The 72,089-nt window shown below is 38.2% G+C and overlaps 1 protein-coding gene across 2 annotated transcripts; it reads right to left on the reverse strand.

Annotated features, from left to right (window-relative positions):
* Positions 1–28,837: 28,837 nt before the first annotated feature.
* On the reverse strand, positions 28,838–31,753 carry LOC147621415 (ACT domain-containing protein ACR9-like). 2 transcript variants are annotated; one of them, XM_086824560.1, is made up of 6 exons: positions 31,187–31,750; positions 30,838–31,056; positions 30,498–30,603; positions 29,837–30,176; positions 29,464–29,748; positions 28,838–29,361 (listed from the first exon to the last, which is right to left on the reverse strand). In XM_086824560.1, exons 1-6 carry the CDS (start codon positions 31,338–31,340, stop codon positions 29,218–29,220), a joined length of 1,248 nt encoding a protein of 415 aa, XP_086680686.1. In that variant the 5' UTR covers positions 31,341–31,750; the 3' UTR covers positions 28,838–29,217. The 2 variants fall into 2 exon arrangements, with proteins under 2 accessions (XP_086680686.1, XP_086680687.1); XM_086824561.1 differs by lacking the exon at positions 28,838–29,361 and having other exon boundaries at positions 29,467–29,599; positions 29,715–29,748; positions 31,187–31,753.
* Between the last annotated feature and the right edge of the window lie 40,336 nt (positions 31,754–72,089).

Raw genomic sequence — 72,089 nt, forward strand, 5'->3', positions numbered from 1 at the left:
CCTTAAGGAGTTTAAGGATTGTTTCACCGAGAACTACAATGAGATGAAGGGTGTACCACCTAGGTGGTGCAACATACGATCCCAATCATGGAAGGATCAAGACCAACCAGGTATAAACCATACCAGATGAATCCTAAATATGCAACAATTGCAAAGGAGGAAATCGATAAACTCATTGCTACGGATTTCATCTATGAGATAGAACATACGGATTGGTTGTCAACATAATAGTGTCAAAAAAGAATGGGAAACTTAGGGTATGTGTAGATCTTAAAAAGGTCAACACAGCTACTAGGAAAGACCATTATTCATTGCCCTATACGGAACACATTTTGGAGAGAGTGGCTAGTGAAGAAGCTTACAACTTCTTGGATGGATTTTCAGGCTATAATCAGGTGTCTATAGCACTAGAAGACTAGCATAAGACAGCCTTCAATACAATGTGAGAGACATTTGCTTACAAAGTCATGCCTTTCGGTCTCACCAATGCCTCAGCAACATTCCAATGATTAATGTGCACAGCCTTCAAAGACTACTTTTTGCAGAAGTGGTTGAAGGTATTCATTGATGATCTGTGTGCACACTCTCGATGGGCAGACCATCTGGCTTGCTTAAGGAAGGTGTTTTAGCGATGTAGATTATATCGTATAGCCCTAAACCCTTTAAAGTGTCAATTTTGGCCCAAACAACATGGTGTGATATTGGGACACATTGTCTCTAAGAACGGTATATCCACAAATGACAACAAGTTCAAGTTGATCTTGGAACTGCCACCATTCACTAATTACAAAGGTGTGCAAAGATTTATGGGCCACATTGGCTATTACCATTGCTTCATAATCTTCTATGCTGAAATCGCCATAGGTCATTATACAAGCTACTCATTATCTTTGAATGGACTGAGGAATGCCAGGAAGCATATGATCAATTGAAGCGGGTATTGGCTAGTGCGCCAATTCTAAGACCACCCAATTGAGACCTTATATTTCATGTGCATATCGCTGCATCAAACTTTGCGATTGGATACGTATTAGTGCAGCCTGGTGAGTTCAAATTGGACTACCCAGTCCACACTACACAGAGCAAGAAGGGTTGGCCATGGTTTATGCAGTCACAAGAAGTATCGACATTACCTATTAGCCAACAAATTCATGTTCTTCGTGGACCATCAGGCCTTATTATATTTGGTGAACAAGCCTTGCACCACGAGAAGAATCACACGCTAGTTGCTATTACTATTGGAATTTGACTTTACAGTTACGGGGTGAGAAAGGGGACATAGCATGTGTTGGCCGATCATATGTCAAGAATTCCAAATGGGGAACCGACAACTAGTGTTGATGTGATGACCTCCTTGATGCTTGTTTGTTGTTCAAACTAGACATGGTGCCCGAATGGAGCGAGGAGATATCTGATTATCTAGCTTATGGATTTTTACAAGAAAGACCCTTAAACAACGATAAAATGTGGCAACTTATCAAGTTTGCTGCACCTTATCAATTAATTACAGGAGAACTATATAAGCTAGGTTAAGGACAATGTCCTAAGAAGATGCGTGAGAGAAGATGAGTTCCTTTCACGATACTGGATGAAGCACATTCAGGGATAGTTGGAGGAAATTTTGCTAGAGAGACTACGGCTCGCAAGGTACTTCAAGCAAGATATGGTGGCCTACATTATTCGGGGATGCCATAGAGTTTGTCTCAAAAGGTGCAAGGAATGTCAACGATTTGCTATCCCGCAACAAAGGGACAGGATGCCACTCACCCTGTTATTGTCAGACAACCTTTCGAGAAATGGGGGATTGATTTTGTTAGACCTATTACGGTGCATCCGTCTCACCACAAGCCCGATATGTAATCGTGGGCATGGACTATTTCACAAAATGTGCAAAAGCCAGAACCTCTAAGCAAGCTAATGCACAAACAATAGCAAAATTCTTATATGAGCAAATTATCTCGAGATTCGACTGCCCATTAGAGTTAGTCAGTTATCGTGGTTCACATTTCATTAATGAGGTGATGGATCACTTAAAGGATTTTCCAAGTAGTCCACCAGAAGTCATCATCTTATTATCTACAAGCTAATTGTCAAGTAGAGAGTACAAACAAGATTTTGTATACTATCTTGACAAAAACATTAGAAGCAAGTCAAACGGACTAGGAGCATAAGCTAATAGCAACCTTATGGGCATACCAAACATAATATAAGGTAGTGACAGGACACACTCCCTTCCATCTAGCTTATGGTGTTGAGGTAGTAATGCCTATGGAATACCTAATTCCAAGCTTAAGAATTGCAATGCAAGAATGTCTGATAGAAAATGCATTAGCTAAAAGGCTAATAGATTTAGAGAAGCTTGATGAGACCAAACTAATTGCATCGCATGGACTTATGGTCAAAAAACTACGAGGAATAACTTAAAACAAAAAGAACTAGAAACGGGGAGCCTTGTCCTCATGTATAGTGTAGGGAGCACCAAAAAAAAGAAACTCAAGTACAGAGGCCTAGGAACCTTCTGAGTGTCTGAGATCACACTCAAGGGTCAGTTAGAATTGAGACAATTGAGGGCATACAGATGGAGGGTTACGTTAATGGGAGAAAACTTAAGACCGCTGACCCAAGAGATGCTCTTGCAAGAACATCTTTTAAAACAATGGAAGGAGATTTCAAAAGAAAAAATCCAACAAGATCAAGAAGAGGCTAAGGCAAGGGAGGAAAAAAGCCAAACAAATACTCCAAAAGAGAATGTTACATGTGAACATGGCTTCACTAACTCTCCTGGTCGAAGAGGAACTAAACATTGAGCTACCACGACTCAGGGTGGGACTCCCTATGGCTAAATGTCATGCAACAAGCATTGCATTGATAGATACGGGATCAAGTCATAAACTAATCTCATATGAGTTATGGGTAGCCTTAGATAAACTGCACCTTGAAACCACCAATGCACAAGTACGTACTGTGCACTTGACAACTACGAAAGCTAAGGGATTTTTAAGTGTGTTAATGTTTCCATATGAAATAATTCCTTGGTTAGAAAGGTGCTTGTCATGCCTGCGGGTTCCATGGAGGAGGAAATGATCCTAGCACGGTCCTAGATTTGCACCAACAACTGTAATATCTAATGGAAGAAGAGGACAACACTGCTGAATGAGGGCAACAATGTCATTTCCGTACCCGTATGGAGCCCGATAAACATAGGGAAGCAGACTATGATTGAGAATATAGAAACACCAAGCACGGTGATATTAGCTCATAAAGCAAAAAAGGTATCAATTCTGTAATCCCTACGTAAAAAGCAGCCCAAGTCATAGGGTACACAGCATTGGGTGCCTAAGGGTCAACTTGGAAACCAGCTCTACAAGGACAAGAAGGGCAATAAGAAATCAACAAGAAGGGTTCAAAAGGGAGACAAGGGATAGAAATGGTCTTCATCACAGGTAAGTTGACAGTACTCCAAACAAAACAACACTCCACAAAGCATTCTTAAACAATGGGTTCGAAAGGATTTGCTAATGGCACAAGGTTATTACCAAGGCAATACAATAGTATGGGTGCCCAAACTCCACCCAATGGGTAAGTTGGCAGTACTCTAAACAAAACAACACTCCACAAAGCACTCTTAAGCAATGGGTTCAAAAGGATTTGCTAATGGCACAAGGTTATTACTAATGCAATACAATAGTATGGGTGCCAAAACTCCACCCAATGGCCACCATTGTAAACACCTCCAAATAAAAAAGCAAAGGGTAGTAAAGGCATTCAAAACCAACTCCCAACTAAAACCAATGCTAAGAGTGCACAAACACTGGTGTGGAGGAAGAAGCCAACCCAACAAGATGGATTAAATATAACCAAGCCAATACCTGTAACCACCTCGATCAAGGAGTTGGACAAAGACATAGAAAGGAGGAAAAAGAAGGTGCAACAAATGGACACTGATATAAGCCCCAATACACTGTTTAGTTGGGTGGAGGGAAGAATCAAGCACTCTCACACGGAGTTAAAATGCCTGCAACAACACCTACCCAAAAGTGTCAAAGTACCACCTTGGTTTCCATGGCAATAAAAAGATGAAGGTATCCATTAGTCATAAAATGGATACAAGGTAAATTGGGTATCATTCACTTCTTTGAATGCATGGTTGCGTGTCTGATGATGAAGAGAAATATAGGGTATCAATCTTGCACACACATGGTCCAAAACAGTTCACGCCATGAATTGATCCAAAATAGTTCATGCCATGAGAGCTGATCCAAAATGCTTCACGCCATGAACAAGTACAAAACAGTTCACACCGTGAACTAGGCCAAAATGCTTCACGCCATGAAATGGTTACTTTTTTTGAACTAATCGTTAGGAAGACACATGGAATTCTTCATTAAGGCAGCCACCCAGTCCGACGTCTATGCCATAAATTCAAAATTCTTTCCTTTTTTGTCATTTTGCAATCATTGGTCACCCAACAATCGAGCCTTCCTTACATCGCCTTCCTCCTCACTTCTTCGAGTTCAATCGACACCTATGTGTTGAGGTGGTATCTTGGGCCTTTCCTTGTGTTTTCTTTTCTTAATGTGTTGAAATCATTGATTATCATCATTATATGCTGTTGTCGAGCAATGTCTTTGCTTGTCAAAAATGTATTTGATTGTCAAAATGTATAATAATTGATTGCCCTCGTGATCATCCTTGCACAAAACTCGGCTGTGTGGTCTGATCCAATAATGCATTCATCAAATTTATAAAAAATAAAACCTAAATACATTAGGAAATTTTTGGACTATGAAATGGGCCCTATAAAGAAATCCTCATTTTTAGTAATCTTTTGATTAAAAATGCTAATTTTGACCCCATAGTGGGAGATAAAGCAAATGATTCCCCTATTTTTTATAGACTTTTTAGGTCCTACCATCTACATTTTATCCACTCTCTCACTAGCTTTTAGTACTTTAATAGTCTATAGTTTTGAAATATTTTAACCCATTACTTTTGGATGCAAGTGGCATCACCATTCCCAAGGTTTCACTTTTTGGCCATAAGGGGGGCCCAAAATTTGACTTTTCAAAATTTTCCTTTTTTTGAGTTTTTTCATCAAAAAAACTTTCCTTATACATATATAAACCCAAAAAGTGAAATTTTTAATTCATTTCTTAGTCATAACTACCTCATAACAATCTTGTCATATCTTTCCAACTTCTATGATATCTAATGATTGCAAGGTGCATTCTAATATTTTATACCAAAAATAGAATACAAGTTGCATCACCACGTCCATAAGGGGGGCCCAAAATTTGATTTTTTTATTTTTCCATCAAAAAAACTTTCCTTACACATATATAAATCCAAAAAGTGAATTTTTTATATCATTTCTTAGTCATAACTACCTCATAACAATCTTGTCATATTTACATAACTTCCTCAGAATCTTCACTCTTGTCATATCTTTCTAACTGCTATGCTATCTAATGATTACAAGATGCATTCTAATATTTTATATCGCAAAGTAGAAGGGCATTTTTTGAGGCTACTAAAATAATGACTTTTTGATACTTTTCACATTTTAGTGTATTTTCATTTAAAACTTTCCTCCCAAAAATATATATATATTGAAAAGTTTATTTTTTAATATCATTTTCAAATTCTTATCTCATTTAATGTAAATTTTTAATGTCATTTAATGCCACCCCACTCCTTTCATTCTTCACTCTTGTCATATCTTCCTAACTCCTATGCTATCTAATGATTACAAGATGCATTCTAATATTTTATATCCCAAAATAGAAGGGCATTTTTTGAGGCCACTAAAATAATGACTTTTTGATACTTTTCACATTTTAGTGTATTTTCATTTAAAACTTTCCTCCCAAATATATATATATTAAAAAGTTTATTTTTTAATATCATTTTCAAATCCTTATCTCATTTAATGTAATTTTTAAATGTCATTTAATGCCACCCCACTCCTTTTATTCTTATCATCTCTCTTAATCATAACTAAAATCTTTATTTTTGGAATATCAAAAATGGCTTTTTTAGAGAGATATATTTCTTTAGGATCATTCCAAATGTTAGAATATTATTATCTAATATAAATCTCTTTTCTAATCTTCTATTAATCTTATTTTTCTGTCATCTTGAATTAGACATGCCTTTAGACGATATTACGAATGGTAGAAACCGTAAAGTAGACATTCACATTCGTATGGATGAAGATTATGCACTAGCAAAACATCCATATGTTAGGAAACCATTACCTGACTCAACCATATCCACACTAAGAAATGAGGGGAAGAAGAATGTTGATCTTTGGGTGGATGGGAATCGAAGCCCTATGATCCTTTGACCTTGTACAGTCCACTATTTTGTGATTTGACTAGTTTTGTTCGATATGTACGTGATGGAGAAAATGGGCTCTTAGGTTATTGTAAAAGACTTTCTGTTTTAGTGGTGGTCTTCATAACCAACCAATACTTACACTCAATTAATTCAAGTCTTCAATCAAGTATTGAAGATTTGAAAAAACATTCACATGACCTAGACATGAAAAATAAGGAACAAGAAACACTCATAAATAATCAAAGAGATAAATTACAAGTCTAGGTTACAAAGAAAAATAAGGAGGTTGAAGCACACACCAATTGGTACACGTAGGCATAAACGAAAGCTTTCTAATATTCAAAATCTTTCGGTGCAAGGCAGCGCAAGGAAACGAAGGGTCATGGCAACAAGGTATGTTTCCATGGAATTTTTTGTGGGTATTTTTTATGTAGATTGCTGATGTTTGACCTTTGACCCAGTGGATATAATTAAGGAATGACAAATTGAGAACTTGCATAACTGAAATTTCTGTGGGGAATGTTCAAATAGAATTTTCAGCCTCATGGACCATTATTATGTTAAGGATAGGAATGATATGTTCTGAATGAATTGTCTCTAATAATGAGTTCTGTATGTTCTTCCTGTAGAAGGGATCTTTATCCCAGGATTCTGCGTGGGTTGATCAGACTATAAGGAACCCTAGAATCAGTTTGATCTTAAGGTAAAAGAGTTTATCCTCCAGCTTCGAGATGAGGACATCTCGCGTTTTTTAAGTGGGGTAGGATGTAAGATTCCTCCCTCCAGCTTTTGAGGTGTAAAGGTGTAAGAAACTCCCCTTCTGTTCTTGAAATTAATTCCCTCTCTGAAATAGAAGAAAGATCTTATTTTACCCTGTTTTGGCCTAGAGAGAGAAAATGTCTAGAGAGAGATAATCCAAAATTGAGATATCTTTGGAATAAAAATCCTCCTAGTGTCTGAAATGGATTCCCTTGAAATAGAAGTTCAAAATAAACTTTCCAATGTGCATTAGGAATTAATTGAAAATGGTATAAGGGACCTTAGCCTAAGGGTCTACATTTTTAAAAAAAATGGATTATGATCCAATTAAGGTTCCAATGGGCCAATTGGATTAATCCAAGTGTTGGGATGAGATAAATCCAAAAGAATAAAAGAAAATGCCCAAAAATGAGTAAATGCTCACATAAGATGAAGAGTTGACTGAGTACAATGTTTATTAGTTAAAAATTAGGAGATATTACTAAAAAAATGAGATATTTTAGAATAATGATGCATTTTTGACACCTTGGTAAGGCAATGGGGACTCTTGAGGTAGGTGCCTCTTTCACATGTGTGGAAGGGTTTTTAATTCAAAAAAATTATGATATTTTTATCTCTCCTCTCTCTTGGATCAAACCAAATCAAAAAGCAAGCCAAGCTAGTCCAAATCTTGTCCAAATTGAGTCAAACTAAACTTGGAGAACTCTAAAACCCAGTTGGACTTTGGTTAGTGGCCTCCCTCACCTGTACATAGACCCTCATGCCTTTGTATTTTCATATTGGAGCTATACCATGCCAGTATTATATTAAAATAATCATATTTTCTATTATCCCTTAAAATTTTTCCTCTCTTGGGAGCTTGGAGCTCTCTCTCTTTACAACAACTCTTGGAATTGCTCTTCTCCTCTTGGTGGACCAATTAATTGGTCGAGAGCTTCACTGCTAATAGAGAATCAAGCCAAACTTGGAGGTAAAATCAAATTTTATGATTTTTCCCAATTTATCTCAATGACTTTCTTCTTCTCAACCCCTCTCAAGCTTGAGAATCTTTCTAAATAATTTTTTTATTCAAATCAAGCTTTCCCTTAAAGTCTTAATGCTTAATTAAGAGAAAGTTAATCTTTATACTTATTTGTAATGCTTTCTTTAAGTAAATCTCTCTAAAAGAATAACCATCTTTATGGCTAAATCCCTTGAAAAAGGATGCTTCTCAATGATAGTCTCTCAATTCAAAGCTAAACTCTAGGCTTGATAAGCTAGAGATTAAGAAAATGGTATTTTTATGATTTTGTGTTAACAAAATAATGGTTATTTTTTTTAGATTATTTATAAGTAGTTAAAAACTACTTTGATTGATTCTAAATGAGAAATAGATTATCCTATCAATTTGGGAAAAGAGAAATAATGGAATTAGCTTAATCTAGTGAGATAATCATAATTAAGTTTATGATTATGGTTAAAATTATGATTTAAATTCATAGTTTGATTTTAAGCATAAAAGAGGAACTACTATCATATTTTCATTACAAGCTTTTATTCTTTAGAAAAAATTTGAGAATTATTAGTAATAGCAGTGAAGCTATGGTAAAATTTTCAGAAAATAATACATATCTTATTTTTATGCATAATGCTAAAAGAGGACTTCCTACCATATTCTAGGATTGGGCATCCTATGCAAAAAGAATGATTTTCATCATATTCATGAGAAATATTCTTTTTGTAATTATGCATATTAATTGATCATGAGAAAAGAGTAAATTTTTGGTAAATTTATTTTTACGCAAAAAGAGGAATTCCCATTATGATTGAGATCCAAGAAATCAAATAGTAAAAGAGGAGTTTTTGGCATAGTTCAAATTATGAGTATTTATCAAAAGTGAAATTTTGAGTATTATTATTTTTATTGGGAAATATGGGTAGAATTGATTTTTCTAAATCCCATGAATCTTTTATTCAAAAACAAGAAAATTGAATATATCTTACTTGATAAATTTGAGAAAGAATATGAAAATATCCATCGAGAAAAAGTACCTTTAACTAGGCCAAGCAATTGGCAGAAACTTAGAAAAGTCCCATCGGTATCGAAAGTAAAAAACGGTACTAAATGTGAATGCGATGTGAATAAGATGTGAATAGATGTGAATGCAATGTGAATAGATGTGAATGCGATGTGAAAAAGATGTGAATAGATGTGAATGTGATGTGATAAGATGTGAATGCGATGTGATAAGATGTGAGTGGATGTGATGAGATGTGATGTAAATGGATGTGGATGTAAATGTGATGAGATGTGATGCGATGTAAATGAATGTGAATGCGATGTGATAAGATGTGAATGCGATGTGATAAGATGTGAGTCGATGTGATGAGATGTGATGTGATGTAAATGGATGTGGATGTGGATGTGATGAGATATGGATGAGATGTGATGCGATGTAAATGGATGTGGATGTGAATGTGATAAGATGTGAATGTGATATGAGAAGATGTGAGTGGATGTGATGAGATGTGGATGAGAATGAGATGTGAAGTGATAGATGTGCATGTGAATGAATGGATGGATGTGATAGATGTGCATGTGAATGAATGGATGGATGTGGATAGATGTGAATGTGAATGAATGGATGGATGTGGATGAATGAGATGAGATGTGAATGGATGTGATGAGATATGGATAGATATGGATGTGATGTAATGTGGATGGAATGTATCTAATGTGATGTGGATGCAATGAATGTGATGATATGTGAATGGATGAGATGAGATGTGAATGGATGTGAATGTGATGTGATGATATCTGAATGGATGCAATGAGATGTGAATGGATGTGAATGGATGTGAATGAATGAGATGTGAATGGATGTGAATGTGATGTGATGATATCTGAATGGGTGCAATAAGATGTGAATGGATGTAGATGTGATGTGATGATATCTAAGTGGATGCAATGAGATGTGAATGTGATTTGATGATATCTGAATGGATGCGATGAGATGTGAATGGATGTGAATGTGATGTGATGATATCTGAGTGGATGCGATGAGATGTGAGTGGATGCGATGAGATGTGAATGGATGTGAATGTGATGTGATGATATCTGAGTGGATGCGATGAGATGTGAGTGGATGCGATGAGATGTGAATGGATGTGAATGTGGTGTGATGATATCTGAATGGATGTGATGTAATGTGAATGGATGGATGAGATGTAAGGTGGAGGAATGTGGATCTAGTAGATGTGAATGGATGATATGTGATGTGGATCTAGGTAGATGTGAATGGATGAGATGTGATGTGAATGGATGTGATGTGATGTGATGTGGATCGGGGTAGATGTGAATGGATGAGATGTGGCGTGAGGTGATGTGGATATGGGTAGATGTGAATGGATGAGATGTGATGAGGATGGACGTGATGTGATGTGATGAGGATCTGAATAGATGTAATTGGATGTGATGAGGATCTGAATAGATGTAATTGGATGTGATGAGATGTGATGTGGATGAATGTGATGTGATGTGGATAAATGTGATGTGATGTGGAGGATAGATGTGATGAGATGTAATATGATATGATTGGATGAGAATGGATGAAGGATGTAATATGATATGATTGGATGAGAATGGATGAAGGATGATGGAAATAGATATGACTAGATGTGGAATAAGCAAAGTGAATTGATTTAGAAGAATGTGGAATAACGAGAAATGATGTGGAACAATGTGGAAAGATGAGCGTTCGTTAGAAACTGTATTTATGACCTGTTTCTAAATGATTGTTTTATGTTAAGAATGCTGGGGAAGCATTTTGACCATCTTGTGAATGAGGTCGTGGTGGAGACCTAAGTGATAAAGTTGCAACAGCTTCTGCTGACGGAGAGTCAACAGAGGACGTCTCGCGCAGCAAGGTCGGTCTTCACTAGCCTCGGTTCAATTTAAATGGTGAGCTTCCGGTACAGTGGATAAGGGACCAAGGAAGCGGCCTATGAGTGAAGCGCTAGGTGACCTGCGAAGGAGCGTAGAGGGTGGTGACCATATGGTGCTCGGGCTCTGGGTCACCGAAGATACCCACGCGTGCATCGAGGAAAAAAATGGAACAAGGTGTTAGAGTTATTTTTTGAATTCGGGCATAAATCTGGTTGATTGTCCTTGCTTTCCTCAATTGTTGAGTCCATGGCTCTTTTATATGGACCTGTTGGTTGATCTTGCTGATCTTCAATGGAGAGTCCATCTGGATTTTCTTATGTGATTATATTGCCGGGTACTATGAGCTAGGAACTATTGAAAAGGCCCCTGAGTGAACAGGTGGTGAGCATTCTGGTTGCTAATGATGCCATAGGTACATCGATGAGGGAATGATTGGAAATTAGAATTCAAGCTGGATATTCTGGAGCATTATGATCAGTGATACTATGGTTGCATTAAAAGATTGTTTTAAAGACAACTGAATCTCTGAAACAGGCAATTTCATATTGGATATGAATGATATGTTCGGAATGAATTGTTCTCTAATAATGAATTATGTATGTTCTTCTTGTAGAAGGGATCTTTATCCCAGGATTCTGCGTGGGTTGACCAAACTATAAGGAACCTCAGAATCAGTTGGATCTTAAGGTGAAAGAGTTAATCCTCCAGTTGCGAGATGAGGACATCTCGTATTTTTTAAGTGGGGTAGGATGTAAGATTCCTCCCTCCAGCTTTTGAGGTGTAAAGGTGTAAGAACCTCCCCTTCTGTTCTTGAAATTATTTCCCTCTCTTAAATAGAAGAAAGATCTTGTTTTACCCTGTTTCGGCCTAGAGAGAGATAATCCAGAATTGATATATCTTTGGATATAAAAGTCCTCCTAGTGTCCAAAATGGATTCCCCTGAAAGAGAAGTTCAAAATGAACTTTCCCATGTGTAGGAATTAATTGAAAATAGTATAAGGGACCTTAGCCTAAGGGTCTACATTTTCAAAAAATTTTGGACTATGGTCCAATTAAGGTTCCAATGGGCCAATTGGATTAATCCAAGTGTTGGGATGAGATAAATCCAAAAGAATAAAAGAAAATATCCAAAAATGAGTAAATGCTCACATAAGATGAAGAGTTGACTGAGTACAAGGTTTATTAGTTAAAATTTGTGAGATATTTTGGAATAATGATGCATTTTTGACACCTTCGTAAGGCAAGGGGGACTCTTGAGGTAGGCACCTCTCTCCTCTCTCCTGGATCAAACCAAAAAAAAGGGAGCCAAACTGGTCCAAATCTTGTCCAAATTGAGTCAAACTAAACCTGGAGAATTCTAGAACCCAGTTGGACTTAGTTAGTGGCCTCCCTCACCTATAAATAGACCCTCATTCCTTTGTATTTTCATATTGGAGCTATACCACGCCAGTATTATATTAAAATAATCATATTTTCTATTATCCCTTAAAATTTTCTCTCTCTTGGGAGCTTGGAGCTCTCTCTCTCTACAACAACTCTTGGAATTGCTCTTCTCCTCTTGGTGGACCAATTGATTAGTCGAGAGCTTCACTCTGCTAATAAAGAATCAAGCCAAACTTGGAGGTAAAATCAAATTTTATGGTTTTTTCCAATTTATCTCAATGACTTTCTTCTTCTCAACCCCTCTCAAGCTTGAGAAGCTTTCTTAATAATTGTTTTAATTCAAATCAAGCTTTTCCTTAAAGTCTTAATGCTTAATTAAGAGAAATTTAATGTTTATGCTTATTTGTAATGCTTTCTTTAAAGTGAATGTGATGTGAATGGATGTAATGAGATGTGAATGGATATGAATGTGATGTGATGATATCTGAATGGGTGCGATGAGATGTGAATGGATGTGAATGTGATGTGATGATATCTGAATAAATGCAATGAGATGTGAATGGATGTGAATGTCATGTGATGATATCTGAATGGATGCGATGAGATGTCAATGGATGTGAATGTGATGTGATGATATCTGAATGGATGCAATGATGATATCTGAATGTGATGTGATGATATCTGAATGGATGCAATGAGATGTGATATGAATGTGAATGTGGTGTGATGATATATGAATGGATGTTATGTAATGTGAATGGATGGATGAGATGTAAGGTGGAGGAATGTGGATCTAGGTAGATGTGAATGGATGAGTTGTGATGTGGATCTAGGTAGATGTGAATGGATGAGATCTGATGTGGATCTAGGTAGATGTGAATGGATGAGATTTGATGTGAATGGATGTGATGTGATGTGATGTGGATCGGGGTAGATGTGAATGGATGAGATGTGACGTGATGTGATGTGGATATGGGTAGATATGAATGGATGAGATGTGATGAGGATGGATGTGGCATGATGTGATGAGAATCTGAATAGATGTAATTGGATGTGATGAGACGTGATGTGATGAGGATTTGAATAGATGTAATTGGATGTGATGAGATGTGATGTGGATGAATGTGATGTGATGTGGATGGATGTAATATGATATGATTGGATGAGAATGGATGAAGGATGATGGGAATAGATATGACTAGATATGGAATAAGCAAAGTGAATTGATTTAGAAGAATGTGGAATAATGAGAAATGATGTGGAACAATGAGGAAAGATGAGAGTTCGTTAGAAACTGTATTTATGACCTGTTATAAATGATTGTTTTATGTCAAGAATGCTGGGGAAGCATTTTGACCATCTTGTGAATGAGGTGGTGGAGACCTAAGTGATAAAGTTGCAACAGCTGACGGAGAGTCAATGGAGGACGTCTCGCATAGCAAGGTCAGCCGAGGTCTTGACCAGCCTCGGTTCGATTTAAATGGTCTTATGTGATTATATTGCCAGGTACTATGAGCTAGGAACTATGGAAAAGGCCCCTAAGTGAACAGGTGGTTGGTGAGTGTTCTGGTTGCTAATGATGCCATAGGTACACGGATGAGGGAATGATTGGAAATTAAAATTCAAGCTGGATATTTTGGAGATTTATGATCAGTGATACTATGGTTTCATTAAAAGATTGTTTTAAAGACAGTTGAATCTGTGAAACAGGCAATTTTATATTGGGTGTGAAAGTGGTGTGACTATCTTGAAGTTTGCTTTAGGGGGCCTGGGAACTCTTTTCCCTGGTACCCGAGGCAAAAGATAACCAAATTTCCAAATGGATCCTATCATTACAGTGGTTGGGCGGTTGGCTAACCCATGGGATTGGATGGGGTTAGGCTGGACTGATGGATCCCTAAAATGAGAATCAATTTTGTTAAGTTACGATAGTTGAAGTAAATCCCGGATAACCCTTGTTCTATGGAAAAGAATCAATGGATGTGCCTCTTGATGAGGAAAAAAGCATTGGACTCTATGATCCAAGTGCAAGTCTCTTCCTTGATCTGACCATGAGACTACGGGTTTGGTCGGATCAGTTTGGTTAGTGATGACCTTGACTACGTTAGAATAAAATATCACGGAGGAATCGCCGATGTCTGCTGGGCGCGAGGGAAGTTTTTCTAGGTTCGTCGGTTTTGGAAGAACCAAGGGATTAGTCTCTTGTCCGGATATCCGTCTCAGCGAGGCCCCAAGTGAGAGGCTCTGCCCTGTGTAAGCCCTGTGTAAGAAGTGCTACTTCCGCTGCTAGCACCCCAGAATTCGTTGTGCGGAGGGGACAGGGATCTTTCAGCTTGGTATCAAAGCGAATTGACTAAAAAGGATCAACCGAGAAGTAAGAAATGTCAAAAATTTATGAAGTACCAGTAAAAGATTGTAATGGTGTGAAAAAATTCATATAAATTGATATTCAGAATGAAGATTCATTAATTGGAAAGCAGGTCTTCAGATGGAAGTACGGCAATTGTATGGAATCCCTGACTTGCTTGAGGCCTAGATATGATGGTATTTACCTTATAGCTCCAAGGACCATGACTACCCATATATACCGTGGGTATATCTGCAGCTCTTTAACTGACAATATATACAAGTAAATCTAAGGCCTTAAAGTTATAAGCAAAAATGCTATCCAGAGGATGAATTCGAGTGCTGGTTGATATGATTTTTGAATTTTGGTTGAGAATTGATGAGTTGATTTGGATTCTCATTTAAAGATTATGATTTTTGAATTCTGGTTGAAAGAAGATAAGTTGAACAAAGGATGAATGGGGAGAACCCCACTGATGATGTTAGTAACTAGAAGACTAATATGACCTTCAGCAGATCACTATGAGATTAGTGGATTGTGTTGACAGATTATTGCTATTTGACCTTTGACCCAATGGATCTAATTAAGGGACGACAAATTGAGAACTTGCATAACTAAAATTTCCATGGGTGGGGAATGTTCAGATAGAATTTTTGATCTGATGGACCATTATTGTGTTAAGGATATGAATGATATGTTCTGAATGAATTGTTCTCTCATATTGAGTTCTGTATGTTCTTCTTGTAGAAGGGATCTTTATCCCAGGATTCTACATGGGTTGACCAGACTATAAGGAACCCCAGAATTAGTTGGATCTTAAGGTGAAAGAGTTTATCCTCCAGCTGCTGCAAGATGAGGATATCTCGCATTTTTTAAGTGGGATAGGATGTAAGATTCCTCCCTCTAGCTTTTGAGGTGTAAAGAACCTCCCCTTATGTTCTTGAAAATATTTCCCTCTCTAAAATAGAAGAAAGATCTTGTTTTACCTTGTTTTAGCCTAGAGAGTGAAAATGTCTAGAGAGAGATAATCCAAAATTGAGATATCTTTGGATATAAAAATCCTCCTAGTGTCTAAAATGGATTCCCTTGAAAGAGGAGTTCAAAATGAACTTTCCAATGTGCATTAGGAATTAATTGAAAATGGTATAAGGGACCTTAGCCTAAGGGTCTACACTTTCAGAAATTTTTAGATTATGGTCCAATTAAGGTTCCACTGGGCCAATTGGATTCATCCAAGTGTTGGGATGAGATAAATCCAAAAGAATAAAAGAAAATACCCAAAAATGAGTAATTTCTCACATAAGATGAAGAGTTGACTAAGTACAAGGTTTATTAGTTAAACATTATGAGGTATTACTTAAAAAATGAGATATTTTGAAATAATGATTCATTTTTGACACCTTGGTAAGGAAAGGGGGACTCTTGAGGTACGCGCCTCTTTCACATGTGTGAAAGGGTTTTTAATTCAAAAAAATTGTGATGTTTTTATCTCTCCTCTCTCTTGGATCAAACCAAATCAAAAAGGGAGCCAAACTGGTCCAAATCTTGTTCAAATTGAGTCAAATTGAACCTAGAGAATCCTAGAGCCTAGTTGGACTTGGTTAGTGGCCTCCCTCACCTATAAATAGACCCTCATTCCTTTGTATTTTCATATTGGAGATATACTATGCCAGTATTATATTAAAATAATCATATTTTCTATTATCCCTTAAAATTTCCCCTCTCTTGGGAGCTTGGAGCTCTCTCTCTCTACAACAACTCTTGGAATTGCTCTTCTCCTCTTTGTGGGACCAATTGATTGGTCGGGGGCTTCACTCTGCTAATAGAGAATCAAGCCAAACTTGGAGGTAAAATCAAATTTTATGGTTTTTTCTAATTTATCTCAATGACTTTCTTCTTCTCAACCCCTCTCAAGCTTGAGAAGCTTTCTAAATAATTGTTTTAATTCAAATCAAGCTTTTCCTTAAAGTCTTAATGCTTAATTAAGAGAAAGTTAATCTTTATGCTTATTTGTAATGCTTTCTTTAAGTAAATCTCTCTCTCTAAAAGAATAGCCATCTTTATGGCTAAATCCCTTGAAAAAGGATGCTTCTCAATGATAGTCTCTCAATTCAAAGCTAAACACTAGGCTTGATAAGCTAGAGATTAAGAAAATTATATTTTCATGATTTTGTGTTAACAAAATAATGGTTATTTCTTTTAGATTATTTATAAGTAGTTAAAAACTACTTTGATTGATTCTAAATGAGAAATAGATTATCCTATCAATTTGGGAAAAGAGAAATAATGGAATTAGCTTAATCTAGTGGGATAATCATAATTAAGTTTATGATTATGGTTAAAATTATGATTTAAATTCATAGTTTGATTTTAAGCATAAAAGAGGAACTACTATCATATTTTCATTACAAGCTTTTATTCTTTAGAAAAAATTTGAGAATTATCAGTAATAGCAGCGAAGCTATGGAAAAATTTTCAGAAAATAATACATATCTTATTTTTATGCATAATGCTAAAAGAGGACTTCCTACCATATTCTAGGATTGGGCATCCTATGCAAAAAGAATGATTTTCATCATATTCATGAGAAATATTCTTTTTGTAATTATGCATAATTAATTGATTATGAGAAAAGAGTAAATTTTTGGTAAATTTATTTTTATGAAAAAAGAGGAATTCCCATGATAATTGAGATCCAAGAAATCAAATAGTAAAAGAGGAGTTTTTGGCATAATTCAAATTATGAGTATTTATTTAAAGTAAAATTTTGAGTATCATTATTTTTATTGGAAAATATGGGTAGAATTGATTTTTCTCAATCCCATGAATCTTTTATTCAAAAAGAAGAATATTGAATATATCACTTGAGAAATTTGAAAGAATATGAAAATATCCATCAAGAAAAAGTACCTTTAAGTAGGCCAAGCAATTGGCAGAAACTTTGAAAAGTCCCATCGGTATCGAAAGTAGAAAACGGTACTAAATGTGAATGCGATGTGAATAGATGTGAATGTGATGTGAATAGATGTGAATAAGATGTAAATAGATGTGAATGCGATGTGATAAGATGTGAATGCGATGTGATAAGATGTGAGTGGATGTGATGAGATGTGGATGAGATGTGATGTAATGTAAATGGATGTGGATGTGGATGTGATGAGATGTGGATGAGTGAATGAATGGATGGATGTGGATGAATAAGATGAGATGTGAATAGATGTGAATGTGAATGAATGGATGAATGTGGATGAATGAGATGAGATGTGAATGGATGTGATGAGATATGGATAGATATGGATGTGATGTAATGTGGATGGAATGTATGTGATGTGATGTGGATGCAATGAATGTGATGATATGTGAATATATGTGATGAGATGTGATGATATCTGAATGGATGCGATGAAATGTGAATGGATGTGAATGTGATGTAATGATATCTGAATGGATGCGATGAGATGTGAATGGATGTGAATGTGATGTGATGATATCTGAATGGATGCAATGAGATGTGAATGGATGTGATGATATCTGAATGGATGTGAATGGATGTGAATGTGATGTGATGATATCTGAATGGATGTGAATGTGATGTGATGATATCTGAATGGATGCGATGAGATGTCAATGGTGGATGTGAATGTGATGTGATGATATCTGAATGGATGTGATGTAATGTGAATGGATGGATGAGATGTAAGGTGGAGGAATGTGGATCTAGGTAGATGTGAATGGATGAGATATAATGTGGATAGATGTGATGTGATGTGATGAGGATCTGAAATAGATGTAATTGGATGTGATGAGATTTTATGTGGATGAATGTGATGTGATGTGGATAGATGTGATGAGATATAATATGATATGATTGGATGAGAATGGATGAAAGATGATGGGAATAGATATGACTGGATGTGGAATAAGCAAAGTGAATTGATTTAGAAGAATGTGGAATAACGAGAAATGATGTGGAAAGTGTGGAAAGATGAGAGTTCGTTAGAAATTGTATTTATGACCTGTTTTTAAATGACTGTTTTATGTTAAGAATGTTGGGGAAGCATTTTGACCATCTTGTGAATGAGGTCGTTGGAGACCTAAGTGATAAAGTTGTAACAACTGACGGAGAGTCAACAGAGGACGTCTCGCGTAGCAAGGTCGGCCGAGGTCTTGACCAGTCTCGGTTCGATGTAACTGGTGAGCTTCCGGTACGGTGGATGAGGGACCAAGGAAGCGGCCTATGAGTGAAGCGCTAGGTGACCCGCAAAGGAGTGTAGAGCGTGCTGACCATACGGTGCTCGGGCTCTGGGTCAGGCTCTGGGTCACCGAAGATACCCACGTGTGCGTCGGGGAAGAAAATGCAACAAGGTGTTAGAGTTGATTTCTGAACTCATGTATGGATCTGGTTGATTGTCCTTGTTGGTCCTCAACGGATGAGTCCATGCATCTTTTATATGGATCTGCTGGTTGATCTTGCTGATCTTCAACGGAGAGTCCATCTGGATTTTCTCAATGATGCCATAGGTACACCGATGAGGGAATGATTGGAAATTAGAATTCAAGCGGGATATTTTGGAGGATTATGATCAGTGATACTATGGTTTCATTAAAAGATTGTTTTAAAGACAGCTGAATCTGTGAAACAGACAATTTCATATTGGGTGTGTAAGTGGTGTGACTATCTTGAAGTTTGCTTGAAGCGCTGGCTAGGGGGCCTGGGAACTCTTTTCCCTAGTACCCGAGGCAAAACAAAACCAAATTTCCAAATGGATCCTATCATTACAGTGGTTGGGCGGTTGGCTAACCCATGGGATTGGATGGGGTTAGGCTAGACCGATGGATCCCTAAAATGAGACTCAATTCTGTTAAGTTACGATAGTTGAAGTAAATCCCAGATAACCCTTGTTCTATGGAAAAGAATCAACGGTTGTGCCTCTTGATGAGGAAAAAAGCGTTGGACTCTATGATCCAAGTGCAAGTCTCTTCCTTCATCTGACCATGAGACTTACGGGTTTAGTCGGATCAGTTTGGTTAGTGAGGACCTTGACTACGTTAGAATAAAATATCCTGGAGGAATCGCCTATGTCTGCTGGGCGAGGGAAGTTTTTCCAGGTTCGGTTTTGGAAGAACCGAGGGATTACTCTCTTGTCCGGATATCCATGGGCGAGGCCCCGAATGAGAGGCTCTGCGCAAGAAGTGCTACTTCTGCTGCTAGTACCTTGGAATTCGTTGCACGGAGGGGGTAGGGATCTTTCACCTGGTATCAAAGCGAATTGGCTAAAGTGGATCAACCGAGAAGCAAGAAATGTCAAAATTTTATGAAGTACCAGTAAAAGATTGTAATGGTGTGATGAAATTCTTATAAATTAATATTCAGAATGAAGATTCATAAATTGGAAAGCGGGTCTTCAGATGGAAGTACCATAATTGTATGGAATCCCTGACTTGCTTGAGGCCTAGATATGATGGTATTTACCTTAAATCTCCAAGGACCATGACTACCCGTATATACCATGGGTATATCTGCAGCTCTGTAGTACTGACAATATATACAAGTGAATCTAAGACCTTGAAGTTATAAGCAAAAATGCTATCCAGAGGATGAATTCGAGTGTTGGTTGTTGATATGATTTTTGAATTCTGGTTGAGAATTGATGAATTGATTTGGATTTTGATTTAAAGATAATGATTTCTAAATTCTGGTTCAAAGAAGACAAGTTGAACAAAGGATGAATGGGGAGAACCCTAGTGATGATGTTAGTAACTGGAAGACGATTATGACCTTCAGCAGATCACTATGAGATAGTGGATTGTGTTGACAGATTGCTCTGCTGTTTGACCTTTGACCCAGCGGATCTAATTAAGGGATGACAAATTGAGAACTTGCATAACGAAAATTTCCGTGGGAAATGTATAGATAGAATTTTCGGTCTTGTGTTAAGGATATGAATGATATATTTTGAATGAATTGTTCTCTGATAATGAGTTTTGTATGTTCTTCTTGTAGAAGGGATCTTTACCTCAGGATTTTGCATGGGTTGACCAGACTATAAGGAATCCCAGAATCAGTTGGATCTTAAGGTGAAAGAGTTTATCCTCCAGCTGCGACGAGAAGAGGACATCTCGCGTTTTTTAAGTGGGGTAGGATGTAAGACTCCTCCCTCCAGCTTTTGAGGTGTAAAGGTGTAAGAACCTCCCCTTCTGTTCTTGAAATTATTTCCCCCTTTGAAATAGAAGAAAGATCTTATCTTACCCTGTTTTGACCTAGAGAGAGAAAATATCTAGAGAGAGATAATCCAGAATTGATATATCTTTGGGTATAAAAATCCTCCTAGTGTCTAAAATGGATTCCCCTGAAACAGAAGTTCAAAATGAACTTTCCAATGTGCATTAGGAATTAATTGAAAATGGTATAAGGGACCTTTGCCTAAGGGTCTACATTTTTTAGAAATTTTTGGACTATGGTCTAATTAAGGTTCCAATGGACCAATTGGATTAATCCAAGTGTTGAGATGAGATAAATCCAAAAGAATAAAAGAAAATACCCAAAATGAGTAATTGCTCACATAAGATGAAGAGTTGACTGAGTACAAGGTTTATTAGTTAAAAATTATGAGATATTACTTAAAAAATGAGATATTTTAGAATAATGATGCATTTTTGACACCTTGGTAAGGAAAGGGAGACTCTTGAGGTAGGCGCCTCTTTTACATGTGTGGAAGGGTTTTTAATTCAAAAAAATTGTGATATTTTTATCTCTCCTCTCTCCTGGATCAAACCAAATAAAAAAGGGAGCCAATTTGGTCCAAATCTTGTCCAAATTGAGTCAAACTAAACCTTGAGAATTCTAGAATCCAGTTGGACTTGGTTAGTGGCCTCCCTTACCTAATAATAGACCCTCATTCCTTTGTATTTTCATATTGGAGCTATACCATGCCAGTATTATATTAAAATAATCATATTTTCTATTATCCCTTAAAATTTTCTCTCTCTTGGGAGCTTGGAGCTCTCTCTGTCTCTGCAACAACTCTTGAAATTGCTCTTCTCCTCTTGGTGGACCAATTGATTGGTCGAGGGCTTCACTGCTGTTTGCTGCTAATAAAGAATCAAGCTAAACTTGGAGGTAAAATCAAATTTTATGGTTTTTTCCAATTTATCTCAATGACTTTCTTCTTCTCAACCCCTCTCAAGAAGCTTGAGAAGCTTTCTAAATAATTGTTTTAATTCAAATCAACCTTTCCCTTAAAGTCTTAATGCTTAATTAAGAGAAAGTTAATCTTTATGCTTATTTGTAATGCTTTCTTTAAGTAAATATCTCTCTCTCTCTAAAAGAATAGCCATCTTTATGGCTAAATCCTTTGAAAAAGGATGCTTCTCAAAGATAGTCTCTCAATTCAAAGCTAAACTCTAGACTTGATAAGCTAGAGATTAAGAAAATAGTATTTTTATGATTTTGTGTTAACAAAATAATGGTTATTTCTTTTAGATTATTTATAAGTAGTTAAAAACTGCTTTGATTGATTCTAAATGAGAACTAGATTATTCTATCATTTTGGAAAAAGAGAAATAATGGAATTAGCTTAATCTAGTGAGATAATCATAATTAAGTTTATGATTATGATTAAAATTATGATTTAAATTCATAGTTTGATTTTAAGCATAAAAGAGGAACTACTATCATATTTTCATTACAAGCTTTTATTCTTTAGAAAAAAATTAAGAATTACAAATAATAGTAGCGAAGCTAGGAAAAAATTTTCAGAAAATAATACGTATCTTATTTTTATGCATAATGCTAAAAGAGGACTTCCTACCATATTCTAGGATTGGACATCCTATGCAAAAAGAATGATTTTCATCATATTCATGAGAAATATTCTTTTTGTAATTATGCATAATTAATTGATTATGAGAAAAGAGTAAATTTTTGGTAAATTTATTTTTATGAAAAAAGAGGAATTCCCATGATAATTGAGATCCAAGAAATCAAATAGTAAAAGAGGAGTTTTTGGCATAATTCAAATTATGAGTATTTATTTAAAGTAAAATTTTGAGTATCATTATTTTTATTGGAAAATATGGGTAGAATTGATTTTTCTCAATCCCATGAATCTTTTATTCAAAAAGAAGAATATTGAATATATCACTTGAGAAATTTGAAAGAATATGAAAATATCCATCAAGAAAAAGTACCTTTAAGTAGGCCAAGCAATTGGCAGAAACTTTGAAAAGTCCCATCGGTATCGAAAGTAGAAAACGGTACTAAATGTGAATGCGATATGAATAAGATGTGAATAGATGTGAATACGATGTGAATGCGATGTGAATAAGATGTGAATGCAATGTGATAAGATGTGAATGCGATGTGATAAGATGTGAGTGAATGTGATGAGATATGGATGAGATGTGATGTGATGTAAATGGATGTGGATGTGGATGTGATGAGCTCTGGATGGGATGTGATGCGATGTAAATGGATGTGAATGCGATGTGATAAGATGTGAATCGATGTGATAACATGTGAGTGGATGTGATGAGATGTGATGTGATGTAAATGGATGTGGATGTGGATGTGATGAGATGTGATGCGATGTAAATGGATGTGGATGTGAATGTGATGTGAGGAGATGTGAGTGGATGTGATGAGATGTGGATGAGATGTGATGCAATGTAAATGGATGTGGATGTGAATGTGATGTGAGGAGATGTGAGTAGATGTGATGAGATGTGGATGAGAACGAGATGTGAAGTGATAGATGTGCATGTGAATGAATAGATGGATGTGGATAGATGTGCATGTGAATGAATGGATGGATGTGGATAGATGTGAATGTGAATGAATGGATGGATGTGTATGAATGAGATGAGATGTGAATGGATGTGATGAGATATGGATGTGATGTAATGTGGATGAAATGTATGTGATGTGATGTGGATGCAATGAATGTGATGATGTGTGAATGGATGCGATGAGATGTGAATGGATATGAATGTGATGTGATGATGTCTGAATGGATGCGATGAGATGTGAATGGATGCGATGAGATGTGAATGGATGTGAAAGTGATGTGATGATATCTGAATGAATGCAATGAGATGTGAATGGATGTGAATGTGATATGATGATATCTGAATGGATGCGATGAGATGTCAATGGATGTGAATGTGATGTAATGAGACTATGGAAGGATTGGATGAGCTCCTAAATCTACTACATGCAAGACTGGAAGGGGCAGTGGCCACAAGTGCTTCACTGTGGGAGCACAAATAACGGGTATGGCAATGCCATCTCCTCACGACCCATATATGCTTCATGATCACAATGCCACAATCTGGAAGCAGGTTCAAGAGGCAAAAAACCAAGTGTAGACCTTGCAAGAAAACCTAACAGCAGCAGCAGAGGCCACCCATAGGGATGTGATCCTAAAGAGTTTAAAGGAAACCGAGGAGCAAGAAGCCAGGTACCAAGCGCTACAAAACAATAATTTAGTTCTCAGCCAAACTATTGTCCAAAGAATTAAAGAGAATACGGATTTAAAAGCGCAACAGGAGCAGGCTAAAGAACAACTTCAGAAGAAAGTAACCCATAACCAAGAGCTAGCAACTATCCATGCCCAGCAGGTATAGGAGCTCAATGACACTTCCCTAGCTAAGGAAGAAGAGCTACAAGGCCAGATCCAAACATTATCCTTAACTCTGAAGAAGAAGGAAGCAAAAAACAGAGTGACCCACTTGCAAAACAAGAAAGAGAACAAAACAATAAAGCCAATGTGGAGAAGATTACAGCGCTTAATGACACCATCAGCACAATCAGTCAAAGATGCAGAGAATGATGAGTGCACACCAAGAAGCAATGGCTCAAGTCACCCAACAGCTACAAGACAATCAAAAATTGGCTGCAGAAAGACTTCAAAGAATCACTAAGGCTCAGGGAAGAGAGGCTATCGCCAGACGAGCGCAAGAAGAAGCAACAAGGCACTTCGACGAGGAGCTGGATGCTACCAGGATGGTCAGAGAAACAGTTATATCAAACATCCTCAACACCAAGGACTCCTATATCCAAGAATTGAAACGTCAACTGGCCATCCAAGCATGAAGTCAATGACAGACGAGCGCAAGAAGAAGCAACAAGGCACTTCGAGGAGCTGGATGCTGCAGGATGGTCAGAGAAACAGTTATATCAAACCTCCTCAACACCAAGGACTCCTATATCCAAGAATTGAAACGTCAACTGGCCATCCAAGCATGAAGTCAATGACAAGAACCAACAGATGAGATGCGCATCCTCCTTGATCGAGCCTCGGAGATAGGTCAGTTTGCCAGTAACTCCTCGGGCCCCTCCTCAAACTCTTACTCTTTTTTTGTCTATACTAACCCTCTCATTGCTTCAATATGATATAAACCTATCCAAGGACCTAAGCCTAGGAGAACTAACACTCATTAAGCAAAATACTCAACGTGATGCTGATCCCACTATCATTATGGGAATTTTTCGAGGGGACGTAGTATTAACTAATCCTTAGGATATTTACTTTTATCCTTTATACCCAATTGTGCTAAACCTTCGTATTTGGTGTTGGGTGCTCTAGAACTATGAAATCCTGGACAACAGTGTCGACAAATGAGACCTGTTTATTTCAGATGATATTCCAGACACACCGGCCAACTACGAGGTTATAGCCCAGAGTTATCAATGGATCATAAGCCATGGGTGGCTAAAAGTATACAATACTCCCCAGCACTTAAACCTATGTGAATCTTCTTTATATCACCCTTTTGGTATTCTAAAACTCTATCATATGTAACATCTACAAGCATCTAGAGACAATGTTAACAAATATCCTTTACACTTTTGATAAAACACATATTGAATATCATAACATAAGTCCTAAGGATATAACTGAGCTTCAAGACTTTATGAAACTACACAAACCTAGCCACCCACCCCCAAGTTCTAGCCATGGTCAGGAAGAGACTTCAAGTTCATCATCTAACCCCGTATATTCTAATGTCACCAGTAAGTTACTTAATCTGTATCCTAATGCTCTGCCTACTGAGGAGGTATTGGCACCTAACCCGTCTCCCCCATGGCGGCAAACTCATGAGGTACATCGTCACACTCTCCCACAAGACACCATTGAATCTTTTACTGATATGATACTATTATGGAGTCTTTTTTTGGTGCAGAGTATGAAGGATTCATAAGAGCTGGCAATCCACTACTAAAGCCAAAACTTATATTCAAGGTGTTAACGCAAATAACACCATTTGAACCAACTCGGCGGATTTTACCAGAAGCTTACTTGAATGTCACACCAACAAAGCAACCTTATGTACTGTACCCTATCCGAGCACCTCGCATGGAATTAGAAGAACTGCTACCTTTGGCTAGAGAGGGAACTTTATGGTCTAACGTGGCACTGCACACCAAGTTAGCAAATCCATTATTAGTCGACCTATTGGAAATTAGGATGGTGACATTTATGATCAGTTATTGCTTCCGAGGTGGAGGAAGGCTCACCTTGTCCACACAAGAGGGGGATATACAAGAATTATCACAGATGATGCAAACCCCAAGCTAGAAGATTTCGGCATACAGCCAAAATGGAGAAAGGAGTTTCTCACAATCCCAGAATACAGCCATGAATATATGTGTGCACCACCAACTCAACTTGTACATGCCGCTAAAGAGAAGATGGACACCTTTGGAGTTTCAAGAGGCCAAGCAGCTAGATTCACATGTCTATTATAACTTCCCCATCTTCATGCCAGCCACATTTACAGACATAAGAGAACATGCTAAATTGGATACAAGCATGGTGCTGTATCTCGGACTTGATAATAGTGGCCAGCATTCGATTCTTAAAATTGCTCGTGGTCTTGATCGATCAACCCAAGGAACAGTATGATGAGTATAATGCTGAGCAGCCACAGTTTGACATGAATCAAGGACCCTCTGACACAAGCATGATGTTGTATTATCATCGCCTAAGGTGTCTTCATGCCTATATGTATGTCACATTCAAGGACATAGTCGACACCATGTTTTGGAGATCACACTCGGCATTCCGAAGAACCCTAAAAAAGCTTCAATCATGTCGTAACTTCTACCGTCATGATTTTGGCAGACGACCAGGTCTTTTGACCTCCGTAACAGGTTCTAAAGACAAAACCTACATCAGGTAAGGGGGATGCTAATCCCATTTTGGATTAGCAAGTATGCTCCTCCATTTGAGGACATTAATAAGTGTCATGCAAAGGCACTATAAAAGTTGTACATTATGAGATATTGGCCACCCACCAAGGCCTTAGTTAAGTAAGTTTTGGATGCCCAAGTGTGAATAAAGGCCAATTATATATAAGGCATTTTCTCATAATGAATGGACACAATCCCCCTTTACGCTATTGAGAGCTCTTTTTTGTGTCTTAAGAGAAAGATTGAGATAGAGCATTCTAGTACTTATGCCTTTTCTATACTTGTATGTTGCATGCTTGTGTTGAAGAGTGAGAGAGAGTGATTGCCTTATGTGATGGTGCGAGTGACTCTACGGTGACAGCGTAGAGGTGGAGCTTAGAGGATTGGAGCTTCTCAAGTGAGCTTGGAGGCCTCAAGGAATACAATTTCGAAGCATTAGTAAGTGCCCTAAGACAATTGTGTTCTATTGCTTTTCCCTTAGGTGAATGCATTGAGTTCCCTCTTGGAGGTGTGGTAGCCCATAACAGCTGCTCACAAAAAGTGGCTAGTCCTTCACATGGATGTTAATCCAGCATTTCTGAATGGCCATATCAAGGAGGAGGTATATGTAGCTCAACCACTAGGTTTTGAGATGCCCAGATTAGAAAACAAAGTTTCAGGCTGAAGAAGGCATTATACGGGCTGAAATAGGCCCCAAGGGCCTGGTATCACAAGATAGACCATTTTTTCAAAAAGATTTGGTTTATAAGAAGTGCTTCTAATGCTAACTTGTATGTTCTAAAAAGTCATGGCAAGATTGTTTTGGTTGTCTTGTATGTGGATGACTTAAACATTTCAGGGTGATAATGAAGAGATGATCGAGAAGATAATGGATGTGTTGAACCATGAGTTTGAGATGACAGACTTAGGTCTTATGCATTTTTGTTTGGGGATTAAGGTCTGAAAAGAGTCAGGTAAATTCTTCATTTTGCAGAACAAAAGTATGCTTGGGAGATTCTCAAAGCATTTGGGATGACAAACTGCAAGCCTATGTCTACACCAATGGAAGTGAACGTGAAGCTTTCTGCAGAGGATTCTTCATCACTTGTTGACATCAAGAGGTACAAGAAGTTGGTGGGGAGTTTGATTTTTCTCACTAACACTAGACCTGATATCAGCTTCACAGCTGGTGTGTTGAGCAGGTTTTCCAACAAGCCATGAGAGAGTCATTTGAAGGAAGGACTTAGGTACATCAGAGGTACTCTTGAGTATGGCATCACTTACAGCATGGGTGATACTCTCACAAGTTATCGTGACTTCGATTGGGCAAGAGATTGTGATTCTAGGAAATCAGTTTCTGGATATTTTTTTTCACTTGGTTCCGGTGCTTTCTCTTGGACCAACAAAAAGGAACCTACAGTGGCACTTTCTTCCACAGAGGCTGAGTATAAGGCAGATTGCTTTGTTGCATGTGAGGTAGTATGGCTGAGGAGAATCTTGGTTGACATGGGAGTTCGGATCAGGGAGGCTACAGTCTTGTGGTGCGACAATCAAAGTTGCATGGCTATCTCCAAGAACCCTTTAACATTCTCAATGCTTATGTGTCATCAACTCATTTGCTTTCATTTGAGTAAAACTCCCACTGCTAATGTGTCAATATCCTATGGTACATTCTTTAAAAACAAAGCTTGCTGATTTGATGGCTGAGATTTATTTTCCCAAGACCCAAGACCATGATATAGACCCAAGTTCAATTGTGAAGTAGTGAAAATTATATCCCAACCCAAACAGCGTCACAACACCTTAAAATTGAAATGAGGTATAAAACAAAAGCAGCTGCCCTTTAAGACTAGTAGTGCAGTTAAAAGTGTTGATCAGATAGAGATGTGCAACAGAAGGCTTGCAAACACAATCACACAGAGTAATCCTAATCCTTGTATTATATGCAACGAGAAAATGTACAACAAATTGTCTGAAGTGCAAATGTGATCAGGTTGCCCAGCTTGTCTATAATATGGAGGTAGGTTACATGCCCTCAGCACATAAGTAAGCTTGTATGCTCAATCAAAAGGGTTGACAGACAGTTTCCTCCTTCAGAGGCCAAAAAATTTGTTATCAGTCAGTAGTAATTTTTAGATGGTATGTACACACCTTTCCTGAAAAGCTAACCTTTGCATAGAAGGACTTCAATCTTTAAGTATATCTCACTTGTCTGCTTTGTGGGTTAAAGGGTAAACAGCTGCCATGAAAATCACCATAGAAATTTTCAAGAAATGCAGCCTTTGCATATGCTCAACCCATCAATACACTCTTAACCCTTTCTACAATATGACTCCTAGTACGGCTACTTGTGAATGTTATGTTATGTTGCTCTACCAGCAAGAACCTGTACACTTCCCACAGCCTATCATCATAGGAGAGCTTCTCAATGTCAGCCTGCACAGAAAAAGCAGAATCAGACCAACTAAAGCAGTACATACATAAACATGCAATGTTGTCATCTACAAAAAGAAAAACCCTTGAATCAGGCTTATTTACCTTGAAAATACAAATGTCAAGCATCTTCAAGACCAAAGTGACATCATACAAGATGCACGGACGAGCCCTCCCGCTCTTCTCCACCATTGTTGCAACCAAGAGCTCTGTGTTTGGACCTCTATTTACCACCTTTACCCTGATTGGATCACACATGTCTAACCTCAGGCGAGCCAGTAAAGACTTCTGCTTGTCTGGATCAAACAATTTACTCCCATTTTCTTGTAATATAAACAAATCAAGATCTCCTTTACCCTTTGGTGTCGTGCAGAGACGGCCATAGGCAATCTGGAAACAGACATACATTGTGCAGCATTAGTAAAAGAACATTGCAAGCAACCCCATTGCCAGACTTTTGAGCTTCAAATATATCTACCTGGAGGTTGAGATCCCTCAGTGCCCTCGTGCAGTCATAAAGAAGGCCTCTCTGATCCCGAAATGTAATCTGGACGAGTGTGTGAACAGGACTGAGAGAATTATCAATGTTGAGAGAGAACTTTGGAGTGTTAGGACCAGGTATGACATCTGCTTCATTTGATGACGATCTCTCACTGAACAAGTCATCAGGAATAGTAGGGAACATCCTGAGATCCAAAGTCTCATTGAGATCATTGTCACTTGCTGGGCTAAGCTCACAAAAAGAGTGGGATGCTCCTAAAACAGACTTAACATGATCACAGACAACCTCCTGTCTCCTCTTGTTTTGTAAGGCATTCCTGAAACGATAAGAAGTGTCAGATGCGGTTCACAAAGATACAAATCCTTCAAATAATATAGCAGGTACAGCCATCAAAATTGAGTAGGACCAATCGTTGGATGAGCCATCAAACCCCGTGGAAACAAATTCTAATTAAACAGCTAAGCTAATTAGATTATTTTCCCTTAAAATCACTTTAGAGAGTGGCATGTCCCAACTGTAGATGAGCAACAAATGGTGGGACAAGCCATGAAACCCATCTAACCCTGGTGCACTATAGCCAGTATGATAGATGGACAAGAGTATTGAAAATGCTGATGTTGAAAGAATCGGTAAGAACCTGCTGTCGCTGAGACAAAACACATTGACAGCACTTCCATCAGGACTTGTCAATACATTGATTTTATGAACATCAACCTCCAGCTCCCACAGGGTCTGTGTCAAATCTATACATACCAAGAAACCTCATGTTAAGAACTCATGGTAGAAAAACAACTAACAGACTTATACTAGGCTCACTTGACAGTCCTAGCATGTCATATACTTGCTGGACGTCAAATTGCTAGGCCATTGAAGACCCTTGATGTACTTGCAGGCATGCAGACATACATACAATCATCACAGAATATGAGTGGCTTCATGAATCATTGAGATCTTTATGGTGAGACAGTTTTGCATACCATTTAAGAGTCCAGATCGGTCTGCTGAGCAGGTCTGTAGTAGGTAGACCTCCTTCTTGTCGGCTTTGGATACAGGCAGCATAAACAAAGAGGATGAAGGTGATGGGCATGCAGAGACGAGGCGTTTCTTCAAGAGAGCCCATTTGATTGCTCGCGTAGAGCCCAGTCTTGGGGTGACCCAAAAAAGCATGAGACACCATCTTCCGTCGGTAGAGAAATCTGAAGATGGGAGGAAATAAAAATGTAAATTCACGTCCGTCTTCTTAGAAAGGATGTCAGACAGGTTGAATAAAGTGATGGGCTAATTAGCCTGTGGTGAAAACCCCATACATGAGAAAGCATGCCGTACCTGCACGGACGACATCAAGGCTAAACTCAAAGATTGATCTAGCCAAATCACAGGCAAGCCCAAGCTGATCTGGGCAGTTGACAGTGATGATGCTGGGGTCCCCTGGCTTCTTACCCAGCTGGATAATCACAATCTCTTCGCTGAGGGCGTCCATGTCTGCTACTCTGCTGCTACCATGGAGGGACTTTGCGGGCTTTTTTTGCAAGAGTCTACCTTGAATTGGGCGGTCTGCTTTTTGGCCCTCCTGTGCTTTTAGAGCCCAAACAAACTGGTGGTCTCAGACCCCAAATTAAGGCCTTGAAACCTCAAATTCTCCACCCTCCAAGTTGATTTTAGAGGTCCTTCTCTGTGCTTTTTTAAAAATTTCAGAGTTCCTTCTCTGTGCTTTTTCTGATTTTAGAGTTCCTTCTCTGTGCTTTTTCCTGATGCAATAGACAAGAATGGCGGTTTAACAAGGAAACTGTCTCTGTGTTGCACGAAAAAATGCAGGTTTTTACAACGGGGTCTGGTTGTGTACGTGGCGCAAGCCAGATGGTCGCTGGTGGTTGGCCCGAAGCTCGGAGGAATCAGGATTGTCCGTTGCCTGGTACTTCAAATTGCAATATTTGCCGCGCTTTACGGTGACGTGTCGCTAGCCCAGTCGCCTGGGGGCGCCACGGTGGACCCATGGTCGGCGCCAAGCTATGTACACGTGGCGGACTCAACTTCCCAACGTGTCAGTTGCACACGTGAGTTTGGCTTTCAGATGTAAAAGGTATGACACCTTCAAATTTTAGTGCTCATCCATTCCAATTTCCACCATGAAAAAGTTGGTCATTACATGGTTTTAAACAGCCTTATACTACACGGACTCAACTATGCCAAGTCAAAAAGACTCGCTTCCAAGTTTTCGAACATTTTAACGTCTAGCATCCCTATCAAAGTAAATCCTAGCTTTTCTTGCACTTGCACAATGACTCAACTATGCCAAGTTTAAAAGACTTTCGGCCAAGCTATCGAACATGTTAACATCTACCCACCAAGGGCCTATTCCCACGAGATGTTGGGAAGGGTGCAATTCAAGTTGGTTGCACTTGACAGTTTTGGAACTACAATGGTAAAGGAGTCTACACATGAATGTTGAGATAGCATAGCTAGCTAGGCCGTGGGCCCGAATAACTAGATGTGGGAATAGTCCCCCACCAAGCTTGTTAATCACAAGCAAAGGAGCAACCATGGTATATGCAATAATACTTTCACCCTCTACATGCCATTAAGTCTTTTTTTTTAAATGTGAGCGATGCCACTAAGGTAGAGTTGAACCTAGTATGTCTTCTTTGGAGGCATGGGCACTACCACTAGGCTATGGCCCAAGAGGTGTTGTTGGTTGTGTGAATTTCTTGGATAACCTTTTCAAGGGGGATTAATGCTTTTGTTGGCCATTAGATTTCATGGTTGACTTTGAGAGGGATAATTTTCAAGCCTTCCTAGGATGCAAATTTCACAACTTTCTACCTAGACAAGCCACACCTCAAATTGCGAGGTCATACAAGTTTATGAAAGTGCGGTAAGCACAAGAAAATGGTTTTGTCCCCTAATCTTTCACAACCACTTCCATGTATCTTCCTAACTTCCATGCATTGTTACTTGTGATTTTAACATTTCCCCTTATAGAGTATTTAACAAAGTCCCATTTGTTTTTGAAGCCAAAGTTAACATTATAGAAGTCAATATATATTCAGACCCATTAAGGTATATTGCTAACTCGCATTCTGACTATGCCCATTATAAGCATTATCACTCTCAATTGATTCCAAAACTCCAAATTATTAGCACGCTCAGGGGGTTCACCTCAAAAAATGTTAGTGTACCATGTGAGTTCAGCAGGAGGGGTTTTTTAATTAGATACATTGAGAAAAATTAACAAGATTACATTAACAGGAGGGGTTTTTTAATTCAATTTTAGAAAAAAAATCCGTTAGTTCATAAGTAAAGAGGGGTTGTTTTATTGGGGGAAAAATTTTAGTTAAGGGGTTTTTTAAATACCTCTTGAATGCATGTGATACCAAGGGTTTTCTAGTAGTGCACCCCCTGAGTTAGCAGGTTATTGCTATCTCATCTCATGTGTAACACCACACCAAGTCCTTCGACAAACTATTTATCAAAATCCTTCCTTTTTTCAACTAGATAAAATAAAAGTAACCCATACATATAATTTCACATCAAAAGACAAACAAATCACTGGTGTTATCTATATTACACAAAAATCACAAGTTGCCTTAACCGAGTCACCTTGACCGATTCTTGTTCTTACTTCCAAGATTTTCACTTTACTCATTGAGAATGGGATGTAGCTTTCACTTTACTCATTGAGAAAGGGCTGTACCTTGTACTTTACTCTTACTTTGTACTTTTATTATCACTTTATGTTTTCTATATGGTATTGTGGACTATTTCTAATCTCATCAATGCAATGTCTTTTTCTTCTATGTGCAGTCAACTTAGAAACCTGGTTGTGCACATGGCCAATAAGTTTAAATTGTGGCATGTGCACCACTATCTATGGTCCTATATACATCACTTATGTTGTAATAAGAAACCTTTTTCCCATTAGCTTGTCAATTCAACTTGAAACAAACAATCACTATTGTAGACTAAAAGATAGCACAAGTAAAAGATAACATTATACACACTTCGACTAGAAAGCAACTTAATATTCACAGCATAACTATAAGTAACAAGGCTATAACATTGGCCCAAGATTACGTAGATTTATGTTTTACCAAAACAATTAAATTGCTTCATGAATGCAATTACATGTTTTATGAAAAGACATTGATAAAATTATATTTATCTATTAAACAATCAATTGTAAACAAATGCAATGCCAATCATGTGCATTAACATGAAGAGATCAACCCATAAGAAAGAACATAAAATCAATGTGGAAATGTAAGGATCTCATAGCAATATTAAAAGTAAATATATACCACTTGTATTTTCATCATAATAGCATGAATATTTTTGTCAAATTTCCAAGAAATCATTTAATAACACTAACACTAATAATTAATAAGCATTGGCAAGTTGAAATTTCCAAGAAATCATTTAATAACACTAAAAATTAAGCATTGGCAAGTTGAAATTGACTACCATGTAAAGGCATGGGGCCTACCATGTGTGCATAGCTCCCTAGGGGCTAATAGATAGCTTTTGTTCCCTGGATAATCTTGCTTTTATTTTTAGCCAAGAAAAGGGGGCACAATTCATGCAAGATATGATCCCCAATTGTGCTTTTTTCATGAGACCAAACTAATTAATGTGAGGTTTAATTTAGGACCTTATGAATTTGATTATTTAAAAAAGGCTTGGAACATCTATCCTATGGTATTGGGGTGTGTTCTTTTTTAGTAAATTTTGAATCTACTTTTATAGTATGAAATACATGTGTACATCATGCGCAGGCTCTCTTTGTTCTATGTGTGTGGGCTCATGGAAGCCTCTCTCTCTCTCTCTCTCTCTCTCTCTCTCTCTCTCTCTCTCTCAAATAAAGTAGAAGTTGTACTACTCATATGTTACAACCCACTCTACCCTCTCCCGGATTCCCACAACCTAGAAGAACAAGAATCAAGCTACAACTATTGTTAGGGAACTTACCATGCTTTCGAACTCAGGACTCCATAGTCAATCGTGCTCAACTAGTGGTTGCCAACTCTTGGCTCCATTGCATTCCCTTCCAAACTGCCACCAAGGAGGGTGTTTCACTTTATGCAAGGACTCTCACCTCTCTCAACTTGCCACTCTCTCTCTCTCTCTCAAAGAGGGCAAGGAACATGCACCAAGAATCAAACACTATCTACTCTTAACTCTTTCAGCACACGCACATAAACAAGAGAGGGCAAGTAGAGAAGAGCAAGACTCTATTGGTACAAAGGGTGATTATGTCTATGAGAAAAGTGACTTATATACAATTGGCCCTTATTCACACTTGGGCGCCCACAAAACTTAAAAGTTACTACAAAGCTTGGACACTAGCCAATTTTTCTCATAATATTACATCAATTTATAGTGCCCTTTCATGACACTTATTGTGCTACTCTCTAATGAGGCAAAGAGTGTCTAGTTAACGTTAACATCCCCCCTACCTAATGGAGATTCAATCCTTGGAATATTTCTAAGGCTTGAAAGCCTTGACTCCCATTGCGTGGTGATAATGATTGCAATGTTCTTGGAGTCTTCTAAAAGTGCACCTAAAGTATGGTGTGGCATCGAGAAGCCTATATCCACCATGTCTGTAAGATTCCTCCCTCCAACTTTTGAGGTGTAATGGTGTACGAACCTCCCTTTCTGTTCTTGAAATTATTCCCCTCTCTAAAATAGAAGAAAGATCTTGTTTTACCCTGTTTTGGCCTGGAGAGAGAAAATGTCTAGAGAGAGATAATCCAAAATTTTGATAGCTTTGGATATAAAAATCCTCCTAGTGTCTGAAATGGATTCCCTTGAAACAGAAGTTCAAAATAAACTTTCCAATGTGCATTAGGAATTAATTGAAAATGGTATAAGGGACCTTAGCCTAAGGGTCTACATTTTCAGAAATTTTTGGATTATGGTCCAATTAAGGTTCCAATGGGCCAATTGGATTAATCCAAGTGTTGGGATGAGATAAATCTAAAAGAATAAAAGAAAATACCCAAAAATGAGTAAATGTTCACATAAGATGAAGAGTTGACTGAGTACAAGGTCTATTAGTTAAAAATTATGATATATTACTTAAAAAAATGAGATATTTTGGAATAATGATGCATTTTTGACACCTTGGTAAGGAAAGGGAGACTCTTGAGGTAGGCGCCTCTTTCACATGTGTGGAAGGGTTTTTTAATTCAAAAAAAATGTGATATTTTTATCTCTCCTAGATCAAACAAAATCAAAAAGGGAGCCAAACTAGTCCAAACCTTGTCCAAATTGAGTCAAACTAAACCTGGAAAATTCTAGAATCCAGTTGGACTTGGTTAGTGGCCTCCCTCACCTATCAATAGACCCTCAGTCATTTGTAATTGAATATGGGAGCTATACCATGCTAGTAATATATTAAAATATTCATATTTTCTATTATCCCTGAAGATTTCCTCTCTCTTGGGAGCTTGGAGCTCTCTCTCTCTACACAACAACTCTTGGAGTTGCTCTTCTTCTCTTGGTGGACCAATTGATTGGTCGGGAGCTTCACTGTAATTAGAGAATCAGGCCAAACTTGGAGGTAAAATTAAATTTTATGGTTTTTTTCAATTTTCTCAATAACTTTCTTCTTCTCAACCCCTCTCAAGCTTGAGAAGCTTTCAAAATGATTGTTTTAATTCAAATCAAGCTTTCCCTAAGTTTTTTAATGTTTAATTAGCATTAAGTTAATTTTTATGCTTATTTTTAATGCTTTCTTTAAGTAAATCTCTCTCTCTAAAATAATAGCCATCTTTATGGCTAAATCCCTTGAAAAAGGATGCTTCTCAATGATAGTCTCTTAATTCAAAGTTAAACTCTAGGCTTGATAAACTAGAGATTAAGAAAATGATATTTTTATGATTTTGTACTATTAAAATAATGGTAAATTCTTTTAGATTATTTATGAGTAGTTGACAACAACTCTAATTCATTCTAAATGAGAAATAGATTATCCTAACAATTTGGGAAAAGACGAATGTTGAAATTAGCTTAATCTAGTGGGATAATCATAGTTATGTTTAATTTTATGGTTAAAATTATGATTTCAATTCATAGTTTGATTTTAAGCATAAAAGAGGAACTACTATCATATTTCCATTACAAGCTTTTATTCTTTTAGAAATTTGTTTTTTGAGAATTATCAGTAATAGCAGCGAAGCTATGGCAAAATTTTCAGAAAATAATACATATCTTATTTTTATGCATAATGCTAAAAGAGGACTTCCTACCATATTCTAGGATTGGACATCCTATGGGAAAAAAGAATGATTTTCATCACATTCATGAGAAATAAGTTTTTTGTAATTATGCATAATTAATTGATTATGAGAAAAGAGTAAATTTTGGTAAATTTATTTTTTTACAAAAAGAGGAATTCCCATGATATTTGAGATCCAAGTCATTAAATGGTAAAAGAGGAATTTTTGGTAAATTTATTTTATATAAAAAGAGGAATTCCCATGATAATTGAGATCCAATTAATTAAATGGTAAAAGAAAATTTTTTGGTAAATTTATTTTTATACAAAAAGAGGAATTTCCATGATATTTGAGATCCAAGTAATTAAATGGTAAAAGAGAAATTTTTGGTAAATTTATTTTATACAAAAAGAGGAATTCCCATGATAATTGAGATCCAAGTAATTAAATGGTAAAAGATGAATTTTCGGTAAATTTATTTTTATGCAAAAAGAGGAATTCCCATGATATTTGAGATCCAAGTAATTAAATGGTAAAAGAGAAATTTTTGGCATAATTCAAATTATGAGTATTTATCAAAAGTAAAATTTTGAGTATTATTAGTTTTATTTTGGGAAATATGGGTAGAATTGATTTTTGTAAATCCCATAAATATTTTACTCAAAAAGAAGAATATTGAATATATTTTACTTGAGAAATTTGAGAAAGAATATGAAAATATCCATCGAGAAAACTTGGATAATTCTTATTTAGAAAAGAGAATTTGGAATCCCTCTGGGAAGATTGAGGATCCAATGAGTAAACAAAAGTTTAGAATTAATTCTCATTAATAAATCGTAAGGAATAAAAATACAATACTCAAATGCTCTTTCTGAATTTTTACTATTCAATTCTGATAAGATTTATTTTCTTTTTTTAAACCTTCAAAACACTCTGATATGTAGATTCAATGGTTTGGGATCAAGAAAAGTACCTTTAACTAGGCCAAGCAATTGGCAGAAACTTAGAAAAGTCCTATCAAGTATCGAAAGTAGAAAACAGTACTAAAAGTGGATGTGATAAGATGTGATGTGGATCTGAATGAATGTAAATGAATGTGATGGGATGTAAATGGATGCGATGTGATTAGATGAGATGTGAATGTGATAAGAGGAGATGTGAATGTGATGTGATAAGATGTGATGAGATGTGGATGAGATGTGATGTGATGTAAATGGATGTGGATGTGAATGTGATGAGATATGAATGAGATGTGATGATATGTGAAAGGATGTGATGCGATTAAAATGGATGAGAATGAGATATAATGTGATAAATGTGCATGTGAATGAATGAATGGATGTGGATGAATGTGATGAGCTGTGAATGGATGTGGTGTGATATGGATAGATGTGGATGTGATGTAATGTGGATGGAATGAATGTGATGTGATGTGGATGGATGTGAACGAGATGTGATAAGATGAGGATCGATGTGATGAGATGTGAATGAATGTGGGATGTAAATAGGTGTGATGGATGTGAAGGGATGTGATGTGATGTGTATCTGGTTAGATATGAATGGATGAAATATGATGTGGATAGATGAGATGTGATGTGATGTGGATCTGGTTAGATATGAATGGATGTGATGTGATGTGGATCTGGTTAGATATGAATGGATGTGATGTGATGTGGATCTGGTTATATATGAATGGATGAGATATGGTGTGGATAGATGAGATGTGATGTGATGTGGATCTGGTTAGATATGAATGGATGAGATATGATGTGGATGATGAGATGTGATGTGATGTGGACTTGGGTAGATGTGAATGGATGTGAAGTGATGTAAATAGATGTGAATGTGATGTGATGATATGTGGATGTGATGTGGATCTAAATGAATGTAAATGGATGTGATGTGATATGAATGGATGAGATGTGATGTGGATATGTTGTGACGTGATGCGATGAGGATAGATGTGGATAGATGTGATGAGATGTAATATGATGTGATTGGATGAGAATGGATGAAGGACGATGGGAATACATATGACTGGATGTGGAATAAGCAATGTGAATTGATGTAGAAGAATGAATGGGATGAATCCCAGTGATGATGTTAGTAACTAGAATGACGATTATGACTTCAGCAAATCACTATGAGATTAGTGGATTATGCTGACAGATTGTTGCTGTTGTTTGACCTTTGACCCAGCAGATCTAATTAAGGAATGACAAATTGAGAACCTGCATAACTGCAATTCATGTGGAGGAATGTTCAGATGGAATTTTCGGTTTGATGGACCATTATTGTGATAAGAATATGAATGAATTATTCTCTGGTAATGAGTTCTGTATATTCTTTTTGTAGAAGGGATCTTTATCCTAGGATTCTATGGGGGGCTGACCAAACTATAAAGAACCCCAGAATCAGTTGGATTTAAAGACGGATTTGAATTATAAATAAAGTGGTCTTTTCACCTAAGCGGCTTGGTTAATATGAAAAAAAGGGGACTTAACAAAAAAATTTGTATTGATAGGATCATGGATCGAGGTCGTCATGGTAGGAATATTAACCCCCAACTCAATGAGGAAGATCTCGACCCGGATATTTATAAAACTCTTCATAGATCGCAACTTAGACCTTTCAAGGGTGAAGGGAAAAACTTGGGTGAGGCTGTGGAGTAGTGGATCGAAGCAATGGAAGAATATTTTGATGTCACCGGGTACAACGAGAAAAGTAAAATGGCTCTTACAAGACTGAAGATAGTGGAAACAACCAGAGTAGCATGGAGAAACCACTACGGGACAAACCATCTGGATTGGAACACCCAAACATGGGAAGATCTTAAGATTTACTTAAGGAAGAGATTCTGTCCTCCCGGATTTTTGGAAACCAAGATGAATGAATTCTTAAGAGTTAACCCAGGGGAGCAGAACTACTGAAGTTTATCACCAAGCGTTTGCTCTCCTCCTCAAGTACTCGCCACCGCTAGATGAAGAACAACTGATGGCCAGGTTCATTCGGGGACTGAACGAACCCTTGAATATCCTAGTGAAGAATGCCAAGCCAGTTTCCATGGTCGAAGCAGTGCGGATGGTGAAGGATTTCGCCAAGGCCTTCAATGTCAAGGTCCCACTAAAGCCAGCACCATCATATTTCAAAAGATTTCTAGCTCCGGAAGGTGATTCCCACTTTCCACCGCCTAAGAGACAACAAGGTCAAACTCAAGATATGGGAAGTTCCAGAATGGAAGAAAGGTCCTTTTCTCGGAACTCAATCCCCTGGAATTCAACTTCAGAAGTTCCACCCTTGAACAAAGAAGTGAAATGCTATAACTATCAAGGATTTGGACATTGCAGTATGGATTGCCCAACTCCTTTGGATCAAGGTTTTCGGGGCAAGGAAGTCACGGACCAAGATTCTAGACTCCAGCTCCTTCCTTCCAGTGTAATCAGGTTCCTTTCCGTCAAAATCAGGGAAATCCTAGAGGTAGACCCTCTAACCAACCCTTAATTTCAATCCAAAGTAATGCAAGACCTCTGCCTCAGAATAGGGGAAGTCAAAGAGAGATGTTCCCAAATCGGATGTCCACTTCCAAGGCACTAACGCTGGAAGTGATTGAAGAAGAAGAAGATGAAAGAGATTATACTCCACCTGCGAGATGAGGACATCTCATGTTTTTTTAAGTGGGGTAGGATGTAAGATTCCTCAATCCAACTTTTCAGGTGTAAAGATGTAAGAACCTCCCCTTCTGTTCTTGTAATTATTCCCCTCTCTGAAATAGAGGAAAGACCTTGTTTTACCCTGTTTTGGCTTAGAGAGAGAAAATGTCTAGAGAGAGATAATCCAAAATTTTGATATCTTTGGATATAAAAATCCTCCTAGTGTCTAAAACGGATTCCCCTAAAACAGAAGTTCAAAATGAACTTTCCAATGTGCATTAGGAATTAATTGAAAATGGAATTAATTGAAAATGGAATAAGGGACCTTAGCCTAAGGGTCTACATTTTCAAAAACATTTAGATTATAGTCCAATTAACGTTCCAATGGGCCAATTGGATTAATCCAAGTGTTGGGATGAGATAAATCCAAAAGAATAAAAGAAAATACCCAAAAATGAGTAAATGCTCACATAAGATGAAGAGTTGACTGAGTACAAGGTCTATTAGTTAAAAATTATGAGATATTACTAAAAAAAATGAGATATTTTGGAATAATGATGCATTCTTGACACCTTGGTAAGGAAAGGGGGACTCTTGAAGTAGGTGACTCTTTCACATGTGTGGAAGGGTTTTTAATTCAAAAAAAATTATGATATTTTTATCTCTCCTCTCTCCTAGATCAAACCAAATAAAAAAGGGAGCCAAACTAGTCCAAATCTTGTCCAAATTGAGTCAAACTGAACCTAGAAAATTCTAGAACCCAGTTGGACTTGGTTAGTGGTCTCCCTCACCTATCAATAGACCCTCAGTCATTTGTAATTGAATAGGGAAGCTATACCATGCCGAGGCCCCGAGTAAGAGGCTGTGCCCCTGCACAAGAAGTGCTACTTCCGCTGCTAGCACCCCGGAATTCATTGCGGGGAGGGGGCAGGGATCTTTCAATGTCTTGAAAGGTTGTGTGCATATAAGAGGGAAGACATCTTAGCTTGTGGTAGTAATACATCATTACGTGATCTATTGGGCCCTTGTTCATGTCAAAAGTGAGAATGTCGGCATCAAAGTTTTCATAATACAATTTCTTTTAATCTATTAGCACCAAGATATACTTCAAAAACCTACAAGTCGCCAACAGTTTTGGATATAGTATTCTCCTCCTCCAAGCTTTAATCCACACCAACATCTGTCATTTATGTTCTTTAATGGTACCGAAAATCGTTGGGCTGGAAGAATGGAAAGTTGTAACATACATGGGAGTCTCTTTCCATAGCTCCTTTGAATTCCATAACCTGTGAATCTTCTTTTGATAGGCATCTTGATTGTGGGGACCTTGTGTATGTAGATGCAGGTAAAATCTGGAATAAGCACGTACTCTCTCTGCCAAGCTCTGTAAATTCCAAAATCTTTGATCGATAGCTATTTTCCTTCTTTTGGTGCTCTAATACCCTCCATACGTGTGCATTGGGTGCCTTTTTTTTAAGAATTAGATAAGAAGAGGCCCCAAGTGAGTGCCCACTTTAAGGGAGGTGATCCTCAAATCTAGGAAGGATTAGGGGATGGCTTAATCAAGTTTATGAGTCACAATAAGTGACTAGTAGAGATGTAGTCGAGCCTATATAAAGACCCCTATGTAATGGAATAAAACGTGAGCTTCTTGCCAAATCTCTTAATCTTGTCATTAGCTTTGTCATTTTGCCCTAATCACATTCTTACATTCTTATGATGTTAAAATGTTGATTCTAATCCACTTCTACACATTCTAATCCTCTCTAGGCATGAAATTCAACTACACACACACACATACACACATTTAGGTGGGAGGGAGAGGGCACATGGGAGGGAAGGGAGGGGATAGGAGTGTAGGTGACATGCAGTAGAGATGGTAGAGGGAGGGGATAGGAACATAGGTGACATGCAATAGAGATGGTAGAGGGATTGTCTAGGAGCTTTTAACATTAGGTTATATGCCTTAAAAAATTTTCTTACATTAGCAGGCATTCAATTATTAATGTATACATCAAAAATTTTAAAGCAAGGAAATTCCTCTCTGCACCACGAAATGAAAATGGAGAACTACTAGTACAACAACCAAAGAAATATGAAGCATGGAAAAAGTTACATATGGCCGTTCTTGATCAAAGCAATGGAGGAAAGACTAGAGTAGCAAAAGCAAATGTGTGGATTGCTCTTGAAAAATTGGCAGTGCTTTTGTAGAAGATGACATTTGGACCAGATGATTCCAAGGAGTTTAAGGAGGTGATTGGTATATTCTATGCATCAGTTGTTGAAGCCTAGACTTTAAGTAGTATAACACATTACATGATAAGTGTGACATTACAATTAATTTATATGGTTTTAGAGACTAACTATGATTACGTTGTTTATTGATGTAGCATATATTGCATGCTCATGGTCATTACTTTGTTGCAAATTAAGGAAGTTTAGTGATATGGTCTACATAGGGCATGGAGCGATCTCATTGGCAAGCATGATGTGCTTTCCAAAGACAACTGCTCATGGAGGTGGAATCTATGATGTGCTTTCCAAAGACAACTGCTCATGGAGGTGGAATCTATGATGTCAATCCAATGAAACAATTACTTCTATGGTAGTATAGAAAGATAGTAATAAGGTTAGAGGAGAAGAAACCTATGTCCATTGGATCACAGGCAATACACAGAGTCATATGTGAGGCACAATTTGAGAATTCATCAGGTAGAGAGAAACATACTAAATGGTTGAGAACCCAAGAAAGAGAGGGAAGCAAGTGGAAAACCCAAGAGTCAAGTGTTTTAAATGAGTAAATGCAAGTTGAAACTCTGTAATTTTTTGTTGATGCAAGTATTACTCTACTAAACCAAAATGGCTTTCACATAGAGCTTGTAAACCAATGTGATATATCACTCATAATCTCACTAACTATAACCATAATATTAAATGATTTTATGTGTGAGATTATATGCATACTTGTGTGTGAACAGTTGTGTTATTTTTAAAGTTGACTAAACTATTACTTATAAGTGCTTATAAGTGGTGAGACATTTACATTTTATAGTCTTCTAGCTTTCAAGGCATGGCACGCACCAAGCAAGCTGGTAAGAGGAACCCTACTAAGACTCGCCCAACACAGCCCCAGGTCAATATACCAACTTAGACTGATAGTAAGCGCACTCAATCTGACAATCGAGGAGGCACTACTATAGGTACAACACATCCACATCAGCCACATCACAAGAAGCGTAGATGGAGACCAGGCATTGCTACTCTTCGAGAAATAAGGAAGTATCAGAAAAGTACAAACTTAATCATACCGAGGGCGATATTTGCAAGACTGGTGAGAGAGAGATATTGCAAGACTGGTGAGAAAGATCTTGCAGTGAATGTCTCGTAATAGGTTCTATGCAAGACTTAGTTCTACAGTCAACAATGTGCAGCGATGGGGTCATTCTACTTGATTATATCTGGCAATCATAATTGTATTGTGATTTCAATTTCAAATTAATGATTAAATATTATTTGTTAATCACACAACTACAACAAAACTTTAAAAATATATTTTTATTAATATAGAAACTGTTACATCATGGACATAGAAGCAAGTACAAAAACCCTAAACTATGCGCCTCTTCGTACTAGGCTCAGCAGAGTCAGTAGGAGCTTTAAGTGAAGGAATTACACAACGAAATTTCCATTGAGCTTGAGTTGGATAGCATGAAGATCAATCTTCCCAATAGTAAGGCTTAGGCCAACAAGTGAATGAATCTTACCTCCAAGCTGAGCTTCGAACAAATATAGGAGCTTGGAGCACTTCACAAGTACTACCTTCTCTAAGCTTGATTTCACAGGCATGGACTTGAATGCATGACCCTTTGTTAAAGCCTTGATCTTTATGAGGGAGACTTGTCCACCATCAGGGGAGCATGCTTTGTGAAAGACAATGATGTCTTGGAAGATCTTGCCAATATACTCCTTTAAAGCTGCATCCTGGACTCTTCCTCTGTCACCCCTTGTTCTACCAGCTCTTGATGCAAACTCATCGACATAGACAATTTCCTGAAGAAAATATTTGCATGCAAAAATAAAATATCAAAAATTATTCCAAAATATAATTGCATGAAAAAAAATATTTTCAAATGAGTTGAAATTGTCTATGCGGGGCCTAAAGGGCCTACGGACCCCACACATATAATCTGGCATGCATCAGGGCCCTCCAGGCATGCTGGCCAAAGGCTGGTAAGGATGGCCCCAATGCATGCTAGATTACATGTGTGGGGTTGCAGAATCAAGGCCATCCTCGCCAGCCTTTAGCCAGCATGCCTGGAGGGCCCTGATGCATGCTAGATTACATGTGCGGGGTTGTAGAATCAGGGCCATCCTCGCCAGCCTTCGCCTGACATGCCTGGAGGGCCACGATGCATGCCAGATTACATGTGTGTTCCCCAGGACCCTGAGGCCCCACACCAAAATTTTTAGGAAGATTTAAAAAAACAATTACGTACCCTCTTAGCCTGTTTCCCAACCGGTGCATCTAGGTCTACCCCAGTGATCGCTCTATCACCATGTAGAGGGTCCGAGAGATCAATGCATGGTCGAGGTCCAAAGAGCTCCTCCTGCAACCTCTCAAATTCTACATCTGAGATATCATAGTCAGGAGTAGCTTCTACAGCACTTCTTTGGATATGGATAATTGCAGAGACATCATCCATGCTCATGCCATCGTATCGGCGAATCTTAGTTACTTGTGGAGAGACATCCACAGTGTCAAAGTCAATGAGGTCTTCATCAACATCCCGGACATCATCCATGCTCATGCCATCGTATCGGCCAATCTTAGTTACTTGTGGAGAGACATCCACAGTGTCAAAGTCAATGAGGTCTTCATCAACATCCCGGACAAGGTGGCACTCAATGATGCAACTTTTGCATTCTCAGTAGGATGGGCTGCCTCTCCTGGTGGATAGTCAACAAGTCCAAAGACAAGCTCAGTGCCTCCTCCTCTTGCTTGTCCAAGACTATCTCCTGTGACTCCTTCTCTTCATAGGTGAGAAGAGGCACCACTGGCTCCTCACATCATTCTCCTCTTCAAAATCAAAGCATAATATACAAATAGCAAAGGCAATATCCCGCTCGATGAGATCGATCGGGTCTGCCTCCTCAAAAGTGAGGGGCACAGAGGTAGATCGGAAGGGGGGGGGAGAACATGTGCAAGTGCTCTTTGCACAACCTTTCTATGGTTGTCACCACTCTTCACATGGAGAAGAGGAACTGTAGGGGTATCCACCAAGCAGTGGAGTCAAGGATAAAAAATGTGATATCATCACATCCCGTGTAAAAATATGCAAGCACTGAGCTATCGGGCTCTAGATTGCTAGATATATTCTCTAGCTCAACACTATAACAAAACCTAGGGTAAATCTGGTCCCACATCTGACCGTAACGGGTTTCACTTATCCACTGTGCAAACGCATCATGTGATGAGAAGCCATGGTGAAGGCATAAAGGGAGAAATAAGCAAGGTGGATAAAAAGTGAGAGATAGAGAATGCAATAGAAGTGAATGAAAATAACCCCTACTTATACTTATAAATATAAATTTATATATTATTTCATTAAAACTTTAATAAAGTAATATATATTTTATTAAAATTTTAATGGAGTAATATTTATTTCATTAAAACTCCAAGAGCTCCAACACATCCTACCATGAGGAGGTACTCCACCCCTTCAATGGTGATGGCACTCAATGAAGCTAGTGGTGGGTCATGACTTTGGGTTTCGTGAGGGGCTGGATGGATGCAATTTATACTTATGTTTATTATTGTACTTAAAATATCTATAAACTTATATTTATTTTAATACCTTATGTTTATACTTTAGTAAATAAAGGACACTTCAATAAAATATAATAAATAATAAATCATACTTCTATTTCTTGTTGCATATTATTATTTTATATTATTTATAAAGTTACTTATATTATTATTTACACTTAAATATATACTTAAAATTATATTTATTTTTATACTTATATCCATAGACTTAAAATTAATGACACTTTACTATACAGAAGCTATTGGGAAGCATGTATGGGAGAAGGCAATGGATATTGAGATGGACGCATTGGTTCAAAATATAAGAAATCATAAATCATATTTATATTTCTAGGATAATTAATTATATTATTGTTTACACTTAAATATGTATTTATACTTATATTTACAATTGTACTTACTTATACTTATCTTTGTTTTCTTACATATTAATGGGTTCGAAACACAGTAGACTTAAAAAAATCACTACAATTTATGAAAATGAAATAAAATTAAATTTACAACACTTTTAGAGAAACAGTTTTTAAAATTCACTTGGAAGAATAAGAATTACATGAACTCTACAATTTCAAGGATGTGTGGAGCAACACATTGCTTGCATGTTTTGCAATGTTCACTTCGACTCCCAACCTTCCTACCATCCAACTTGAAATAAAAATTACAAGGGGGATCATTGGACATGAGTTGGATTTCTTGCCTCAAAAAACTAAGGGACTAATGACTTTCTACATTATCGCTAAAAGGTTCATGACCCTCCCAAAGAATATTCACATCAATGAGTGCTGAATACGTGCCATCTTGCATGTCTTGGTCCAAGCTGAGCCACTCTTCTCGTAGAAGTCACCACCTCCTATACTTGAAGCGAATGCACAAAGTTTGTCTTGCAATGAAGTACCTGTCATAAAAAACAAACAAACAACATAAAAACATAAAAATAACAATCAACAATCAACAACAAACATAAAAACATAAAAACAACAACAACAATCACTCGAGTCAAGTAAAGGCTACCAATACCCCTTTTGCTGAAATTTCAGATTATGCACACCAAATAGCTTCAAAAATTCAAATTTTTCTTTAGTCAAAGATGGAGATAGAGGGAGTTTCCATGCCATAAATTTTAATTTTTCCTTGACTCTCCAATTTTTGAATTTTGGTACAAAAACAAGTGTTCTGGAGTTCTTTTTGAAATTGTCAACATCAAGACGATATTGGATTATTATTCTTATTGTTTGTGGATGCCATCGACTTGCGCTTCAACAAGCCTTCTTTCGAATACACGGGAGTCAGATAAGCTTATTACTTTTTCGATTTTATTTTCACACTTCCATATTATTTTTCTTGGTTCTTCTATAATGGAAACCTATCCTCTACTGTTAATTATCCAAGATCAATTAAATGCACTTCAAGAGATCAAATTGTCAGTGAGCGTAATCAAAGAGAAGAAATTGAGAGAAGAATTTCACGCAAGAAAAGAAGATCATCCCGGATCTCATTCTTCAGATTTTGAGGGGCATCGCATACACAAGACAATACAAGGTACTCTTTAAGCAGCACAAGAAATGAAGAAGGAAAGTAAGATTAGCCGCAAAGCTTTCACTTTGTAAAGTTTTTATGGTAAGAAGGAATCAAAAATTTTATTGTCGTGGCTTAGTCAACTTGATGACTATTTTTATGTTTGGGGAAGAGTTTTCGGAGAAGGACAAAGTCAAATGTGCTACCAACCATTTGGTTGAAAGTGCATCTCTATGGTGGAAGGCCATCAAGCAAGGACTAGATAAATCAAGGACTTGGAAGGAATTTCAAAATCTCATCAAGCAAAATTTTCTTCCACCTCAATATAAAGCCAGGGCGCATCAATAATGGGATATGCTATGCCTACTTGATAAAGAAACTGTGCAAATGTATGTGGATACATTTTGGTAAATAATTATCCAACTTCTGGCCATTGAGAGAATCTGATTGAAGGTCCAAAAGTGGAAGTTCATACCTGGATTGAAGTCGGTCATTAGAGCAAAGTGAGCATGTTCCATCCTCACTCATTCTCTTAGCAACGTCGTTTCTCTAGTAACAAATTGTGAGAAGAAAAATGGATTTCCTACACTATAGTGGCAAATTCTCACATTCCTCAGTTTCCTCGATCTAACCCTCTTTCCAAACATTTTGAGAAATTTCAATGTAAAAGTGAAGCAGTGAAGGACAATGGTTCACAAGTGAGTGGAAAGAAGATCGAACTAGCAAAACGAAGAATAACAAGCCTCATGCGATTACATGGTACATATGTGACAAAGAAGGCCATTATGCATACGAGTGTTCAAACAAGATAAAAAATCGAGTTGTAGCCATTAACGTGATTGAAGACAAAGACAATTTCGACCAACCAAATCAAGAGGGTACTCCAAATCATGACTTCTACGACTAGCAAGGGTATGTTTATTGATTTCCTAAATAGCCAAAGAATAGTGCTTAGTTAAATTCAAATTATTCGTCATAATAGTTTCAATGTGACTGATATGTACTTTCTAAATATGAAAGAAAACACATATTAGACCATTCACTATTAAGACTTCAGTGAACCAACAATGATGCACATATGTTTTTCGATTGATTGCTAAAGGATATATGTCAATTATTGTCATTTGAAACCAAAGTAATTGTGATCTAACAATGTGGACTGTCTTTGAGTATAGATTATAAGTTTGGGGCAATGAAGGTGGACATTGGACGGAACTATCTAGTTGTACACATGTGTGCAAAATAATTAATTTTGTATGGTTTGGCCCATTGTACATATATTGGGCAAGGTTTATTTTCTATAAAATACTTTAAAAGCATTGGACTATGGTTCAATTTTGTAAAAGCCCAATTTTGAAAAAAGCTATGCTATTTATGGCTCCAAGGGCTAAATTTATGAAATGTGATTTAAATACCATGTGTAGGAGAGGAGTCACACACGTGGGGGGGGGAGGATTACACCCAATCTTGTGTTCTTTGATTTCTATGCTCTTGTGTTATGCTATGGTGTCTATGGTTTATTTTCTTATTAATCAATTTGTGGGATATTCAAATTTCCATATACCAAAAGTCCTGTAATATTTTTGGATAAGACATCAAAGAGAGTGAGTCACTCCAAGCACATGTAAATAAAATTTTTTAATTAGGAAAGGGACTTCTATTAAAAGTATGAAAAAAGGTATACAACAATCATGGCTATAAGCCATAATAGAATAGAATCACCCCAATATGTAAGGTGATCTCAACCATTGAGGAGCATTATGGTGCCATGAAAGACCTGTGGGACTAGAGGAAAAGAAAATGCCATGGTCCCACTCCCGCATAAATACAACGCACTTTGCTTACACGAAACAAGAGGGCCCCTGAATACAAGCCCAAATAGCTATGAGAGTATGGATGATATCACCCCATATAGTGCTAACGCACTGAGACTCAAAAATCTGGACACCCTCAATAACCTGCATTTGTCTAGCTCGCTAGATCTGCCATGTTGTAATACTACCAACAATCTCCCAATTGGTGTCAATCCTCTATCTAGGGGGTGTATAATGAGAGTGAGATATTTTTCAACAAACCATATTGGGTAATACGTCTACTAATGAAAATAGCAATAGCTGTATCACTTCCTTTTGTAGAAAAACTATGGAACAAACTGGGAAAGCCAAGCAACTGCCCCCCAAGTAACATGCATGCTGGCATGACCACTCAATTTGCCCATAAGTTGGGCTATAGAACCCCAAATACGTTGTGTAGTGCTGCATCCCCATAAACAATATTGTATAGTCTCAAAATTTGCTGCATATCTCGGGCAGGTAGGTGCTACACCGAAAATCGATCTCCACTATGATCGATGGGGAGACCACCATGTAAAAATAACTAAAATAAATGAGAGATCTAGATCATTCTATATGAATTACAAAGCTTATGCCAATATCTACGATGTCTCACTGGAGGGATGTCATAACTCTCCCAAACGATGAGGCCTGAGAGTAGGGATCCTATGTATCTGTCTTAACAAAGCGATGAGAAGCCTAGCATTCTAGACTATGAAACTAAAAAAAGGAAGGCTTTCAATGGATTAGAGGCATCAATCCACTCCCACTCACCTGGATCCCACTAAAGATATCTCGTAGGAGTGCCACCATATAACCACAAACACCTAGAGCCATGAGTCACTATCTAAGGAGAAGGACCAGTGCTTCCTCAAAAGACCAACAATCCTCATTAGACTAAGCCTGGTATCTGGGATGATCCTTTCCATGCTACATCTCCTCAATATCCCTCCAAGCATGATAGAATAGATGATGCAATCAATAGCCTCCTCTCCCTGGAGAGCAATGACCTGCAAAGGTATGCCTATCCTCAAAAAAACTCCCGGCCAACTTGGATGATAATCTCCATGAAAGGTCCCAAAGAGCCACTCATGTGGTATAGATGCATCAATTGCTCAATACATATGTGAGAGCCTCTAAGATGATGAATGGATGCAACTCTTTGATCCACCGAAAGACTCTTATAGGTCTTCCAACCAAGAATTGTGTATGCACATCTCTCGCATTATGACCATTGCATGTAACTTAAATGCACCAAGAGTGGCCGACTGGCCTCATCCCTAATGAACTCATTCCACATAATAGGTTGTCGGTCAGCCTCATCCAAAAATCTAGGAAGCCTCTATCACACAAATGGTCTCATGCTTCACCATGCTTTGACAATGGGTGTAATAAGAGGGGAAGATGGTGCCCTCTATGAACAAAAACCGTGGTGATGGGTAGCTGATCTCTCCCAACACGAGGTGTACATTCGGAAATCTGAGATAAGAAAAAATATTTCCAAGGCTCAGTGCTTGGTAGGAAACCTCTAACCACAAGTTTGCAAAGCAATTCCCTACACTGAACATCAGGTCAATAATATTCACGCCCCCTCTCGTCTAGGCTGAATAAATGTTACCCTAGCAAGTGTGCTTGTGGTGCCATCCAAACCCAACCAAAGAAAATTATATACCAACCTCCGCAAATTGACCAATGCACATATGAGAGAAGCACCAACAAGAGGCAATGAACCAAGCCGATGCAAGAAATACCTAATTACCCACCAATGATCTAGAGGCTAAATCTAATCTCCTGGAGCTCCAATGAAGAAGCTTCTTCTTCCAAATACTCATAAATACAAGAGCAAACTGATGTGCAGGAGAAATATCAACCCCAACCTGGAATCCCAAATATCTAGCAATGCATCCCCTACTGATCCAAGTAATTCCAAGCTTTGCACCGTAAGAAACTCTCGGGCGAGTCGCTAATCCAAAAACCAACAGATTTGTAACAATTAATGAGGGCCCTTGCTGCAAATAAAACTCTTCTAGTGCCACTCGAAAGGAACATAAACATATGTGTGAGGCCTCCAAGAACATGGCTATGTCATCATCTAACTCAGAGTCAACCAGCTCCTCCTCACTACGAAGAGGCAATCTCAATCCAGAAATACCAGCAGTGGAGCGGAGGAAGATGCTCATGGCCTCTGCAATTATGATATATAGTAGTAATGGGGCTAAAGGGCATCCCTACTGTACTAAGTGAGAGATCTCAAATTGCTCTCCTTTATCACCGCAAGTGAGCACACTACTGTGGGCATCATAATACATGCATGAAACTCCCCTGATCCATCTCTGAGAGGAACCCACATGGCTAAGAGTACCTTTAAGGAATTCCCAATCCACTCTATCAGAAGGCTTCTCAAAATCCAAAAGCAGAATGGCTAAGGCTGATTACTCGTTTTGGCCCATTCCATGGCCTCCCAAAATGAGAAAATGTTGTCAAAGATTCTCCTTCTGTGTAAGAATCCATTCTGAGTTTCATGAATGACATCCTGCAAAATTGGCTGCAATCTAATGCTCACTACCTTAGCAAGAATCTTTTATGCAGTCCCAAGTAAGGTGATAGGTCTCCACTGACCAATCAAGGTCTTATCCCCACTCTTAGGGATAAGGAAGATAAATCCCTCAGTGAGAGAAGAAGGCATAGCCTTGTGTCCATAAACTCCCAAAGAGCCGATGTAATCTTTGCCAATCTCATCCCAAAAGTAATGAAAAAAAATAGGGGAGAGATCATCCTCCCCTGGACACTTACCATGAGGTAAGGCGGCATGAAGAGCATAACTAAACTCCTGCATAAAAAAAGGGGCATCCATAAGGGCACACATCTCCTTAGTAATAAAATGTGGAAATGCATTCCAAACCTTCCTATGTGCCCTATGTCTCAAGTCAGAATGAGTCTCAGTGCTAAGAAGCTGGCACGATAGAAATCAATGGCAATCTGTCTAACCATAAGAGGATTTAAATGAAGAGTGCCATAATGAATACTACATGTAACAATATCTTTGGCATGAGATGGGCCATGAGTAGCAAAGAAATGTTTATTTTATCTACCACCCATTTGGGTCCAAAAGGATTCCTAGGCATGGTAACGGTACGCTACTCAAAAGTGTGATGAAGCTTTGCCCTAACAGTACATAAAGAGTCTGCAACCTAGTGAGCATGAAGATATTTCTCATGCTCTCTTTGTAAGGCAGCTAGTCTATGTCTAATAGCCCTTTATAAATCCAAGTGCACACACATTGCATCAAAAGATAGGTTTTGTGTGTTTACACCACAACAAAATGGTGTAGCGAGAGAAAAATAGGAGCACTACAGAGGCCGCACAAGAATTGTTGAATGAAAAACACATAACAAGACATTATTGGGTAGAGGAAATACAATGTGTAGTATAAATTATAAATCAGATGCCTGCCACCATAGAAGTACATGAAAGTCACATGCTTTGATTGTCACAAGAAGTAATGAGCAATTGGTTACACAAGTGAAAGCACAACTATAAGATGAATTTGAGATGAAAGATCTCGGAGCACTATGTATCTTTCTTAGCATTGAAGTTGTTAGGGAAGGTGATGACATGTGGATGTTTTAGTAATAGGAAGTCATGTTGAGCAAGTATGGTAGGATAGCGTGTAAGCCTATGTCTACACCATTGGGGATCCGAATGTGAAGACGACAACAATCATGGGTGATGAGATAGAGCACAATAACATGTACAAGAAGATGGTGGAATCTCTCATTTACCTCACCATCCATTACTAGACCAGACCTCAGCTCCACTATGCAATCTAGGTTGTCAATTAGTTTATACATACACCCTGGAATCCACACTTAGATGCTATGAGGCAGATCATGAGATATGTGAAGCATACATTAGATTATAGATTGCACTATAGGGATGATGTAGAGCCCGAGCTTTTCATACATGGATGCCAATTGTGAAGGTAGTGTAGATGACTAGAGATCTATGTCAGGATATGTATTCAAGCTAGTAGGTGCTACAGTTTCGTGCTCATCTAGGGAGCAGCCCTGCCGACAGTTGCATTATCTTCTACACAAGCTGAGTACAAAGGGGTAGCAGTTTTTGCATGTCAGGCCATGTCGACATGTAACCTAAAAGCTAAGCTAGGTTTGCTCTCAATTTTAAATTTCATCCATACAGACAGATCAAAAAGAGGTTAAGAATCTAGCAAAACCGCTTTTCAATTTTAGAGTGGTTTCATGGTTTTTTGAAAGTGGTTTACCACCCTCCTCTTAACCTTTGGTTATTGCCCTTTGTTTAATAGAAGCAATCCTTCAAAAACCTTTGAATTTAGCTTTTTACCACACCATTTTATCCCCTTCTCCCTAGGTCTAGCTCTCATACCACTGTCATGGTGGTGAGGGTGATTTTCTTGAAAGGTGGCCTCTATCACCTCCCAAAAGAAACACACTCACAAAGACAAAAAAGAAGAGAGCTCTTGATCCTAAACCAACTCAATGGAAGAACAAAAAAGGAAGCATCCACGTCATAATTACACAACCCATTAATGGAAACTGAGGCTTGAAACATATGGAATAGACCAGAGATTACTTATTAGTTCTCAAAGTAGATGGAGAGAGAGAGTGTGTCTTAATCACACATGGATTTCACCCACCTAGGGTGATGTTGGCAAGAGCCACATGATGCGGTGAGCATAGAGGAAATCCAAAGACTTGGTGAAGGTATGGGTGATGGGGAAAGAAGAGGCTAGCATGAGCTTGAGGAGGACTAAGAGAAAACTTGTTCTTTGATGGTGCCCTTTTATAGGTGGAGAGGGACTCCCTTAGCAAGGATTAAAGTGGTGTGAAAATGGTTCGATGACGAGGTTGTAATTGGACTAGGTCTCAACTACAGCTAGGTCCAAGATGGTGGAGAAAAATTCAAAAGATATGATTACAATTTTCTTTTGAGCCAAGATTTTCAAAGCCTATTTGAAATAGGTTTGGGGTGAAATCATTACAAAGGGGAGAATGTACCTATGGGTAAGAGAATGAGTGAGGAAGAGGTTTGGGTAAACTATCCAGAATTATTACAATCCACTGTTTTGGCTGTAAGTTTTTCTATGTAGCTCGGATTGAGGAGCTTCCAAAACCAAAATTGAAGTTCGCCGCGTGCTCTAAAAATTTGACTTTTGGTATCATACATAGTATGTACTGAAAAGTCTCATCCCCAAATTTTGAGTGGAAGATGGTCAAAAATTGAATTTAAAAATGTATACCCTGAAAAAATTCCTTTTGGTGAGTCTCCCTTGTCTCCAAGACTTTTTTTTTCCAAGCCATCTTGGGAAGAAAAAGTGTACATATATGTATATAATATCAAATGGAATCTTGAATTATTTAGGCATAATGCTCACCTCCTCTGCTTTGGTGCTGTAAGACTTGTGCACATATGGAAAATTCCAATAAATGCCAAGTCTTTGGGCCCTCTTTGTGGATTATAATACTATCCCAATTCAAAATAATTTAAGCCATTATTCCCACCCTCCTTGACTTGGATTGCTAAACCTATTCTACTAGGCTTATTACTCACTTTATATGGTGAAATCTAAAAAAATCCCACATGCCTAACATATGACCAAGATATATATATATATATATATATATATATATATATATATATATAATATATATATATATATATATATATATATATAATAAATTTTTTATATTTGGAATAGGCTATAGTTTTTCAATGTGAACAATGCTCATATAATTAAATAAGTGTAAGATGGGGTCCAAGAAATGGTGAAGAATAATTGCCTTGGATAAATCCTCAAAATGACAAGGTGCTCCCATGAAGATGATGAAAATGCGATAGTGGTTTGAAATATATTGTGATAGGTTATGCATCTACTCTCTAGCCCTTTTTAAAAATAAAAAAGTGAATGGATAACGTAAATGGACTAGTGCATGTAATGTGTGAGGTTTTTAAACATTTTTTAAGAAGTGATTTCTAGGGAAGGTGCTAAGTAGTGCTCTAGAGGGTGTGCAAGAATGTGATTGTTTTGGAAAAAGTGCAAACTAGTGTGTGACAGGGTGAATTTACAAATATGTGGGTACAAATAGTGGTTTCAAATAAATATGGCTCATATTTAGCCCTCCCCCTTCATTAGAGGTATTCATACCTCTAATGGTGAACTGAAAAGGTAAGCGAATGAGGAGGTATACTCTCCTGGATCAAATGTGTTGAATTGATCCTCTTTCTTGTCATCTAGATCTTCCTCTTGCTGTTGCTGAATTATGGAGGCTTCCAATGATAGATCTACCCTCTGGAAATGTGGCTTCAACCTCCGGCAATTCACTCTAGTTTTGTGTACTTTTCCATATAGATCTTGCAATTTGTAACTACTATTGGCAAATTTCTACTCGATAATGAAAGGACCCTCCCATCTTTGGAGAAGTTTGGTGTCATACCTATTATTCAATCTGCTATCATACTTGAGGATGAGCATTCCCTTCTCCAAGCCTTTCTCTTTGAGTGCTTCATTAAACTTATCCCGCTTCTTGGTGGCCTGCTGAATGTAGAAACTCATTGCTTCATCCCTGCCAAACTCAAGCCTTTGTAGATCCAGTAACCGCTCCTCAAACCTCTCATGTGACCCAACTTAGCTTTTCACCAAGACCCTAAGGCTTGGTATCTCCACTTCCAAAGGCAACAAAGCCTCTTGACCATAAACCAAGTGGAAGGGCGAGAAATTGGTGGCTACTTTGAATGAGGTTATGTAAGCCCATAGGGCTGCAGAGTCAAGTACTTGTCCCAATACTTAGGTCGGCTCTCCACCTATTTAGTGATTATTTTGCATAGAACTCCATTGAATTTTTCTACTAATCCATTGCATTGAGGGTAATAAGGGCTAGAATACCTATGTTTGATCTTCAACCTATCCAAAAGCTCCTGGAGAACATCTGCCCTGAACCCTGGTACATGATCTGACACCAACTCCAAGGGTGTTCCAAACCTGCAAAACAAATATTTTCAACACAAACTTGCCCACTTCTTTGGCTGTAATCCTCCTAGTGCTACTCGCTTTTGCCCACTTGGTCATGTAATCCACTGCCACAATAATGTAAACTTTTCCTGACGACCGGGTCCTTGGGAGGGGACCTATGGCATCAATTCCCCATTTTTCAAATGGGCCATAGGATAATATGGGATTCCTTGGTTCATAAGTGAGTCTCTTATCTCTTGCAAGTTGGCAGTCCTCCTTACAAGTCTTGCATCAGTGTTGGACATCCTTGGGTGTCTCTAGCCAAATGCTAGCCATGGTGATGTTGAGTGGTTCAGAGAATTAAGGGATTTGGACTTATCTCGACTCACATCACATCACATCCATTCACATTCATCACATTCATTGTATCCCTATTCCATCACATACATTCTATCCACATTACATCACTTCTGCATCTATCCACATTATATCTCATTCATTCCATCCACATTACATCACTTCTGCATCTATCCACATTATATCTCATTCATTCCATCCACATCATATCTCATTCATACACATCCCATCTCATTCATCCACATCCATCCAATCATTCACATCTATCACTTCACATCCACATATATTCACAATTCATCCACATCTCTTTACATCACATCACATCTCATCCACATCCACATCACATTCACATCCACATCTCTTTACATTACATCACATCTCATCCACATCCACATCACATTCACATCCACATCCCCTTACATCACATCACATCTCATCCACATCCACATCAAATTCACATCCACATCCACATCTCTTTTCAGCACATCACATCTCATCCACATCACTTTCACATCCACATCCCTTTACATTACATTCTTTCACATACACATCCACATCCATTTACATCACATTCTTTCACATACACATCCACATCCATTTACATCACATTCTTTCACATACACATCCACATCCATTTACTTCCCATCTCACCCTTTCACATATCCTCTCATCTCATTCTCATCTCATCATTCACATCCACATCCATTTACTTCACATCTCATCCACATTCATTTTCATCACACCACATCCTATCACATCCCATTCACGTCTTATCACATCTTATCACATCCACTCACATCCTATTGTATCCCATTTACATCTTATCACATCTATTCACATCCCATTTACATCTTATCACATCTATTCACATCCCATCCAAAATCCATTTTGCAATCTTTGGTGAGAGGTTCATATGCTGAACAATATAAGGAAATGTGTTTTCAACTGTTAGGATGATAAAAGGTTTTGGTAAAAGGTATGATATGAACTTCCTTACGACAAACATAAGAGCTAGCATCATTTGCTCCACTTCTGGGAAACTCGTCTCAACTTTTGTCATCACTTTGCTGGCAAAGTAAACAGGGCGTATATAGGTTGTATCTGGATCTTTCTACATTAGAATTGCACCAAGTGCCTGAGAACCAACATTTGGGCATACATAGAACACCAAGTCCCACTGCGGTGGCATAATAACAGGTAGAGAACTTAGTATAACCTTGACTTCATTAAACACTTCTTCATATTCATTGTCCCAAGACATTCTTTTGAGTAAGTTGTTGTAGAGGTGACACTACTTGAGCAAGAAGAGGAATGAATCTAGCCAAGTACCTCACCTTTTGGAGAAAAGTAACTAGTTGTTTGGTGCTTGATGGAGACGGTAGAGCTAGGAGGTTCCTCACCTTTGATGGATCTGCCTCAATTCCTTGTGCAGAAATCATGTGGCCCAAAAGCAACACCTTGCTTTGAGCAATGTGACATTTATCTGGATTCAATTGTCCACCTAGTTGAAATAATCTCTTCAAGCCCTCCTCCACCTTTTGGCAATGTGAAGCCCTACTGTTGTATATGCAGAAATCATCAATAAACACCCTTATAGATGATCCAAAGAATGGCTAAAAAACATAGTTCATGAATCTTTGGAAAGTGGTAGGGGCATTAGTGAGGCCAAAAGGCATCACTCTATAAGCAAAACATCCCCAAGGGGTGATGAAAGTGGTCTTCTTCTGGTCCTCTTCAGTTATCCTGATTTGAAAATAACCTGAATAACCATCACAAACTGTATATCTTTCATGACCAGCTACCTCATTTAGGATCTCATCTTGGAATGGTAGGGGAAAGTGATCCATCTTTGTGGCTGCATTGAGGGGCTAATAATCAACACATACCCTCCACTTACCATTCATTTTGGGAGTGACTACCACAGGGGACATCCACTCACAATTGTCCACAGGATAAATGAACCCTACTTTTAAAAGTCTATTCACCTGTGTTAACAAAGCCTCTCTTTGTACTACCCCTAATCTTCTCAAATTTTGGACAACAAGCTTTGATTCTGTCTTCAATGCAATATGATGATCAATTACCTCTACCCCAATGATTTGAGAGTAATAAAAATTGAAAAGATTAGGATACCTCTTGAGCATGTTAAGGTAGCTTTCTTGTTCTTCGGGTGTCAAATTTGCTACTAGCATTTGCGTCAGCCTCTCCTCTGTCCCTGTATCTATTTGGTGTGATGTCCTTAGGTCCTCGTTGGCTTCCCTGTTCTAAAATACTAGGCCCATAACATCAAAAGAGCTTGTATCCTTAGTGCTTGATGTTTCTTCCTCAGTCTTTGTGGTGCAGTACTCACTCCTCTCTTCATCTATAGTGGTTTCATATCTCAAATCAATTTCCTTACCTTTGTTCCAATCATATGTGACCTTCTTGCTAGAGGACCCCTTCAACCCTTTTGGATTTAAGACAAGCATTCAATTTCCTTACCTTTGTTCCAGTCATATGTGACCTTCTTGCTAGAGGACCCCTTCAACCCTTTTGGATTTAAGACAAGCATTCATGTTCCCCATTTTTTATCTGCATTCATGGCAATAAGCCATGGCCTCCCTAAAATGATTGGATAGCCCTCCCCCTTGCTAGAGATAATATACATGTCAACTTCTACTTCAATGGAGCAAAATGTGATTATTACACCCTTAATGACTCCCAAACATTTTATGCTAGAGTTGTTGGCCAAGGTTACTTTAAAGGGAGATGGGGAATTAATCTCCAAACCTAACTCTTAAGAAAATTTGGGGCTACCTCACCTCGAGGTAAAGAGTTGATCCACCTGGTCCAAAGATCTTGGAACTTAGCCTTGTACTTTTGAAAGTCTTGCAAAGATCCTTGTTGATGTTGTAGTAGTTTTTGCCATAATCCTTCAAGGGTTTCACCTCTTCCATATTTGTTGATGAAGATCTCTTGAAGTTCCTCCCATCCATCTTTGGTAGCTTGCGGCAGGGTACCATACCATGTCTTGGCTTCCTCATTTAGAACAAGAGGGAAGGCCCTGATTTTTATGGCCTTAGTGTCTCGCCCAGAAATGAGATGGGCCATCTCTAGATTATCCAAAAACTCCATGGCATCTTCGTTTGTTCTCCCATGGAAGTTGGGAAAAGACGTAGCCATTTGGAAAAAATTCAAGAAGATGAGGGCTCAAGAAAATAAAGGAAGAAAACTTGTTTACTAGGAAAAGTGGATATTAGGACATCAAAAAAAATATAAATACATCAAATGTGAGCTCATAATTAAGAAGGGGTAAAATGAATGGTTCTTGGGATGCATTGATCTCTGCTAGCCGCTCAGCCCTGAAGAGCAATGTAAGGCATTGTTGGAAATTAGCTTTGTGGCTTAGAACCACATGAATCAACAAGGATGGAATAGGTTGATAAGGATGATTTGGCCTAATTGGCAAATTAGGGTGGTTTATCCTCCTAAGACAAACCTAAGTGATAGGAAAATTGTAAAATGAAGGGGCTTGGAGAATAATCCTCACTGGGGACACCAATTTATGAGGGTGATTTTCCTGAAATGTGGCCTCTATCACCTCCCAAAAGAAACACACTCACAAAGACAAAAAAGAAGAGAGCTCTTGATCCTAAACCAACTCAATGGAAGAACAAAAAAGGAAGCATCCATGTCATAAATACACAACCCATTAATGGAAACTGAGGCTTGAAACATATGGAATAGACCATAGATTACTTATTAGTTCTCAAAGTACATGGAGAGAGAAAGGTGGCTTAATCACACATGGATTTCACACACCTAGGGTGATGTTGGCAAGATCCACATGATGCGGTGAGCATAGACAGAGGAAAACCAAAGACTTTGGTGAAGGTATGGGTGATGGGGAAAGAAGAGGCTAGCATGAGCTTGAGGACTAAGAGAAAACTTGTTCTTTGATGGTGCCCTTTTACAAGTGGAGAGGGACTCCCTTAGCAAGGATTTAAGTGGTGTGAAAATGGTTCGACGAAGAAATTGTAATTGGACCAAGTCTCAACTGCTGCTAGGTCCAAGATGGTGGAGAAAAATTCAAAAGATATGATTACAATTCTCTTTTGCGCTAAGATTTTCAAAGGCTATTTTAAATAGATTTGGGGTGAAATCATTACAAAGTGGTGAATGTAATTGTGGGTAAGAGAATGAGTGAGGAAGAGGTTTGGGTAAATTGTCCAAAATTTTTGCAATCCACTGTTTTGGTTGTAACTTTTTCTGTGTAGCTCGGATTGAGGAGCTTCCAAAACCAAAATTGAAGTTTGCCGCGTGCTCTAAAAATTTGACTTTTGGTATCATACATAATATGAATTGGAAAGTCTCATCCCCAAATTTTAAGTGGAAGATGGTAAAAATTTGAATTTAAAAATGTATACCTTGAAAAAAGTCCTTTTTGGTGGGTCTCCCATGTCTCCAAGACTTTTTTTTTTCCAAGCCATCTTGGGAAAAAAAAGTGTACATATATGTATATAATATCAAATGGAATCTTGAATTATTTAGGCATAATGCTCATCTCCTCTGCTTTGGTGCTGTAAGACTTGTGCACATGTGGAAAATTCTAATAAATGCCAAGTCTTTTGGCCCTCTTTGTGGATTATAATACTATCCCAATTCAAAATAATTTAAGCCATTATTCCCACCCTCCTTGACTTGGATTGCTAAACCTATTCTACTAGGCTTATTACTCACCTTATATGGTGAAATCTAAAAAAAATTCACATGCCTTACATATGACCAAGATATATATATATATATATATATGAATTTTTACATTTGGAATAGGCTATAGTTTTTAAATGTAAACAATGCTCGTATAATTAAATAAATGCAAGATGGGGTCCAAGAAATGGTGAAGAAGAATTGCCTTGAATAAGTCCTCAAAATGACAAGGTGCTCCCATGAAGATGATGAAAATGCGGTAGTGGTTTGAAATATATTGTGATAGGTTATGCATCTACTCCCAAGCCCTTTTTAAAAATAAAAAAGTGAATGGATAACGTAAATGAACTAGTGCATGTAATGTGTGAGGTTTTTAAACATTTTTTAAGAAGTGATTTCTAGGGAAGGTGCTAAGTAGTGATCTAGAGGGTGTGCAAGAATGTGATTGTTTTGGAAAAGTGCAAACTAGTGTGTGAAAGGGTGAGTTTACAAATATGTGTTGGAATTAGGGTTGCAGGAAAGCACACCAAGCTTGGAGAAGAAGAAGCAAGAATGCACACAACACTCAATGTATTAGATTGTGTCAATGTACAAAAGATGAGTTAGCCCTAGAATGATGGGCGTATATACAAGCCGGGGGAAAAAACCTCCTAAAGAGGGAAAAAGTGCCCCGGCGGTCCTAAGTGTGTTCACACACATCAAAGTGTTTGTGTGTGCCACCATGAGATGCAAGAAGTGTTTGTGGTGTATTTTGTGAGATGCAAGAAGAGAAATATTTGTGATGCCCATAGTGGAATATGCAAGTGACGTGCATGAGCAAAGGGAAATGTGTGTGCACTTATCCAATAGGAAGAATTCTCCAACTCAACTTGCTACTTTATTAGACATTTACTTGACATTCTATTTCATGGAGATTCAAGATCATTAGATCAGCATGGTAGTGGAATTGTGTATAGCTTTGCCTATAGCCAATGGAGCTTGGCAACCTCACTGGCTCAAGGGGTTTAGCATGGTTGAGCACTTGGGATAGAGTTAATGTGGATTGATCGGGTGGTGTGGTTAAAGACGAGGTCACAGAAGGTTCCTACTGATTTGAGAAAAGTCTAGGCGATGGCTCATTAGGCTTGTGAGCATGATCCCCCCATCTAGAAATGTGCGTAGAGGGCTATTAACAATGAGTCTTAATGCAGGTTCATAAAAGAAAAATTCCTATTATAGGTGGTGTGAGTGGACATTGGGAGGTTTCACCTTGTAGAAGCTTCTTCTAATGAAAACTCAAACACTCTTCTTTCTTTTCATTCTACTTTCTTTGACTCTTACAAATGGTTTGAGATAGGGAATTAATTGTTGATGTGTAATAAGATTGGTATCATAGGTGTGAATAAGGTTAGTCTTGCGAGTGTGATTGAGGTTGTGTTGTCCACGAGAATAGAAGAATTGAGGACACCCTTTCCGGTAGGTATAGTGGTAAGCCGTGAACAATGGGCAGCTTGCCAACCATGGTCGAATAAATGCAGGTGCTTCTTGAGCCTCTTTTTGAAGTGTTATGGCTCTTCATCCTACTTGCTTGAAGCATGGCAATGGTGTTGGAAATAAGTGATGCATTATAGAGATTTCTTGGCTTTGAGGTGAAATGTCAAATTGTTCAACAATGCCGACCTTGGGCATGTGGCATTTCTTTAAAATCTGCCTTACTTGTGTAGCACAGATTGAAGCAAGTGTTGTGCCTCAGAGGAAGATGGGGAGCATGGTGGATTGAATCATCCTTGAGTGTGAAGATTTTCATTTTATCCAGACAACTCCATAAATCATGATTGGGGTGCCCATTTGATTGGGCAAGATTGAGGATTCTTTGGTGGCGTAGCATGTCATGTGTAGATAGAAGGCTAGTACCCCTTGTGAGTGTTCTTCAAGGATGAAAAGAGGGCTAGATTATGCAAGAACAAGACACAATGAAGAAGACTAGCCAAGTCAACTGGATCAAAGGCAAGCATGTAACATGCTAGCATGTCACACGACTGCATGTAAGAATGGGATTCGATGTCAAAGTGCCATGATAAGGTACAGAAGAGACCATTGGGTGCACTTATTGGCGAAAGGTATGGTGTCAGATGGACCACAAGGTAGAAAGGACTATCAAGGCATATGTGCCACTGGTGTGGAAAAAGGATGAAGTGTCATCTAATAATGTGTGCATGAAGTCTCCTTAATATGCATAATGGATTAATTCCTTAGATTTTTGGTAAGTGCGCGATCATTATGTGGACTGTTGAGATTCAAGCTCGACGTCAGCTTGTGCCAGCTGCACTATGTGTTAGGTAGTAACATGTGTGAGACATAAATGACCGCGTCCAGCTGGTCATAGTGTGTGTGGACATTAGCTAGGGTTAGCTGTGTGTGGACACAACACAAGTAGTGTGTTGTAGATTATGGCTTTATGCATTGTGTGAGTAGGGAGATGGCTTCCCTCTATGGTTAGGGTTTGTAATATATAATTAGGGTTTGCTCCTGTGTGTGTATCTCCTCTCCCTCTACCTATTTCTCCTCATGGTATCAGAGCTTGGTGCTCTCTAATTAGGGTTTATGAGTGAGTCATTAGGGAAAATTTGGACTCACTTTTGGGCCTTTTAAGCTCTTTGAGATTCTAGGGAATATTCCATAAGGACTCACTTTTTGGACCTTTTAAGCTCTTTGAGATTCTTAGGGAATATTCCATAAGGACTAATGAGGGTGAGGCTTCCGTTACGGAACTTTTGAGGTTGCTTTTTGGTGGGGAGGCCATAACTTGAGCATAAAACTCCAAATTTATTGGAGGTTGGTGCGTTAGAATCCTCTCATCAAGATCTTTGCAATGATATGTTACATGATACAGTTTTGAGGTACTATGGATAGAGTTATCCACAATCCCCCTTTTCATAATAAAATGATGACTTGGCATTTCTTAGAGGGCCCAAAAATGAGTCCACATTTTCCCTAATGGAGAGAAGAGGGAGAAGAAGCTATGAAGAAAAGCTGTGAAGCTTGCCATTGATGCTGTGAAGCTTGGAGCACACCGATTTCCATCAAATCTGAGAGCTTGGCCTACCGGGTAAGGACTACTAAACACCCTTGAGCGGATTGCAGGTGATTCAAGCACAAACAAGGCAAATCAGGTTTGCCCAAAGCAAAAGAAAATTCTGAGAGCTTGGCCTACCGGGTAAGGACTACTAAACACCCTTGAGCGGATTGCAGGTGATTCAAGCACAAACAAGGCAAATCAGGGTTGCCCAAAGCAAAAGAAAATTCTGGTTTTTGCAAGCTTACCACTGGAGCTTGAAAGCAGTGATGTATTGTGAAAATGGATGCAATCTGGCAAAAAAACATGTATGTGACAAGGATTAATGTATTGGCAACTCATGTGCAAGCCCTACATTGAATTTGGAGCAAAGTTGATGCATTTATGTGAGAGGAAAATCATTGGTTTGAAGCCTTCACAAAAACAGAGAAATGATGCTCATTGTGGATGAAATTAAAGCTAGTTTTTTGCAAAAATTACTCAATTGATGGATTGAGTACATGCCTAGGTGGGCACCCATATCTATCTTCAAATACCTTTATAAACTTACCAATTCACCTCAGGAGCAGGCGGCGCAGCCTGTAGGGAAGGAACATAGCAATTTTTTCACCATTTTGAAAAGTGGAGGCCAAATACTACTTGGTTGATTGATTAAATTCAAAACTTGCTTAGAAATTGTGTGATACACATACTTGAGGAGGTTGCTATATGATTGGTTGAAGCAATTATGCATTATGGAGCTGATTATGAGCTGATTAAACAGGTTGTCTACTGTGATTAGTGAAATAGAGCATGATTAATCAGCTAATTACTCTCTCATCTTAAACAATTGGTCTAATTCCTTTTACATGGAGTTAGTAGACATCAATGCTAAGCTAATGAATGCCTGGTCTCTCAATTTGGACAAGAATCAAAGGAATTAGAGCAATTTTACTACTGGTTTTATTGGTTTTTTCTCAAAACAGAGAAGGGGATTTGACAAATTTGGTATGTACGCACCTTGGTTGGTGTTGATATGCAACATTGAGCTTGTTTAGGTGTCAATGCAGCTTATCCACACTTGATTGAACCACTACATTGCAATTTGAAGCCTTGGAAAGCGCAACAAAATAGGGTACCTTGGACTGCGTATGCCAGTTCATTTTGGATGCAATCAGTTTGATTTTCTACATCAAAAGTGAAGTTTGTTGAGTGATTTGGAGTATCTGGAACACTTATTAGAGTGTGGTTGAGCTGAGGAAGGCTCGTTTACAAATTTGGACGTGTGCGGAAGGTGCATTTACATTGAGCAAATATGTCAGACAACCTAGTACAGATTTGTTGAAAAAACGGTAGAGGAAGAGGAGACACACACATAGGAGCAAACCCTAATGTATATTGCAAACCCTAACCATAGAGGGAAGCCATCTCCCTTCTTACACAATGCATAATGCCATAATCCATAATACACACAACACCCTATGAGTTGTGTCCACACTCTACTAACCCTAGCTAATGTCCACACACTATGACCAGCTGGACACGCGGTCATTTATGTCTCACACATGTTCCTACCTAACATGCCAACACATAGCATAGCTGGCTCAGGCTGACATCGAGCTTGAATCTCAACAGCCCCTCTCAAGCTCATGATGTACTACCGATGAAGATGTAGATGAGTTTGGGATATCAAGGCTCTCAACACTCCCCCTCAAGCTCATCCCATGTACTCCCAACATAGTACGGAAGTACTCAAACTTTTCCCTGCTAAGTGGCTTTGTAAAGATGTCTGCCACTTGCTCATCAGTCTTCACATACTGTAGATCAACTGTACCATCCAGCACCTTCTCTCTGACAAAGTGATAATGGACCTCTATGTGTTTGGTCCTCGCATGAAATACTGGATTCTTGGCCAACTGTATACTGCTCATGTTGTCACAATAAATGACAACTTTGCCATCGATAGGCTCACCCAAATCTGCCAAGAGATTCTTTAACCATACAGCTTCACAAGTAGCAATGGCTGCACCCCTGTATTCAGCCTCTGTACTAGATAAAGCAACTGTAGCTTGCTTCTTGCTACTCCAACTCACCACGGCACTTCCAAGTGTAAAAGCATAACCACTAGTAGAGCTCCTGTCATAAGAGCTACCTGCCCAATCAGCATCCGTGTAGCCATGTATGTCCAAGCTTTTACCACTCTCATAGAGTAGACCATAATGTGCAGTGGTCTTCACATATCTCATAATGTGTCTCACTGCATCCAAATGTGGTTTTCTGGGGCTCTGCATGAACTAGCTTACTAGCCCCACAGCATAACTCAAATCCGGGCGTGTGATAGTCATATAAATGAGACTACCAACCATCTTTCTGTACATAGATGGATCATCCAATTCCTCGCCATAATCAGCCCGCAACTTCACATTTTGCTCCAAAGGTGTACTCATAGGCTTACACCCTGTCATGCCATATTTTGCCAACATATCCAATGCATATTGGCGCTGTACTAACCATGTACCTGCATGATCTTTGACCACTTCAATTCCAAGGAAGTATCTCAACTCACCAAGATCTTTCATGTCAAATTGCCCACTCAAAGCTTTCTTGACATGCATCACATCTGCATCATGATCACCTGTGATAATCAAGTCATCCACATAGATGACGAGTAAAACAATCCCATGTTCTGTCTTCTTCACATAGAGTGAAGAATCTGCTGTAGAAATCTGAAATCCAAGAGAGATAAGATATCTGCTCATCTTATCACTCCAAGCACGAGGTGCTTGCTTCAAACCATATAATGCCTTTTTCAATTTGCATACATGAGTGGGATATCTTGGGTGTACATACCCTTCTGGCTGTGCCATATACACTTCCTCTTGTAGATCTCCATTTAGAAATGCATTCTTGACATCCATTTGATGCATTTCCCAGCCATTAGCTACAGCCATAGCAATGACTGCTCTCACTATGCCCATCTTTGCCACTGGACTAAACGTTTCATCATAGTCCAAACCTTGGGTTTGTGCATAACCCTTTGCTACCAATCTTGCTTTATGTCTTTCAATGGAACCATCAGATTTGCACTTCACTTTGTAAACCCATTTATAGCCAATAACATTTTTGTCCTTTGGTAATGCAACCAAGTCCCATGTGTCATTATGAACTAATGCGTCCATCTCAACATCCATTGCTTTCTCCCATACATGCTCTCCAATAGCTTCTGTATAGCATGTAGGTTCCACATGCTTCACCATAGATGTCATATATGCATAGTGCATAGCAAAATCTCGATATGTCAACCTGTCAACGGGATATCTCACCCTCTGGGATCTCCGCAATGCATGCGGGTCACTCTGTACACCTGTAACTCTACATGTGGTGGCACATATCTATCCTGCCTAGCACCAGGTGTGCGTAAAACAGGTATGCCAAGCTCATCATCCAAACTCTCTGAACTTGATGACTCATAACCTGTAATTCCAATGCCTTCAACCTTCTTCTTTCCTTTATCCATAGCACTACTCCCAGTGCTCACACTCTCATGCCTCAAACGTCTTGACCATGGACGTACAGTACTACTCTCAGCTTCTGCTGCTGCTAGCCCAGACATAGAAGTAGAACTAGAACTTGCTTGTGGCAAGTTCACAGGCACATCAGCCTCAAGTGACTCAATGAAACCCTCATCTTTTGCTTTGTACCAACTAGCAAGCTCATCAAACACCACATCTCGTGAGATGACTACTTGTCTAGTTTATGGATTATAACATTTGTATGCCTTTCGATCCTGTGCATATCCAACAAATACACATTTTTCTTCCTTAGGATCCAACTTTCTTCTTCTTTCATCAGGCACATGTACATAAGCTATGCATCCAAAAACTTTGAGGTGTCCAATGTCTGGCCTATAACCTGTAAGCCGCATCTCTGGCGTACTTCCATGAATGGCTGATGTAGGTGTTTTGTTCAGTATATACACTGCAGTAGCACATGCTTCTGCCCAATAGTAATCTGGCATGCTCTTTTCATTGAGCATCGCCCTAGCCACTTCACATATGACTCTATTCTTTCTCTCAGCCACACCATTCTGCTGAGGTGTATACCTACAAGTCAATTGTCTTCTTATTCCATGCTTCCTCAAGAAATGCTCAAAAGCTTTTGAGGTGTATTCACCACCTCCATCTGTTCTCAAACATTTAATCCAACAGCCATATTGCTTTTCTGCAAAAGCTTTGAAATCCATGAATTTTTCCAACACTTCACTCTTCTCTCTAAGAAAGTATATCCATGTCATCCTGCTGAAGTCATCAATGAATGTCACATAGTATAAACTGCCTTTGATAGATGGATTTTGTGCAGGACCCCATACATCACTATGTACTATCTCAAGTGGCCTGCCTACTCATATTTCCTTCTCTAGGAAACCTCAACCTTGCCTGCTTTCCAAACTGACAGGCTTCACAAACATGCATATTCCCATCATATTTGAATCTAGGCAATCCACTGACAATGCCTCTTGTCTGCATGTTCTTTAAACTTTGAATATTGACATGTCCAATCCTCTTATGCCACATATCAATGTCCTGTACCACATTCCTGCTTTTAGAGAACATGGCTGATTTTAACTCAGGAATTCCAGCATCCCCAGCTTAAACAACCTGCCTTCTTTCTTGCCTTTGGCAATGACTCTACATCCATGTTTGAAGTCCTCAACGAAGCAACCATGCTCGTTGTTTGAAACGAACCTGTAATCCCTGTTCCACCATTTGACCAACTGAGGCCAAGCTCTTTGTGATCGAAGGCACGTACAATACATCAGACATAGATTTTGTTTGACCATTGTGCATGACCAATGGTACACTTCCAACATGTGTAATGGCATGCTGAGTATCATCTCCTGTTTCCACATAGCCTTTCACATCCATAGGCTTCATATGCTCAAACCATTCACCATGACACGTCATATGGTTTGATGCTCCAGAATCCATATACCAAGTATCATCATTCTCAGCATTTGTCATCATAGATCCAACAACATGTTTCATGGCGAACAAATGATTTGCAGTGCCATCATTAATGCTTGATGCATAATTTCCACCACCATGTTGTGCATAATTTTCACCATAATGACCACCACGTTGTGCTCTACCCCCTCTCAAATCATTCTGTTTGCGAAAACAATCTCTCGCCATATGACCATATTTCCCACAATAATGGCATTCAACATCTTGCATAGATGTTTGTTGTCCTTGCCAACGTCCTCTACCACGGGGGTTACCTCTGCCTCTCTGAGGTGCATATCCACGACCACCTCTAGCACCATATGAAGGCTGAAAATTCTGTTGTGATGACCTGTCCTGCCATCCACGACCATTACCACCACGTCCACGTGATGTGAATCTCCCCTGCCTCTAAAGCCTCTCTGAGAATAGAAAGCCTGATTTCTGCCATTGTCATCATGGCTAGTAGATGCATCCAGAAATGAATCACTGAGTTTGATTTCCTCAACAAGTAAGAGTGAAACCAACTCATCAAAGTCTGGTAAACCTGTACTCCTCACTGAGATAGATGTATCAAAAGATTTATATTCCTTGCCAAGACCACGCAAGGTAATATCCACCAAATCATCATCAGGCATGGGGGCATTTATTGTTGCCAATGCATCTGCAAACTTCTTTATTTCTTGCACATAATCATGTATGCTCCTTTTATTCCGCTTCACATTATGTATCTGCTGCAATTGAGACTTGCGACGAGCACTCGTGTCTGTATCAAACATCCTTACCAAAGTATCCCATGCATCTTTGGGATTTTCAGCATCCTGTATGTGTATGAGCATAGCATCAGAAATACATATAGACAGATAATGCAGCACTTTGAATGCTCTTTCTGACCATTGCTTAGAGCAATAACCTGCTGCTGTGTAGGTTGTCGGGGTAGCTCATGCATCTCTTATGCATACCTCTATGCATGAAATTCAATTATGCTAAAAGTAACTCTTTTATAATAAAATATTCATCTCTTATGCATACCTCTATGCATGAAATTCAATTATGCTAAAAGTAACACTTTTATAATAAAATATTCATCTCTTATGCATACCTCTATGCATGAAATTCAATTATGCTAAAAGTAACTCTTTTATAATAAAATAATCATCTTCTATGCATACTTCTATGCATGAAAATCAATTATGCATAATATAAGAATTAATTTCTCTAGGATTACAATGAATATCTTTCAATTGATCTAGGATGATAATTCCTAGAATATGGTAGGAAATCCTCTTTTCATGCTTTGAATGAAATTATTTTATGCGTAATTTTTATAAAATTTTTGCCATAGCTCCGCTTCTATGAGACTGATAAATCTCAATTTTTCTAAGGGATAAAGCTTATCATAAGGAAATAATTAGAATGATCCCCAATTGGATCATTAATCCATAATGAATTGAATCATCAATATTCATGAAATACATAAACTAAAAGCATAGGGAAAGCCATTAATTTGGTCTTAAGCATAGATTAATCTTGGATTAAGAAAAAACTTTATGAAAAGCTTCATTTGGATTGAGAAATGGTCATGAGTATGACCATTTCTTGAGTGTGAGAGAGATATTACATAAAAACCATTAGAATTAAGCATAAATAGAAATTTATGTAATTCTTTACTATCATTCATTAATTACTTCAATAGCATTAAAAAAAACCATTTTAATTAAGCTTCTCAAGCTTGAGAGGGGTTGAGAAGAGAGAAACATTGAGAAAATATAGAAAAGATCAAAATTCACCACACTTACCTTACAAATTGCTTGATTCTTTGTTCACGGTAGAGACCCCCAACCAATCAATTGGTTAAGTATGTTGATGGAGCCACCAATGGGGATTGAAGAAAGAGGAAAGTTTCAATTTCTTCAATTTGGAGAGAATTTTAGAGAATAGTAGAAACTAGCATTATTTCAGCATAACTCTAGTATAGTAAAATTCTTCTCTTTTTTTCAAAGGACTCATGTTCTATTTATAGGAGAGGGAAGCTCTAACCAAAGCTAACTGAATTCTAGAATTTTCCAAATTCAGTTTGGTTGAATTTGGACTAGATTTGGACCTAGTTTGGTTCCTTT

The sequence above is a fragment of the Cibotium barometz genome, chromosome 30 (genome assembly GCF_041138505.1).
Source record: "Cibotium barometz isolate CiBa-2024 chromosome 30, ASM4113850v1, whole genome shotgun sequence".
In the NCBI taxonomy this organism is placed as follows: domain Eukaryota; kingdom Viridiplantae; phylum Streptophyta; class Polypodiopsida; order Cyatheales; family Cibotiaceae; genus Cibotium; species Cibotium barometz.

What these genes read in the sequence shown, in the direction of transcription:
- LOC147621415 (XM_086824560.1), bottom strand. Translation starts at nt 31,340, where the DNA reads ATGGACGCCCTCAGCGAAGAGATTGTGATTATCCAGCTGGGTAAGAAG. An exon ending in CCGATCTGGACTCTTAAATG is followed by an intron (nt 30,604 to 30,837) that starts GTATGCAAAACT and finishes TGGTATGTATAG; the next exon opens with ATTTGACACAGACCCTGTGG. An exon ending in TTTTGTCTCAGCGACAGCAG is followed by an intron (nt 30,177 to 30,497) that starts GTTCTTACCGAT and finishes TTATCGTTTCAG; the next exon opens with GAATGCCTTACAAAACAAGA.